Source organism: Vanellus vanellus, assembly GCF_965231255.1.
Source record: "Vanellus vanellus genome assembly, chromosome: 3".
Lineage (NCBI taxonomy): Eukaryota > Metazoa > Chordata > Aves > Charadriiformes > Charadriidae > Vanellus > Vanellus vanellus.
Genome location: NC_138907.1, coordinates 15703338 through 15775037, shown reverse-complemented (window position 1 = coordinate 15775037; position 71700 = coordinate 15703338). Strand labels below are relative to the sequence as shown.

Sequence of the window (71700 nt, the reverse complement as noted above, 5' to 3'; positions counted from 1 at the left end):
TCTTTGCCACTCTTTTTTTTTTTTCCTTAATATATATTGTCCCACAGGTATTGACAGATCAGTTCGTATGATTTCTCTGGTTAGGTTAAGGCACCCTCAGGTTTAATAGCAATACATTTCATTTCGGGTGAAAGGAATAATGGCACTTAACAAGTTTTATATGCCTATGTGAATGAAACTATTGCTGTCACTTAAGGACCAGGGAGAGATTATCTTCACTGAACAATATCCTATTACAGGAGCAACGTCATCAGAATCAAACCGCTTTGCTAGTGCTACTGAGGGTGATTAATTATACCGTGAAATTTGGTCTTTAATCTATTCACAGGTTTGATTTCCTATTTCTTGCTATTACTTAGGGGAAAATATACCAAATTGCTGAAACAAAAAGATTTAAATAATTAATAATGGTTTCGCATACCTGCTTGCAACTAAAATTAAATTGAAAATATTGAAATTTGACATTACAACGTCCAAAAGTAGAACAAAAACTGTAAAACTAAAACTGTAAAACTGTATCTGAGGACAATTCAATGCAAGTTTAAAAACTCAAGCTAAACGAATGACGGCCATTACCATGTGATAGAAGCTTTCTTAAATTCCCCAGCTTAAGCAGCAACAAAGGCATAATTCAAAATCATCCTCACATTCCTTGCTTGCTCCTTTCCCAGGATTATTTTAATTTTTTCAGTGTATCCCTAAAATAAATATTTTCGTTTTTAAAAAACACTGGGGAACTAGTAGCCTATTTTTTCCCACACATTCAAAACAGAAATCAGAAAAATGCAATATATTCAATACTCTAAATATAAGGTGAAAAATTAACGGTGGAACAAATTAGACAAATTTAATTTCATTTTTAACATTTTCTCATTTACCCAATAAATAGAAATGGAAATTGAATTAGTTTATCAGAACCATTAAGCTAACACATTTCTGTTCTGGAAATAGGTCATATATCTCACTTATGAAGAGATACTAAACAGAACACTTTCTCAAAAAATCTCATAACAGATTTACTTCCCAAATACAATAAATGAACTCATAAGTACATGCAATATTTATAATACTTAAATAATTATTGCTTCCTAACAGCTGATGTAGTCTCAATACGCTTTTTTAGTGCATTTTAACTCCATTAGCATTTAGACTGCCTTACAGCTGTCAGGATAGGTTAGGAAAAAAATCACCTGATAACAATGCAAAAAAGTATACGAATTATCATTCAGAATACAGCGGTACATGGAAATGAGATGACAGGCTTACAGGTTACCTGAAACGAAGCTTGGTGCAAAGAATTTCATCCCCACTCAGGATGGTGGCCATCAGCATTCTCTCCGTGTTGGAGCAGATCCCTTGCAACGCCTGCGCGCCCATTTTCAGCACCTTCAAGCACAACAGAAAAAAAAAAAAAAAAAAAAAAACAAAACACACTCTTATTAAGGAGATATAATTAAAGGATTCAGCGCACAACTCTGGTTTTGTCACTAAATTCTCAACCATAATTCTTTTGGTTTTACCTTCCCCTCTCAAAGCCAAAACTAATTTGTCCTACATGATCACACAATGCTGATTACCACGATGTTTGGTCTAAAAATCAAACACACACGCACACTGCTTTCTACTGTGTTTCATGTAAAACAATTTGCAACACCACTTAGAGACAGGACAAAATATTTCAGGCTCTGAGATGAAAATTAAGGTATAGGCAATGATTGGAGAAGAGACAAGTACATTCCCTTTTCTTCAGGAGGCAGAGCAAAAGAAATCACAGTCAAGTAGACTTATCAGTACCTAATTTCTTACCCTCAGAATTAAGTCACTTTATTTTAAAAACACTCATCACGCCCACACACAACATTTATATGTGAAAGTTACCGCAAATAAGAGGCAATCACTTGTGCAAAACAGTCAGAATTAGTGCTAAACTTACCATTCGACGAGATCGAAGAAGTACTTAGAAGAACATTATCTCCGTGTGTTCGAAAGAAAACGCTATTTTTCTGATTAATTAGAACTTCATCAGACCAGCGTAAGAAGTAATTTGAAACTGTAAAAACTTTCTTAGGCTTAGGCGTGGGATGTAGCGGTCTGGATACGTACACGAGCAGCAGTTCAGATCAGCCAACTCCCCCCTCACATCCATCGCGGCCAACCCAGATCTCGCCAACGCAAACTGCAGGTAACAAGGGGGTTTACTACTGATTTACACCGTAGGTGGTGAGCACGGAGTCAGTCCTATTAGCACTAGAAACGGTTCATTATTTACCTTCCTATTCAAGAGCATGTGTAAAACGTAGCCACAACTTCTTAACTAATTGAGATAGAAATCAATGTATGAAAGATACCTGCGAACTGCACGTATCCTGCAAAAGCCGCCCAAAAGCGATCGCTGAAAGAAGGGGAGACACTTCTCTCATTAGATCTACTACTGATTCGCCCTGTCAGACACTGTGAATGTTAAACGTCTCTGCATTTTGCAAATTTAAGATCTATTTGTTGGTGCATAAGACTTAATAAACCTTGTGCAGCTTTTCAGAAGGCCTGAAAGGGGAAAGAAACAGGACTTGTAAGAAGTCCATGCTGGACATCGCTGGATCGCCCTGGTAAATGCCATTTCACAGGATATACCTTTGTCTTAACACATACGGAACCCAAAAACCACCGCTAAGACAGTTATCGTTCTCGTGCCCCAGCTTATTACCATGCATCACTACAAAGGAAAGTGAATATTTTAAAGGGCTGTTAAAATACTAGAGAGCTAACTACAGTTTTGGTTTGGTACTCTGCATTTCTGGAATTTATATTAGCCCACGTTTGAAAAAAAAAAAAAAGATCTATTAGAAAAAAAATCAAAATACTGGCAGCCAAAGCAAGCAGCAAGGAATTCACCAAAAGTAGTCTGTGAGGGAAGTTAAGAAACATTTGCATGGAAGAAGTCTTGTAACTCCAAGACGTTTCCAGGACAGGTACCAAAGAAGGCTTAGGTTTCACTGTGGGATCAACAGAGAGGATTTAGAAAAAAAAATATAAATGTATGCATAACCATCCAGAAATGATCTAAAGTTAATTTCTCCTGATGTAACATTTCTGCTGCTTCAATTTTGCTCCCAGAAGCATCTCCTCCTGATAACTGAAGCTCTTGCAGGTGGTCTGGCAAAGCTGCTCACCCACGTGCTCACTAACGCGAGCCTTTGTCAAACACGTGTAAACCCAAGGACTAATTAATGGGAGGGGAGGGGGGAGAAAAGAAGGAAAAACTACATCCTTCTACCCAGAGGTTTGTCAAAAAATGTGCCTCGTGTGACACGGGGAGCATTAACAGCTGTGGACGGTGACAGACTCCCCACTCCCGCAGCTGCTCAAGCTCTCATGGACCGACTATGAGAGATTAAAAAGGCAAAACCTTAGGGCTGAGGCAAGGGATCAGACTCGATGAAGCCACAGCCTTCCTAAAGAGTCTGATAAGACCTCTCCCAGACACCCAGGGCTTTCCCAGAGAAACCAATAAAGATTAAAGGTACTGTTCATTGCATGAAAACACTACAACCCTCAGTCCAGGAGTCTAATTTGAGCTTTTCTGGGAGGCCTGAAGAGGCATCAGTGGGTGAACGTGACTAAACGCTGATCCCAAAGCCTTATATCCTCCTGGCACGGTGCTGAGTCCAACCCAACCAGCCCTGATGAGCAGCTCAGCCTAGTAGCCGGCGTCCACCGCCATGGACCACGGCCTCCTAAAGGCCCACGCGACTGTCTTGGAAAGTCAACGTGCAGAAAATAGCCATTTTTATATGACAAGCATGACTGTTTCCTCAGTTGTTTTGAGTATCTCCCCGTAACGTCTCTCACTGACTCGGGAGCGCAAGGGCCCAGCGTGGCTCGCAATGCAGAGCCAAAAGCTGGCAGCCCACCCGGGCAGCGCTAGGGCCTTAGTGAGCGACAACCAGACTGATCATAAAAGAAAAGCAGATGTTGCAAACTTTGATGTGGACCGCCCCCTCCAAGGAGACAAACTTCTGGAGCCTTTGGAGTGAAGGAACAAGTAAAACTGCTCCTACAGGCTCTCAGACAAGCTACTACAGCAAAATGTAAAGGGCCTAAATATGTTCCATATATTCTGCTTTGTTAGAGAAAAGGCTATTCGGTATTTCTGTAAACAGTATCTTTATAGGTGAGTATATAGGTCTAGGTCCAAATCTATAACAGTATTATTATATTATGTTACATTATACAGTACATTTTTGGATTCTCTTTGAGAAGCAGAGAAGACAGGGTGAGCTGAAGCCGGTGGTCCCAAGAAACGAGCAGTGCAACTTCAGGAAAAGCCCCGCGCTGAACAACACACCTTGGGAGACGCCAACAGGGCAGAACTAAATTCTCTCTGACAGAGGATTTTGTTGATCAAAACAGACGAGGAAACGAAAACAAGCAGAGTTCAGCACACTGCGTGAAGCAAAAACCCTCCTGGAGCCGCTCCTGCCTATCATACGAGCACATCTCTAACGCAGTCAGCAGAAGCTGAAGATACCAAGTGATCTTTAAGGTTGTTCCTAATAAGAAAGTACCAGAGTATCCCTGCCAGGAGGTGACCAGCAAGATGTGCTGGAAGGAGAAAAACCAGTCACTGAGCAAAATGCTGCATGAAACCCTGTTGCCGTGAGGATCCGAGAGACGCTTTCCATTCAGTAGCCCAAGCTGATTTGACAAAGGCACAGCATATTTCCTGAATACAAAGAATGGCTGCAGTTTCACCAGAGTTTCTGGATTTCCTCATGAGGAACACCATTTTCAGCTTATTCAAATTAATCCTCTGCCAACCCACACTCCTGAAGTAAATCTCCGCTTTGCCTAACTGCTGGTGACACAAGAAAACTGGACTAACCGAATCAGATGACCAGAAGACCTAGAAGTAACAATCATTCTCATACGAATAACACCATGGCCCAAGAGGTCCTCCCACCTCCCTCAGCATCTCCTGTGCTTTCTGACCCAGGGAACAATAGCAGAACATGTACAGGACACTGTGGATGAAAGGTCAGGTTATGTATGTTCTTCCTCATCCCTCTGGCAACATTGAGGAGTCACCACCAGATTTTTGGCCTCCATAAGAAGCATACATGTCCAAAGTCAGGTTGGTACTTGATATAAAAACAATTTAACAAGAGGAGCACTGAGGGGACAGCAGACAAACCTCAAAACTCCAACATTGCACTCCAGAGACATACAATTACTGGGGACTGACTGCTGAAAATGATTGCATTGCATTAAACCAGCAGTCCAGTAAGCAGCAAACAAATGTTGATGCCCCAAATTCTTCCTACATGTACATTCAGAAACTAACAGATGGGCAACCTACAGACCCCACTTTAGACTTCTTCAGCCCATGGGTCAATGTATTTTATACTTTATTTACAATAGCCATTCTGGAAACACCATTATAGTGCATTTAATTCATCTCCTACGGCACTTAGACTTGGCAGTACCGGGCACGCTGCCATTAGTCTAGAAACATGAAGTTTGTACAGGAGGCATCTTTTACTCCCCTTGGTTCCCTCTGAAGAAAAGCCTCACAGATACCACTCAAGATTCCAGCCACTTCCCTTTCCCTTTACCCCCCATTACCCCACTGGGGCATGAAAAGGATTCATGACCACACAGGTAAGGGGCTTTTCTTCCTTCAGAGCACCTTTTATGTTATTTTTATATTCTTCCAAATATTTCCCAAACCCGCTTTGTGAGCTGTGCTGGAAATTGTGCTTACGCAGGAGCCCCAGTGGGATGGGTCCACCTTTCAGCGTGGGATTACAACAGAAGTGGTGTTACGGAGGAACAGGAGCCTATCGGCTTGACCGTGGGGAAAGAGGGGATGACGGAAGGCAAGATAAAATGTAGTTAAAATCAATGCATCGGGGACCTTCCCTATGAGGCACTAGGCATAAAACAGGAATTAAATGTATTCTGTGTTTATTTTTGCAAATACAAGCATTTCAAGTAAGAAATATTTGGGAAAAAAAAAATGTTGACTGCCCTCTTATTAAGACATGCAAAATCCTTCTGCCTTTTCCAGCATAGATCAGAGGATAACCAACAGTGACACCTGCGTCAGGAACAGCATCACTTCTCCTGGCCCGAGATCATATTCTAGAGCTGGTACAGGTGAAGAAACAAGTGAAACCACAGGAACGCAGAGCATAGTTTAAACACCAATGCAGACAACAGCAAGCAAGTTTTGAAGGTGAAGTTAAGAGGTTGTAGCCAAAACTTCTGGGCCAAAACCTTTTTCCTAAATCATGTTCAACGTAATCAGTTCCAGTTTCAATCTCAGCATTTTTACTCTTGCAAAAACGCACAGTGCTGCTCTTTACGATGGTTTTCTTATGAGCACGACTACCTCCTCCATGAACTTCTCAGCGATAGTTTCTCTTAGGCAGAGGACATTAGTCTGCAGATAAATACTCTGATCATTTTTCTTTATGGATTTTTCATCAATAATGCATTATACGTCACTGTAATTGTTTGTAGGAACATTCTGATTAGCTCAATACACTTTTAACAAAGGAACATAATGGAAAATATACAATTCCTCCTACCATCCGTAATATTTCTAATCAGTTTTTATAGCAGAACAACGTGGATCTCTCCAAAACAGGGGTGGAGACATGGAAATTCAGTCATAAAGTTTTTAATTAGACCTGTTAAAAATCTCCCTACTTTGAACTTAGAGAAAATAAGAGTGAGTTTCTCACCTGTCTCTTCTCCCTGAAACACAGAGGCGGTTTTGCAGCAGGCAGACAGCTACTTGATGGTTGCAGTGGACACCTGAGCTTATGAAGCCCACTGGCTATGCTCCAACAAATTCCCTAAAACTTAAAACTTTTCATTGTTATTCTTTTTTAAAAAATAACAAATAACAAACTTCCCCATTGCTCCAGCCTCCCCCCCCACCCTTTCATGGAGCCCTCACTGTGCGTTAGCGTGTCAGAAACGGTTTTAAGCAGGTCTGGGGGTTTTGTTCAGGTTGCTTTTTTAAGAACATTTATCAACTTCTTTGAAATTTTCCGCGCTGGCCAGGAGTTCCTCGGCTGGGCCGGGCTTCACAAGGTTGTTGTCCATACTGCTCCACTGCCCTACAACAGGCCTGCTTCAGGAATAGCAAACCCCAACGTTGCAAGACCATGACAAAACATCCCAAAGAAGATAGCGATTGATTCTCCGTAGAGAGAAATACTCCACCTAGCCACCCTTTTGAAGCATTATCCTGAAAACTTAACTTTTAAAACGCGAATATATTTTAGGATTAACAACAAACACGTTTGTTCTATATGTTCCTATTCTGTAGCCTCCTACCCCAGGCGAAACAAAAAAAAGCGCTTAAAGAAAACTGATCTGCAGCTATCACAAGCCTTTTATTTCTCTGTGCGTACAACTAAAATCCATCATACAACGAACAGTGCCTGGCTTCTGAGTAGCGAGGGCATCTCAAACAAACAAACTCTCGAGCAACAACAAAAGGCGTATTCGTAGCCTAATTTAAGCTGCAATGTATCCACACCAGCAGAGGGAAAATAAAACGTCCAGAGAAGATTACCTGGAGCAAAGGCAACCTCCTCCCCTAACAGAGAACTTGTACACATGTATTTGAGTACAATCTTATTCTGGTTTTACGCAGAAGGCACGCTCCTGGTTTTGTAGGCAGGGAATTTGCCAGGCATAAGGAGTGGCTTACAGTATTTGTGAGCATTGAACTTAGCTCAGGAAAAAAACACCTCCTGCCTTTAAACCCGTGCCCTATGCATTGGTGGTGCCAAAATCACTGCCGTCTATCCTGACGAATGCTTTAAACCAAAGACAACCGAGGCTACGGCTCCCATACAGGCAGCAGAGAAAAGCCAGGGACCAGCACCGCGGCAGTGTAAACGATGGTAATGGGTACCGCCTCTACAGGCACCTCCGCTCAGGCACCAGTTACTGCTCATTCCCTCTGTGGCGTCTCTGTAAGGCTGAGGGTTTCCAACAAATGTAATGCAGATCATGTCGTGAATAAGCAAAAAAAAAAAAAAAAAAAAGGAAAAAAAAGATTATTATATTCTACAGTCTTTGAACAGAGCAGCAGCTATCTGGAGAAGGATACAAATCCCACTTATAGGCAAATACATACACTCAAAAGAAAACAGCTATCACCAGTTATCGCCAAAATCATTATTTTCCTTTGAGGAAGGAGACGTTAACGAAAACCGTCTTAATCCACTGCAGTGATTTTCGGTTTCTTAGGTTTTGCTGGCACCTGGTGGCAAACAAGAAAAGTGTCTTAAAGCAATAAACGTATACGTGCTCCTGCTCCACCAAACTTGGCATTTCTCTTACTGCAAGCCAATATACCCGAAGTTCTAGAAGAGCTGCCCTGGAAGTCTTTTACAGGTTCAGCCTTGACGTAGTAACGTCTAACATATGAACTACTCGCCCCTAAGTACTTCAATCTTTTGCATACCCTTGTGTTAGGGCGAAAGGATTAATAAAAAGATATATTTGTTCCATAGAGCCACAAGCTTTTCAACCACCCATATGAAATGAATCCCAGTTCTTAACAGAAAAAAAAAGTTTGCTCTCATACCTCAGCTGTCACTGGTTAACATCCCCCAGATAACTTAAACAAGAGGAAAATAACACCTAAGTAAGCACGGATAGCAAAGTATTCTCTTACTACTCTCTTACTACATCTCCTCTCCTTACGTGGCGGCTGAGCCACCCCCGGCACACCAGCTTGGCAATATATTTGTTACATCAACAGGAATGTTTTGTTGTCAATGCAATGAAAGGAGCAACTCTAAAACATTGTGGGTACGATGACTCCAAGTATTAAAGTATTCATTAAAGCAGAGGAGCCCTTTGAAACAAATTAGCATGTAAAAATAAAATATTTGAATATTTTTTAAAAGTATTTACTTGGTACACAAGTGCCTTCAGTAAGACCACGGTGCTTTTATTCAATACATATTTTATAAGGATATTTGCAGTGTATTTTTGTGTGATTCTCAACGCATCCCAGACCACAAAACCAGCAATCTCATCCAGACTTCAGCAGTATAAGGGTTTATGAGCCACTCACTCTGACACTATTCACACAGCTTGCTTTAAACACCAATCTCGGATTTACTTTTTCACGCGTACACTAATTTTTTGGTTACCACATTTCTCGACAGGGCCTCCTGTAACATCCTGATTCGTCCTCAGGCTTTTGCCACCAGCAAATCCACCGAGGCGCGCTTCTTGTGTAAAGACGAATGCCTGCGACGACGGCTGTGGCCGCCCATCCGTGTCACCTCCAGAGCCCCAGTGCACCGGCGCACGCAGCCAGCACCCCTGGCTCGTCGCACGGGGTGTCCATCCAGCACGGAGATGTGCCACAGCCCAGAAAACCTGACCACACACTTTTTCCTTTTTTACAGTCTCTTGGTGATGCAATCCCAAGACCATTGCCTGGCCTGTGTGAGCACTTGGTGTTAATTGCCATTACTGAGCATCCCTTTAATGAAGATTAGTAGGTTAATGGTAACACACACGGAGTGTAGACAAATTAGAGATCAAAAGCCTTCAGAGAATGGTGAAGAGCCAGCTTGAGAGAACGCCCTGGCAAAAGCATTCTGCTTTCCTTTCTTCCCTGAAAACCCAGCGCGGGGGCAGAGCCAGCGCTGCTCACTTGCTGGTGGCACCCAAGTCACCCGTGTTTCGCTCACAGACCCACTGCTTCCTTCTCACTAAATCCTGCCACTTCACTGTCCCCACTGTGCTGAAACAGCATCACCTCTCTGTTCAAACATGGAGTGACTCGTTTGAGCAGCACATGATAAAACCTGGAAGGTTTCGAGGAAGAGCCGGGGACCTCAGCATCGGCGGGTCCTTGCAATGGGTACCACAAGCACAGAGCATCAACAGGAGTGGGAGGTAACGGGGGTGCATAGGCACGATTGGAACCACAGAATCCCAGGTTGGAAGGGACCTCAAGGATCATCTGGTCTGACCTTTCTTGGCAAAAGCGCAGTCTCGACAAGGTGGCCCGGCGCCCTGTCCAGCTGCATCCTAAAAGCGTCCAGTGTTGGGGAATCCACCACTTCCCTGGGGAGATATTATTCCAATGGCTGATTGTTCTCATTGGGAAAAAATTTACCTCTTGTGTCCAATCGGAATCGCCCCATGAGCAACTTGTACCCATTACTCCTCATCTTTTCTATGTGACTCCTTGTAAAAAGGGAGTCTCCATCGTCTTTGTAGCCACCCTTTAAATACTGGAACACGGAATAACGTCAAGTTATTGAGCCCCTACCAAAACTCAAGTGCCCGGCAGCACAGTCCACCCTGGAGGGGCTGCAGTGAACACACGAGCCTGCATGGGAGGACTGTGACACACATGGAGACGTCCTGCCCTCACCATCTGCCCCAGCCAGTGCAAGCAGAGATGCTCAGACCCTGATAAGCCATGGATTCCCTCCAGCCCCTGGTATCTCTTATCTACCAAGACTATGATCTCAGTCCCATTTACATCTGTGGCTTCCCAAAACATCCCGCGCCAATAAATTGCATGATGTAATTAGAAGGAAAACAGAGGGTTTGGGCTGGGTTTATACCTGCTCCATCAACCCTTCCATGCTGAGTGTAGGAACGCTGCTCCACATTTCCATGATCCATTCTCAGGGACAGGGACATTGTCATCAACCTCTCAAGCTTGAGCCTGATTCCTCATCCCTTTCAAAGACCTCCGCTTGGAGCTATTTATGCCAGGGTCAACAAGAGAACAGGAGGCCAGTTTTCGTAGGAAGGATTAGGGTGCAGCTTACTTAGCCTAGCAAACCATGAATTGGGGAGGAGGCAGGGTGCTCGCCTCTTACAGCACCGGGGATAGCATTGCGTGTGGTAAAATCGAGGTTGGCATGGAAATGAATGAGTGCTCCAGAATATGGAAAAGTGACCAGCCTTAGGACTTCGCGCCTTAATTCAGACAACTAGTTTGAACATTGACAGCCTCTGTTCTGTTTCCTGCCAGGGGTCTGCCATCTCACTTTCACTGACAACCAGATACATGCAAAAAGTTTAGGAGGCTCTTTTTTTAATTGCCAGCAAACCTTTGTTGCTTGCAGGGTCCGTAGCTACACGCAGCTGTGTTGACGGCTAAGCATTTCTAACCAAACAAGCACAAAATCAACTGAAAACGGGCATTTCTAAGGACAGCATGGAAACGCTCGATATGGACCAGCAGCCAGGGAAGAGCAGACACCTCGCACCAGCTGAAAACCTACTCCGGGAGGTCTGACACCCCATTGCTGGGCAAGTGCTGCAAGATGGAAGCTCAGAGCGAGGGTGCTGGATGGCAAACGGGAAGAGCTGGGCTGCCGGCAGAGCAGGTTTCCCTCTTTCTTAGAGCCCTCTGTTTTTCTGTACCACACCATGAAGAAGTATTTCTGCCCTCCTTCCTCTTCTGCAAACTCCATCTCTCTCTGCTCAATCGACAGCACTGTCATCACTGAAAGGACTGCGGATCTGCTGTAACTGCAAGTCCCCAAATGGACCCGAGAGTTTTCCCTGCACCACTATCCAGCCATGCCAGACTTCATTTTTGGGATACCATGGAAGCGTGGTTTGCAATGGACTGGAACTCCCACGGTCCTGTGGAAGGACCATAGGAAGGTGTATTTTAGCAAAGCGCAGTAAGAGACTGAAACCCATCGTCACACGGCCACCAGATTGGAGCAGAGAGGGAGCTACTGCCAACATGTTCAAACAAGGATTCTCCAGGAACTCACATCGCCGTAAATCAGATCTCTTATAATTCATTGTCTGTACTAGCTTCTAAAACTGGAAACTGTGAGCTTATCCATTGAGCATTTACATCAACAGTCACAAGTTATTTTGCCTTTAATTAATTTGTATTTACACACCAAATTAAAATTATCCGATCATTTTTCCAAATAGCTTTGTAGGAGCATCACTTACTCTGACTGTTCCATTCTTAAAATCCTGCTTTTTAAAGCAATGTAGTCCACAGATTCAGTATCTGAATGAAGATGTTTGCAAAACACCTACAAAACAGTTTTTTAACGTTATAATTATTGTCTTTTTTGGTTGTAGCAGTCAATGAAAAATAGCAGTAAATTTTCAAAGGAGTCCTAGCATAATTTCTCCTTAGCAGGGAGATCTCCTTGGGGAGTTTTCTGTTGAGAAAATAAGGTTGGAAGAAAAACAGGACCTGCAGTGGAGTGTCTAAGTGAGTTTCAATACAGAATGGTTTGCAGACACTCCCCTCTTGGCTGGTATTTTAAACAGTTATGGAAAATATCTGTATTCAGATTCAGACTGTCTCCCAGATACCTGCTGGGAATTTCAAATGGGAAAACATGACATGACTTTCTTGCAGACCTCGCTCACATACATATGCTATCAGGTGCTTGCAGAAATCCTACAAAGAGTATTTTCTGTAATTTTATGTGCTTTTGTTGAAAAGGCAGAATCGATTGTTGACCACACCATAGGTGTATAGAGACTGTAAAAAATATATTGAATTGTGAACAACTGAAGCCACAACGAAGTGATAGACGAATGTGGTTTCTTTGCTTGAGGACTGTAATACTGACTCTGACTTATCTTATTATTTTCACGGCACTCAGAGGTTCCCCAGGAATTTCACTGAAGAGGATGATGCTTGCCTGAGTTCACAAGACAGCGCAAGGCAAAGAGACGCCAGCACCAACACAGGAGAAAGCAGAAAGGAAATCTGAAAGATTTGACCAGGATCCTTGAAGCAGTATCACAAAGACAAATGGCCACAGGACGTTGATTTTTGGGACACTCCCCAAAACATCCACCCTATAGGTTCTGCCTGTAGGACGTTAACCCACACGCAGCTGGCGATCAGACTGCTGCTTTACTATAGCCAGCAAACGTTAAGATGGTCATCTTCTGACTCTAGCCCATAAATCACAAAGAAGTGAACTCTGGCAAAACTGCTCTGTGAGCTGGGACAGGAACATGGAGAAAAGCCTGTAAGTCTAAACCTGTAGAAAAGGGAATAATGACCAGCAACTTACCATTCATTCGTATTGTCCCTTAACATTTTATAAACATATGAAACGAACACGCCTTTTTGTTAAATAAGGTCATTTTCAGCATTTAGGAAAAAAACAAACAACATTTCTCCTAACTAAAAAACTTCATCTGTTTCACAAACAGACAACAAAAGCTCACAGAGGCACTAGAAACCAACCAAGCCCAAGAAATACTGGTCAGAGGAACAGATAGAAGAATTGAAGGCTCCTGGTTTTTGCTTACAGCTTGCTGTAAGTGGGAAAAACCATGGGACAGTTACCCAGTTTCTAAGCCATTTAATGCACTTGGAAAAGTGGCCTTTCCCAAGTTTTGCTGCCAGGAGAAAGAGCGATAACTTCCGTTAAAGTAAACAGGAGTTTGTTTAACAAAGTGGGATTGGCTACTTGGATTCTTCTTGAATCCTGAAACAAATCATGGTGAATGAAAATATGCTGGGCACAGGACAACAGGAAGCATCTATCCAAAACATACGGCGTTCCTGGGTGTTTCCCGTTCCCAGGCCTCCATCACCGCAGGCCATGACCGCCTCCCAGCTGGTGGTGAGCTTACCCTCACGTCTCCCACATGAGGCAGGAAAATGCTATTGATTAGAGAGCCTCAGAAAGACCATGTAGTCCAGTCACTCAGAGAGAGCGTGGCTGAGCAGGGAGCCAAGCCAGGTCACTCCATTTTTGACCAACAGCCACCACTTCTTTGCCCTTTATTTCTACTTAAACGTAGCTAGAATACCACCTCTTGCCTACCCCGTAAATGTATTTATAATACTTTTTCTTTTCAAAATTTATTATTCTTTCTTAGTTTGGCTTCTACCAGCTTACCTTTTAGGATGCAAAGAGACTGTGAGACTTTCTTCACACCGTTGTCGTCTTAAGAGCAAGTTGCAAAGCTGAAGACCAGATTTCAAATATGCTGGAGCAAGCAGGACACTTCAGCTAGATGAGACAGGTCTGAGGATTGGTTGGTCAACAACCATATCAACACCCGAGAGGTAAGCACTTGCTGTCTTCCTGATTGAATCTGCCCTTTGCAGCCAGCTAAACGCTAATCTGACAACCGCCTACCAGGCTGTAATCCCAGGCGAGGGAGACTCTGAAGGGACAAGACACAACACGTGTACCTGGAGGTGAAAAAACACTGTTTGGGACAAGGCTGTGACTTCAGGCAAGCTCAATTACATGTAATGGCCAGATGAAAAATTATGTAAATTCTTAAGGGCAAGACTAAGTGTAACATTTCAACCTATCCTGGCTACTCTCCATTCTTGATAAATGCTAGGGGTGTGGCTTGCTTTGTGTATTTTAAAAAGCCATGTCAGGGTGTAGTCCCAAAACTCTCCTGTCTTGGTTTGACCGATACTTTACTAAACAAGCAGTTGGAAGTAAAAAGCTACAAGATAAAAGTTTAAAAAGAAAAACCACGGTGGTTGCATGGTCTGCAGCATGGTAAATATGATAGGCATTTGGATTAAGAACAACTATCATCAGTGAGTCAGCCCTACAGTCAGGTAAAGACAGTCATTCAATAAGCATCCTGGCTCAGATGGTGGCCACAGCAGACATCTAGTGAAAACCATAAGGCCAAGGCAGGCCCAGAGAATACCCTGTATAGAAGGGTATTCCGAAAGAAGTCAAAGCTGTAACGATTTGGAGTCTTTCATTTCCCCTGAAACTTCCTTGGCTTTAACACCCTCAGGAGAGCAGTTTTCCAGTTGTTTCTCAGCTTTTGTTGTTTGCCAGCAGCTTCCAAATGCTGTTCTGCCTCTGATGAATCTGACAGAAATGTCAGCAGGTGCATGATGCAGTCAGCTGCTGTGGCATTTTGATAACCCCCATAAAGTACATAAAGGACTTCGATGTGTTGAAAAGACCAAAGAATTCAGGACAGCAACGTGACTTCCAAAGGAGAGGTGGATGAGTTACACTACTAGATGTTTCCGGGATAGTAACTTTTGCTGTGTGTCACGCACATGGTTAAACACATCGCTGCACCTTAGGGAATGCAATACACAAACACCAACAGGCACTCAGCTCTCATCATTTGTTTAATAAAGTCTTTTCTGTTTTTAAAAAAGTTTACAAGACAGATGTGTTCCACAAGTTAAACGACAAGCAGCTGATCTTTCTTTTTAACAACTTAATCCATGCAGAAAGACTGGACTGCCTAACTTGGTGTTACGTAGCAGCGAACAATATACCAAAATATACACAGATCTACACGCTGCCATGGAAACAGGTAGCACATGACACCATAGAGTAAGAATCAAAATACAAGCCTGCTTGGATAATTTTCAGAATTCAAGTGTAAGTTTAAGGAAAAACCCTGATTCATTTTTGAAATGGAGCTTATGTACTGAGAGTGAACGCTCTGCTACAATCTGCCTACAGTCACCCTTTACTCAGCAGTCATGTGAAAACACATACACAAAAATGTTACAAGTCCTTTTTACTACTGATACTACACATCAACGACTGAATCTGATAGCATTGCTTTGGTTGTTTCAATACATAATGATTTAGGTTTCTAATGTCTTAGATCTGTTTTCCCGTTTTCCATCCTTTTCCAAAGTCATTGAAGAGTGGTGCTGAGGTGAATGTCTGTTGGGTCTCTCTTCAAGAATCCAGTACAAGAAACTGTGGAAGGCAAACAAACAGGAACATTACTACAGGTAGAGTAGAAATAGAGTACGATGCCTTCAAATCCCATACAGAAAAGCATCTTATTGTCACGGTGTGAAAATTAATGCCAGGTTATCAGTATATCACATTTTAGCAAAGTTCCGCTCCCTAGAATTTCAAATGCTATTGTCAAGGTCCGACTGACCAAAGCACTCTAGAAGGCCTGCAAACACTGGCTCTCTAAAATGTTCTTAGTTCCATACACAACCCAAAAACAGTGGGGGAAACCTTGTATTCTTGTAGCATAGCAGCAAGGCCAACAGTTGCTGAGAAACAGCACATCCTCACTTTATTTTCTAAGAAGACATTCTCCTTCCCAATGTGTCTACTCATCTCCAGTATTAAAAGATGAAGGTGCACTGAACATAAAGCCAAAGAGAGTAGAACTCATGGAATTCCAGCTGTTGCGTGATACGACAATCCACAGAACCATTCCACACCAGTCTTGAAGCTTCTCTCCATAAGGACAGCAAAAAAAAAAAGCCCATGGACTTGAGAGTTTCTTTGGTCCCCTTTCCAGATCAAACCAAACCAAATTAGCATATTTCCAGAAATCTATTAAATGCCTTATGCAAATTCATTTATATTAGTATCACATAGATAATACACACTTCTATAAAACAGAAATCATCCCCCAGTGCCTGACCACCAGGGAAATTAATGGATTATTATTTTTTTTTTAAAAAAAGCAGCTTTCTGAGCAATGCATGATATTGAATTGTATAAATCACAAGTCAGACTGAACTCATAGGGATGGGAAAACGAGAGAAAAGTTAGACCTTAACTTTACAAAGCTGTTAATAATTAAAATTCACAGCCAGCTCAGGGCTTCAGCATGTAGACGAAGGAAATAATACTTTCTTGTGAGCCTGGCCCTGTTTGAAAGTTCAAAATCAGCAATGTAGCTTTTGGGGGGGTGAGGGAAAGGAGGCAACGAAAGCTGTGTCCTGAAGACTTAAAGCTGACTGGAAGAGGATGATAAATACATATGTACATATGTAGATAATCCATGAAAAAGGATTCAGGTCTTCACAAGGATTCACACAGCCTAATCCAATTCACTCAGGTTCAGGCATGTCCTACAGGTCAACTGCCTGAAGGGAAAGGAAATCCCAGTTTTCTCATTTAATTCAAGCAGCAAGTTTGACTCTCAATGCCTGGTCTAATGTTCTCATTAGACGGTAGAGGTATATGAAATAAACTGTTATCAAGTCATCCTGGGAAAGAACAAACTGAGGAGGGATGGGTAGGAACCGCGATAGGAAGTTGCATTTCTGGACTGTCTCCAGCTTCTAAAATGTTTTTCACTTCCATTGCTGTTGGACACCCAATATGTTATTTGGGTGTTACAAATGGTGGGGGCTGTTCCAGACTGACCTGCCTGCTAGGTAAAGACAGAGAGAGAAACACAACCATGTACCTCTGCTCTGAAGAATACAAAGCAGGATTCTGAGTTAAGTCACCGCTGTGTTGTAAGACCAAAATTTTAGATTTCCTGAGTTAACCTGAAAACAGTCATGACTGAGCCAGACTCGCAGATACACACCTCCAGCCAAGCACGCAGCTGGGAAGAGGTTTTCACTTACTTCTACATTCTGATGTGCCGACTGCAGATAGAAGCAGAGGCTACCCACCAGCAAGATTATCGGTATGTCACTTTTCAGCACTTCTAATGTGACCCTCTGTACGTGCTGCTTCAGAAAAGCAACCAGGGTTAGATACTGCCAAGCAGGAGGACACAGCTTTACAGAGGAGTGGAAAAGCCAAACCTGAGGCCTGCTTTGGATGAGCTAAGGCTCTCTTTCTGAAGACACATCTCCTTCTGCTCCACTGCTTGCGCTGGGGTCATCCTTGTTACGGGGGGCATTTCTTTCTCTACTTGACTCAGACGGCACCTTGGTTCTGGTCTTCTCTTTTCTTTGTTGCTGTTTTTCAAGTTTTGTCAGCTATTCACAAAGTAAGGAGAATGAGAGAACACTTAATGGAATAAAACCATTTCAGAAGAATATTTCTAAAAAATCATAAAGATGAGCATTTGTCAAAAAACTTGCAATTCATATTCACAGCATCAATACTTAAGTCAATAAAACAGAAAAAAAAAAAAAAACCCAAGGCTTAGATTTTCAGTTATTTGGAGGAGATGCTGAATTATCATCTGCTAACACAATCACCCCTCTGAGTATAAAAGAGAAGTGCGCACATTCAAAGGACTGCCCTCTATTTTTCAGAGCTCCTTCTCCACCCAACACAATCGGCGGACACGGAAAATAATACAACACAGGGACCAAAAGAGGGAGCTGGATTCCACCAAACTCCTCTTCTGTTTTGGGTCTTAAGAGGCAGTTTTGTAGTTTCAAAGTTGCTGACAACAGATGTATCCCAAATTTGACCAAGCAGCACACAAGTAATTTTATTCTTTATTCAGAGAAAGAGATGCATAAACCTTAGCATCACACACAATAATCATTTCAGATCAGCTTGGACAAAACCCTCAGCTAACACTGCCTTGCCACCTCTCAGTAGAAACGGTTTCAATGCTACTAAAAGAGTCAAACTAAGTTGCACACAGCTGTAACTTTTACATCTCTTTCCCATTTTTCAGAGAAGCGGGTAACACTAAGTGGTGGGGACACTACAAGTTGATAGCTACTTAAATCACTACACTTTGTGTAGTTTATAAGGTTGGTTTATTTCTGTAATCTACTGATTTTCTCAATGTTTCCACAACAATCCTCCCAAGATAAAGCATACTAGTCATAAATCATTTCCTGGCCAGAAGATCTCTTCTGAGGTGAAATCTTCATAGAACCAAGTAAGATAGAATATGTGTGTCAATCATAAATTAGACAGACTTACAGAAGATGCATACAAAGACGTACATTTGAGTTCTAAGTCAGTAAGAGCTAAGAGTTCAGACTGCAGAGTCTTGGGAGGATGCACAGCATCCCCTTGTACTTTATCCCACATACACACCCTCCCTGAACACCTGCACACACAGACTTCTAGTCTGACACAGACTAGACTGGTCTAGTCTAACACTGGTTATTCCACAACTAAAATTAGTTTATTTTTACTATGTGAAATGACAGAGTGCAATGATTTGTTTGTCTAGCGTGATCCAGTCCTCACGTCACATGTAACAAACATGTTGGGTGCGATACAGGCAATATTTTAACTCACATATCTGACAGCATGCACACTACTCTTCCGCCAACAAGCCTATATACACAGCACATGAATGTTAAAGGTAATCGAGAAAGGAAGTGCATTTGCAGGAAGGGAAACAAAAGTTTGTGAGCCCTTAACCCTTTTTCAACAATACTGATGCTGAAAAAAATTTCCATTACCTCATAGTTCTGTAACTCATAACTCCATGAAACTTCATTGTTTCTGTAAATAATGTGATTACATGAATAACATGATATCCCCTCTGCTCAAAGTAGTGTTTCTTATTACTTGAAAGAAGACAAAGCCTAAGACACATGACACCAATAGTTTAAATTGAGTTACCTTTACCTTTGAGAAGGCTGTGCGCTAACCCAATAAAGCTAACCCTGGATTTTCAAAACATCAAAAACAGTAGTATATTCATTCCGTGTTATGCAATACAGAATCCGCAGCCATAATGTATATTTGTTCATATATAATTTACATATAGAGGCAGAAATGGTTCAACATGTCATATTACCATTTCAAATATGCCTATACTGGCCATTTTCCAACATGGTCTTGGGGGTAAAGAGCATTCTCACTAAGACTTCTGAAGTATATATAGTTACATATACAGTTTTATAAATATATATATCCACATATAGTCTGATGTACAAGGGGACCATACTCTCTGTTGAAATAGGAGTAGCAAGCATCCATATCCTAGAGTAAACAGTATGCAATAGATGGTCTCCGAAGTTATGACACGTATATTTAACACAAAGGACTTCATAAGTTACCTAATTCTGTAACTAATTAGTTTGAGAACAATGTAGTGCAGAGGGCAAACAAAACAGCCAATATACAGAGATAAAACTAGATCCATCTTCACACATAGCTCTGTAGCAGACCCAAAGCTCTACTCATGACTACTCAACTACATCTCTTCCTCACATGCCAACATCTCTAACAGATGGAGAAAAAACAGGAGCAGGAATAACCTTGGAATATTTAGAACAACTCCCAGGTTGGCATGATCTGATAGCAGCATTTCACCCAGCTCAAAGAAAAATGACACAACAAATTCATTTAGATGAGGGGAAGGGATACTTTGATAAACTGTATTAACCCATATCTCATATGAACAGGATTTACTTTTTTTTCTTAATTTTAACAGATTAAAGCTAAAGATAATTTATGAACTGTTTCATCCATCTAAAACTCAAATAACACTGAAATAGATAAGGATTTGCATGTACATATGGACGTAAATACACACATACATGATCTCCAATCTGCGCATACACTGTGATCAGTCTATGAACCAAAGTTCAGACACAAAGATTAAAATGCATTTCTTTGTACTCAAAATATACAGTCTCATTGTTACTACGCAGGCAACAAAAGAATTACACATCTCCTAATTTTTTCATTTCTGTGCTCTAAGGTACTTGAGAAATCCAAATGGATGTGTTATAGGAGTACAGGATGTGCTATAGCAGTACGCTCCACCACAGGAGACCTGACAGTGAGTTGAAAAAAGTTACAATAGTTAACTTTTTGGTATTACAATGAATAAAAGTTCAGACAGGCAAGTCCAGTTCAATGAAACATATCTTTAAAGTTTTCCATATAAGCAGAGAGTGTGTTCCATACTCATCGGCTCATCTGCAGGAATATAATGAGCCATTTCTGGCTACTGCCTTATGACATTTGCTGGCTAGCTGTGGAGATGGTGCACCCGTACAGAAAGTGTCTAACTCAGCTTTACATCTATAAACCAAATTCATTCTTTCCTGAGACATCTTGGAAGCCTCCTAAGGATTCAAAGCGTGGACACCTTACAGCAGACGCAGCACTGCCTCATGGAAAGTACTGTCTGCTTAAGATTTAATGCTGAGCCCAGCAATCACTAACCACTGCTAGTGTAAGAATCTTCTGATTTACTCCATACTTTCAATTCATTTGCTTATTATCAAATCAGATTACAATGGAACTGAACAGTTCGCAACAAACTGAACTGTAGTAGCTTCCCCTGCTTACTAGACTGTCACAAACAGCTGGCATATTCTCTTTTATACACACACGCACACACACACACACCCCGCATCTATTTGTTGTATAAGGAGGACCTTTTTTTTATATTAATTTTGTGATTTATTTATACCTCTCTAGCAAAAGAAATATAGAAATACAATTAATCCAAATGTATCTTTACTAATTACACTGCTAAGGAATTATAAAGACCAGATTACCATTACAATCACAGACAATCACTCAAAAAAAAAAAAAGAGGTATTTCACTGTGACATCCAATGACATAAAAGAGCTATTCATCAGCAATTATTTGTTTAATCTCTTTCTGTTAACATCGCATTAAACACTGCAGGATGGTTCATTTATCTCTTCTTGCTAAAGCAGAAAGCAAAAAGATAAAAACCACACCATCTCTAAGCTTTAGTCCCCATGCTACAAGCAAATCAACAGACTGTGTCACAGCAAAATAAAAATGCAATGGGAAGGGAGGAGAGAAGAGAATGACAAATTTAAATTGGCTGCTCATCCCACATCCTCTGTGATGGGTGAGGGATGATGGCACACATGTCAAATAATATCAGGAAAGGATGCTTAGGAGTGTCAGAAACAGCAATATCTCCAACAGTGCGTGTTAAAGTACTGATATGAGCTGGAAAAGATACCCAGTAACAGTTAATAGAGCTGCCAATTTTCAAGTAAATGGTGTTCTTTGAAAAGTGGCATAGATTAAATTCTTTGTTCATCCAAAGTGCACACAGCTGGACTGCTTTATCAGTGCCTGTGCCACTGTAAGAGCTCATCCATTCCTGTGACAAACAAGAACCCCCCACATCAGGACTTGCAATGAGCTGGAACTGAGGGTGACTAACGAAATGTGTGTGGACAGCACATTGCAGAAGGAAGGTAAGTAAATTTACGTTACTCTTATTCTAATATAAGGACTATCCAAAACCCACTCAGATAGTGCACAGAAGTACTCTGTCCGTACTCTTTTCATAGGGTCCAGGCATCGACTCAGTAAGAAAATATTTGGTGTAACCTTACCTTAGTATAAATGACAATGCTGTAAGAACATCCTGCACAAGAAGCCTCAACTTTGCTGATGAAGAATGAGGTTTAAGTAGGAAAGGAAGGCAACCAGCAGGTGAGACTGAAGCAGATCCCTTTCTGCAGGGCTGCTCTCCAGCCACTCCTCTCCCAATCTGTATCCCAATCTATTGCCCAGTATTACTCTGTTTTAGGTGTTAAATTTCATGCCATTGATGACTGCCCAGTGCTCAAATCTATCCAGATCCCTCTGCAAGGCCTCTTGTCCCTCAAGTGACTCAACAGCACCTCCCACTTTGGTATCATCAGCAAACTTGCAAATGGTGCATTCAACTCCTGTGTCCAGATCATTGATAAATATATTGAAGAGAATTGGCACTAGAATTGAACCCCGAGGATCACCGCTGGCAACCGGTCACCAGCCAGATGTAGCCCGATTAACTACAAACCTTTGGGCTCTGCCCTTCAGCCAGTTCTCCACCCAGTGCACTGTGTACCTGCTCATCTCACAACTTGTCCAGAAGGATTCTGTGAAGCACAGTACCAAAAGCCTTACTAAAATCCAGAAAAACTACACCTTCCGCCTTCCCTTCATCCACTAGGCGGGTGACCTTATCATGCAAAGATATCAAGTCAGTTAGATGGGACTTTCCCTTCGTGAACCCGTGCTGACTGTGCCTGATGACTGCATTGTCCTTTAAATGCCTTTCAATAGCACCCAGTATAATCTTCTCCATAACTTGTCAAGGTACTGAGGTTAGATTAACAGGTTTGTAGTTTCCTGTTTCTTCCCTCATGCCCTTCCTATAAACTGCTGTAACAATTTTAACAAGGTTAAGTGAAGTGTTATACAAATAGGGTTGGTGTGGCCTTGCTGAAGCATAACTGGTAATAACAATCCCTCCCCCTTCTCTTTCAGCCTGGAAAAATTGGTCACTGTTGTGTTTAGAGGATGAGAAAACCTCATCACTACATTTGGTTTTCAGCATAGCCTGCGCTGTTCCTCAGCAGAGCTAACTCTCCTTTCCACTCCAAACTTAAATTCAGGACTTAAATTTGCTGTTGTCTTGTTTCTGAGAAAGAGGCAGCTCTCCAGCTAATTGTCCCATCCATCCACCCGTGTGCAAAAGCCCCTAAATGTCAAGAAACTTCACTAAAAAAAAAGGAGGGGGACAGCTCCAGACACATTAAAAACCTAGCTAATGAGTCATGATTAAACAGCAGCTTTAATGATGAGCAAGAATAAACTGTAAAAAGCTGTTTTGCGTTACACATGCACGACCTTTACCAGGACATCAGGCAGCTATAAACAGGCCAGGGAACTGAAGAAAACAACTCAATTATTTCCATTTTCAGAGACTGCACAGGAAGCACAAGGTCATCATGCCTAAGGAAACCGCTTTGTAACGGGAATGCTACAAATTTGCAGAGAAGGCACAGCCTATATACCCACCCTTTCCAGACAGAGTCTCTGGCTCACTTACCTGTTTAGGGTCAACAGTGGCAGCCGGGGACTCCAGTTCTATTGTTACAGGACCATCGTTCTGGATGTGTACCTGCATGTAGGCACCAAACTTGCCATCTGAAAAGGGAAGGGAAAAGAAGTGCTGAGGACTCTTGGAAGGATAACACGTACCAAAATCTTTACCAAATGTGTGACTAAAAAGAAAAAAGAATACATAAAAGGACAGCCAACTAACGAACTGCAGAAAGCTACTAAGAAAATCACAGTCTATGTGCATCCAGCTATGTGGTCTGACATTCAGAGACAATAAATACGCAGCTAAGTACAGAAATGTCCACAAAACAAACCAAGTCTACAGATAATCAAGGTAGTCACAGTTCAGGCTAGGCAGGATAGTTCTCACAGGCAGGAGATGAAATTTTAAAGGATGAAACAACAGCTAAGCCTAGGGATCCAGTCTAGTTAACAGTTTGTGTTTGGAAGAAATCTTGTAGATGGACAAAAGATAAAAAGACCCAAAGCCTACTCTGAAGCATTTGACATTGAGTACTCTAGAGCAGGGGACATTGGGGTGCATCTCAGTCCCAAACTGCTACAGCAATTTCTACATTCCTGTTTGCAACCAGTTGAAGCACAGACCACATTTTTTAGTAAGCATTTGAGAAGTTTCCATCACAACAGACCCATAACATTTTTATCCTGTATAGTCTACAAAAGCCATCCCTTTGTATGTTCTCTTCTCACATCTCATTTTTCTTTGTGCAAACTTCCTTGCTCCATTTTTTTCTAGCCCAGCTTTCTACTCCTCAAACTCACCCCACCCCTGGCTGAGCTTACTTGACTGCTCACTCTCACATATTCTCTTCTCCTGTCCCACACACCCGAGTGGCCTTTCTAGACCTCCCTGTAGGGACAGCAACCCGAACAGACACTAGCATACCAATACAAATACATGGAAGAGAAAAAGGTGTACTACAGCAAGCAGACAGCAGTTACCCAAAGACTGGAACAGTATCACTTCCTGGGAAGGAGGCCTGGAGCCTGCTGAACGACACAACCAAAACCGCTTTCTGTACCACCTGGCAAGAACATGCTGAAAGCCATAGGCTCAAACTTCAGTAGTGCAACCACACACTGGGAATATTTACATGAGATTTTGTATAGCTACACAGCAGCTTTCCATGGCAACATGAGATGTCCCTGACTGAGCAGAGGTCAAAACAAACTGTCCTGATTCTTCACAAACATGTTACTGGTGGCAAATAGCTCTGAAAGAGTTTTCAGTCTTTCCCCGTCACGTCCTGTAAGTCAGATAGAAGTCCAGCACTTGCTTAAAAGAAAAAGGAAAAAGAAAAGGCACATTCAGGCCTGTCCAACACATATGCACCGTAACACAATTGATACTGACCAACTGCTTTTGCAAAGGCTGTATGCCACAAGCTGCCCCATGAGCTAGAGATACAAGCTGTGGCAAAGCCAAAAACTGTAGCACCACACAAGAGTCTGCTGGCAACGGTCCAGCGGCCAAGGAAAAGGTTCCTGGACTGATCACTGAAGAGTCACAGCAACAGAAACACCAGTGGGAAGGGGGCAAGAACATGAGTCGAGGAAGTATTTCTGTGAAAAGGAATGTGATTTACTGAAAAACAGGCTGCACAATTTTACCAGCTGCACCCCTCAGATGTTTTCTGCTCCACAGAGGAGGAAGAGAACGTGTGCCCAGTGTCCCAGCTCGCTGTCTCTACACAGGCTCCTTTGACCAAGCTGACCTTCTTCAATGTTTCAAGTGGGCCGAGAAATGTTATGGTGTTGAATCTAGAAACCTTGACAAAGGCACGACTGCCACAACTGCACACCCCCAGGTCAAACAGTAGCAAGGCTAAGCGTGTATTCCCAGTAGGCACACACACACAAACATGTACGCTACACACACATAGATATACACACACACACAGAGCCAGCTGCACAGACAGCAACGCAGACACACTCAGCACTCACATGAACACAGCTAGCACCTACAGCCTCACCTTGAACCCCTCACTGGCTGATCAAGACGAAGGGCCATTAGTGGGAAATATGTACATACATAAAATGTGGAACCCTCCAGCAGCTGGGCTTAGACACTCAGTCTGCCCAGTAGCTGCCCGTGGATCTTGGCCTCCCCAGATGCTGGCACCTGGGTATACAAGTCCCTGAGGCCTGCAGCCCTGCTCCAGCTGCTGGTACAGAACCCCTCGCACACATGCACACACATGCATATCTCCCCCCAACCCTCTGGCAGTTTGCTGCCCCCCCCCCGCCATCTTACCCTTAGACACACACATGCACACGCACAGGTCTCTTCCACAGAGATACCCATCTCTCCAGCAGCTGGCCAGGGCTCCTCTAGTCCCTCTGGGATCCAGTTTCTCCTGTGGTCTCACCCTCAGAGACACACACTCAGACCCAGTTCCGGCCACCACAGCTCCTCGCCAGTTCATCTTGCTGGGTATTTGCTCCCTCACCCTCACTTGCAGGCACAGGCCTCAGACCCATGGTCCCGCTCCAGTTGCCGCACTCAGACCCCCATTCACACACATGCACATGAAACAGTGGGTCCCTCACCCAGGAAAATAGTTAGAAATGGACTTCAGTAACAAGACAAACCAAACTGTGCTGATCAGATGCAGGGCATAGCCTCAAGCATACTGGCCAGACACTGCTTACATGTTGCTGGCCCTTTTTATTACCCGTATCCCTTTATTTTCCCATGCTTGTCCCCTCCCCAAATCACCTAGATCCACCCCTTTCCCTGCCTTTTCTTCCTCACCTAAACATCCCATAATAAGTCTTATGCGACCCTGAAATGCTCTCCTCCTGCATGTGTCTCATATCCCTACGCAGTGATCCCCCTCAGTCCAAAAGGTGCTCCTGTTAACTCCCCAGAATGGGCACCACACCTGACCCTCCAGGACAGCCCTGGCTGGGGCCTAGACAGGACCCTCTGAGTCCAGAATTTGGGTTTCCCTGCCTGCCTCTGTGCTCCTTTGTGTGTGTGCAGACCAGTTTTGCATTACATAACCTAACAAGAACTACTACAGCAGGAGTGAAAACACCTTCCCATGTGACAACTCCACTGTAGGGTCAGTACCCTCTGGAGGGAGGGGACAACTGAGGCTGTGGTGGCACCAAAGAATGGCACATCAGAAGTCACTGGCACATCAACAGTTACTGCTTTTACATGGTGCAGCTGACTTGATTGGGTGCACACTGGGTAAATAGACATACCATGAAGCTGTCAGTATTTCAGGAAAGGATCAGTGTGTTCTGAATGCTAGCTAACAGTGCAGAAGAAAAAAAGAAGAGAGTTACTAAATAATTACAGAAAATAACAGAAAAATGATGAGACAAAAGTATTACAAAGCAAGTAAAAAAAAAAATCAAAAAGACCTGTTCTCATTTTATAAATTTGCAGGAGCCTGGAACATGTAAAGGGTCCCACTGAGAAAAGATGTCAGAGCAATCAAAAACCTAGTGATTATAATTTTCCAGCACAGTTTTCAAACCCTTTGCCACCCATGATAGATGAGAACCTGCAGGGAAAACCCAGGCAGTTTTTCCCTAAACCTGTAGCTTATGGTTTCACCGATGAATCACGGAGGCACACATTTTCAGAGATGCTTATAAATGACTCTCACTTGAGCAACAAAAGCTTGAGGAATGCTTGCTACTTTTGGTTAGCTGTATCTGCACATTTGAAGTCTAGCTACCATAATGTGTAAGTGTCTCTTAAAGAACAAATACTGACTACTGCGCAGGAATCTCAGAGTTGCTTCCTGCACAGAAACAGACAGTTTCTGCATTTGACAAGCACAATAAAAGACGACTCTATACCTTCATGCAGAAAATGAGGGAAGGATCTACTGACATGCTTAGAAAGTCATTATATTGCTTCTTTAGGAAGATCAAGCAGATGCTATTTGACCTGCTGCTGCTAGAAGGGCTTTTGTTATATTTACAGTGTATATGGAAAGAGATGTACCTATATGCCGATCACATAAACCACTCAAAACTAATGCATCTTTCTTTAACAAAATAATAAACAAAAAATACCACCTTAAACTTTATTAGTGGGAGCACAACTTTTCAAATAGCTCTCTACATATCGTATCATCCCTCTGCTGTACTTTACTCACAGAAAAGGACTGTCTTTTGCACTTCCCATAGATGTATGGACCTAAAAAAAAAAAAAGTAAACTTCACAGGTCCCTTTTTTCAAATGCTGATAAAGTGGTCAAAGAACCCCCCACCTTTACCAGAACACTCAAGGCACTCCCATGTCACAAGCACTTTCTATCTTGTTTTGGAATCAGAACTATTGTCAAGGGACATTCTGTAACAGCTCCCTCCATTCTCCTCATACTTAAACTTCCAGTCTTTTGACCCAAGGTCACCCCAGGTCAAGGTGAACCACAGCTTAGAAAGTTTAATATGTAAAGTTAATGGAAACAGTATTTAAACCAGAAATGTCTGTTAATGCTGCCCTCCTCTATAGCCTCTCTCCTCCAAACCTTCCTCTCAAAGACAGGAAGAGTCTGCACCTTGCAACCACCACAATATGAAAGGCAGTGCGGGTTTCAATCTCAGCAACCTCATTCTCTCAAAGAATTTAATAAGCCAACTAAGGGAGAATTTCTTCACACATTCCAAAATCCTTTTACTAGTCTTAATCCAAAATGTCTTGTGGACCACCACACAACCTCATCTTCAAGCTTTCAAACATACTGCAAAGGTGATATTGTCAGAAGCAGCTGCCACCCTCCCTTATCACAAATTGATGTGTCCTGTAGTTTCAGGGACGATGGTCCCTGCACAGTATGTGCTTTCCTCATGGGACGCTTCTGGATTTTTGTGCTGGCGGCTCCCTTATACAACAAAACCAAAGGGTTCTAGCGGTCCATTGGTCCTCATAGCTCTTTTCAAGAAGTGATCTCACTGTAACACAGCTTTTTTCTCTGCAGCTTCAGGGTCAGGTCTTGCCTGAAAGAAGGGAAAGCTAAAACTTAGTTTCACAATTTCTTCTTAAATCAATGCCTAATTCCTCTGCAGGAAGAGATGTTTCTTCAGCAGAATCTCCCTCACTGTTGGCTGCCTGCCTCAAAAACACACTCCTGCCTTTCTTCCCTTGTTCTAGTGTCTACAGTAGTGTCAGTATATGGAAATTCACACAACCTTTCAGAGAAGGCATTTTTCATTTGTGTGTTACGGTTTCCTGAAGAGGTAAAGATGAGACACAAGCCTGACTCCTCTAAAACAGATTGACATCTGTCGTACCACTGCATTTTGCACACCAGTGGAACACACCACCTCTGCAGCAGCTGGGCAGACAGGCTGCAAAGGAGTTATTATTCTGCCCTTGAATGCAACTTCTCAAACTCTAATGCAGACAAATCCCTCTTCTGCCCAGGACTGCAAAGAAACCGAAGACATCATCTCTTCCATCTCTCTGTCCCAAGAGTGAGCCTGGATTGATTTTCATTTTTCAGTCAGAAGGAAAGGAGGAGAAATACTCCACCCTCCTTGGATGTTGCTTGCTACCCCAGTAACTTTGGGTAAATTTATCACATGACCCTGTTCTGTCCATGGGAGACACTAGACCCTTAAATACTATTTCTTTTCCTGTTTTTTATATCACAATGCTCTTCAATGTAATAAGTACATTTCCCTACTTTAAGACTTCTTGACTAATCAAGTCACCCTTGCAACATCCTCTGCAATAAAATAGGATCCTACAAGTATAATTAAAGTGACAAATTTATTCTGCCAGACACCAATCTCTTCAAATTCCTTTTCCCTTAGAATCTGGCATGCATGCCTTCCTCAGAGGCAAAGATCTTTATCTGAGGTGAGACAAACAAGCCACATCTGAGATGTAAAGACTTGAAAATGAGATATAATTTGCTTTCAGAATATTTTTTGGACATACCTCAAGCCTCATGACCTAGAAACTTCACACTGGTTTTATTCAGAAGTTACTTCTAAGCTGGTCTACTTGGAAACTTACTCCTAATTAACCCCATGCGGGTACTCTTGCTCCAGATAAGAGCACTTATTCCAAAGTGAAAACGCTCACAAAGGGAATTAATCAGAGAGAATAACTCTGCTTTCAACTTGCACCAAACCTTAATCTGAATCAAACTCCTCCTTGTGGAACAGTCCTCTCATATTTACTCAGATATTGCTATTAAGGGAGCGAGATATTTCACACACTGACACGCTAACCCTTACTGCCTCAGAAGGCTAAATCCACATGCAAGACAGAGAGTGAAGGCCCTGAAACACAAAGAGAATCCCCAGTGGGCCTATTTTGGGGATATTTATTTATACAACAGAGTACTTGGACCCATATTCACCAGCTCTGCTCCTCAGAGTGCAGTGAGGTGAGGTGTGAGAATGAATTTCACAACAAGAAAGCACTGAAGCAAGACAAGCAAGGACTTCTGATGCAACCTTCTCTTTCCTAGACACGGGCGTCCACCTGCAGTCTAAAGACATCTGTGCTAAACTGGGAACCATGGCTCTGAGCCTTCTCCAAGGTTGTTTATCAAATGTTTATCAAATGCTCTGGGTGTGAAAGAATGGCTTGTGCTTCTCTTTGGGGAACACTTACCATTCTGAGCTCCAAGCTGGCAAGCTCCAGATAGACCAGATACCAGATGGAAGAGCTGCCTGCCCAGCACCTACAACAGTGGCACAAGTAGCAGCACAACTTCGAACAGACAAATTAGTCTATTGAAAAAATACAGAGGCCAGAAAACACAAGGCTCTTAGGCAATATATTTATTGACCTCTTTGACTCAGCTACACAATTTCCACTTTAAATGATTAAATTATTCCTCTAAAATGCATTAAGCAATTTGTAAGATCAAAGGGAGGGGCATCTACAGCAACCCAGAGAATCAAACTCTCGTCTCCAATAACTACCAGTGTGTGTGTGTATGTGTATCTGTAGGGGAAATATATGAGTACAGATTTTGAAGATAGAAGGTAAAGCCTCATGCTGATACTTTAAGCCTATTTTAATAGTCCAGCAGCTCACTCATCAGTGCTCCTTCCCAGTGCCCTTCCATCACGCTTTGTAGTATAGGACAGCCCCCAGCAAGTCAGGTTCTGATTTCCTTAGGACTTTTTCAGGGCAGAATTCAGTATATTTGCATGCCACACTAAATCACAGCCCAGGTATTACAATTTGACAAAATTATACAGACACTCAAGCAGTCCTGCTCACATACAGCCTGCCAGTGCATAAAGGCTCTCTGTTCCGATCCACCTCAGCTCAGGGAAATTGTAAACTCTACTGATGCAACCACAAGACTTAGCCTACTATCCATGAAACCATCAAGCTTCAGAAACTTTGCACACACAGAAATAAATAGATAAAACAAGGAAGCAAACAAAAAAACACTGGCAAAGCAATTGGCACAACAGAAACTTTGATCGTAAAAGTCTAACAACACAACAAAAACTGGTACAGCCTAAAAAGAAAGCAAAATTATAAATTAACAGGCAGTTCCAATGCTGCCAACAGTTTCAAATGCATGTGTTATCTGACACAATAGCGCAGGCAGCCACTCTTGGGTTTCTATATCAGTTTTCCAAATGAAAAAACAAAATGCAGAAGTTAAGCCCTTTTTTCAGGAAGCACTGGCAAACAAGTGCCAGAATGTGAACAGCAGTAGCTATTAATTTCAGGTGTCTAACTGTTGCTCACTGAAAAGAGAAGTTCAAAAAGCTGCTGTCAAAATATAAACTGATTGAAAGTATTTCAGAAACGAAGTGTTTTCCAAAGCCTAAGAATAAAGATGTAGATATACAGGGATATATCAAATTTTCATTTAAGTGACAGAAGAAAGTCCATACTTGCATTTAGTTTACAGGGACATAAGGGTCCAACTTGATCAAATCTTACCACTGCAAATCTTATTCCTATTGACTTCCCAGGAAGTTCTGTTACCAGTTTCAGAGGCACGGGAAAGTGTCCTAACTTAGTCGTAAGATTTAAAAAAGTAAATATTCCAAATTCATTAGAACAGAAGTGTTCTATGTTACAGACCAAAAGGGATGCAGGGAAGAGGTATCAGAAACGCATTCCTTATCATCAACCAATATTGACTGGAAGAACATATCAAGCTACTGGAAAGCTGACACAAGATGGACATTTTATGTGTGCATTTCACTGTGCCTTCTTGAAAAGCACTGGGAAAATTACCTTCATCTGCAGTCAATACAGAGATTAGCCTCTAAATCTTTCCCCAGATACCAGTTTTCTGTCTTTTTGTCCTTTTTTTCCTCATGAGGAAAGTAAGGCTGACCATTATTTATTGATAGCACCCATTTAAAAAACAGTCTTTTCTAGACACTTGTCTTCTGGGCAAGCGTATCAAAAAATCAAGCCTAAATATGAAAACGGCAAGAAAGCAAACAGAAAAGTAAACAGAAAAGATTAAGGGTGGATAGAGCCCAAATGCAAAGGGAAGCCAGGCATTTTCTGGTAGAGAGAAAACTTTGCACACATGGCACAGAGCTGAGAAAAGGTAGTCTAAATCAAATACTTTCCTCAAGTAGCACATTACACCTCCCGCTGTCATCATTACCATTTCACAGAATGTGAAACTGAAGCGACAGATGGAGCTACACTGTCCATCACACACTGGCGATGCCTTCGAGCCTGACTAACCACATATGCCTCAGAAAAAATGCTCCTCCTGGGTTAATCTAGCTACACAGGACAAAATATCCAGACTTTGAAGGAGCGTAACCCCAGAGCCAGAATCCCTTGTTCTCATGGCTGCAGCCTCTCTGGGTTACATTGTCAGAGTCATTGCTTGCACTGCACAGCCAATAACGATACAAGAACATCTACATGTCAAACTGTTCCAGAGGAACACCAGGAAATGGCTTGGCTAGAGGAAGACAGGTCCGATCACCCTGCTGGGTTGCTAGTGAAAATACCGTAACATCCCCTTATGTACGGCCACATAAAGACAGCTCCTTTGCAACACAGACAGAAAATCGCAGAATAAAAAAAAGTAACAATCAGGGAAAAGCATATATAAGAAAGGTCCACTGGTCACATCGAGGACCTTACCGACCTGTTGCCCTTACCTTTAATAAGCTCTGGTTTGTAGGCTTTTCTTAGCTGTTCTAGGAAGTTGTTATAAAAACACTCCGCCTGCTCTGTAGGCATTGCCATGTGGTAGTCAGGCTTGTTTCCTTTCAGGATGCACTGGAGAGTAAATTGGCTCACACACAACACTTCATACTGTTTATCCATCACGCTTTTGGACCAGTGCTTCCCACTTTCATCTTCAAATACTCGCAAGTTCAAGATCTTTCGAACCCTAGGAGGAGAAAAAGTTAACTCCTAAATTGTGCCATGCAGGATCAACAGGTAGATGAGACACACAGGATGAGACAAAAGGGAAGGCAGATGAATATTCATCCTGCCTCCACATAACAAGATATCCTTTTGTCCCTTCATTCCTAAACCACCAGAATCTCATCGTATTAGGCAGAGCCATAACCAAGAAAGCCCTTACACATAACATTGTCAGACCATTAATTAACATTGTCATTTTACAGAGCATGAAATCAGGACATGTAACTGCAAGTTACAGGGTGACATAAAGATGGCATAGGAAGTAAGAAAGCATACCCTTTACTATCTGATTTCATGTGTCACAACATTATTTAACATGTGAATAGCTTTGGGAATTTTAATCCTCCCACCGCACTGGGAAATCACGCTCAGTATGAAATGAGATCATCCTAAGCCATGGTTGTTTCCAAACACAATTCACATGTATTCCTCCAGCTTTGTCACTGCCTAGCACTCTTTCCAAACCCAGCACCACAAGCCAGATGAGGACAACACTTTTTCATCAGTATCACAGAACCACAGAACGGTTCGGGTTAGAAGGGACCTCCAAAGATCATCTAGTCCAACCCCTCTGCAATAAGCAGGGACATCTTCAACCAGATCAGGTTGCTCAGAGCCCCATCCAACATGACCTTGAGTGTCTCCAGGGATAGCGCATCTACTACCTCTCTGGGAAACCTGTTCCAGGTTTTACCACCCTCATCATAAAAAATTACTTCCTTATATCTAGTCTAAATCTTCACCCTTTTAGTTTAAAACAGTTACCCCTTGTCCTATTGCAACAGGCCCTAATAGAAGTCTGTGCCCATCTTCCTTACAAGCCCTATTTAAGTATTGAAAGGCCGCAGTAAGGTCTCCCCAGAGCCTTCTCTTCCCCAGGCTGAACAACCCCAACTCTCTCAGCCTCTCCTCATAGGAGAGGTGTTCCATCCCTCTGATCATTTTTGTGGCCCTCCTCTGAACCTGCTCCAACATGTCTATGTCTTTCCTGTGCTGAAGACTCCAGAGCTGGACGCAGTACTCCAGGTGGGCTCTCACCAGAGTGAGGGGCAGAATCAGCTCCCTCGACCTGCTGGCCACAGATGAGAGGAGGAAGGCAGGGAACAGTGCAGAACTGCAGGTGGCAGTGGTGACTGGGACTTGTTTGTATTTGTATTAAGGCTGATTTTTGGATCTGGGGGGAAGAACTGACTGGTTTGGATACTCAGAGAAGGCAAGAATTTCACAAAAGGATCCTGAAGAGCAGCAGGCAGACTTGCAACCCAGTCTATGGCTGGACTTTGACAACAAGACTGCGTGCACGCCACTCTCCTGTCTTTGGTTTCTTCTTTTAGCTTCTACAAACCTGCAGTACCTATAAACAAGAGAGCATATCAAGTGCAAAGCATTTCAGTTGCAGCCATCAGCCAGACATTTTATGCTGCACCAGAGGTGAGGCAGTTAGTATAAAATAAAGCTGAAACTTTGTTATAGTCATAGAATAGAATCATAGAATCATGGAATAGTTTGGGTTGGAAGGGACCTTTAAAGGTCATCTAATCCAACCCGCCTGAGGCACAGTCACAAAAACATCCTTGCCAAAGACAAACAGAATTGACTCCTGAATGAAGTGGATGGTTAAAATCCTTGGAAGACCCCAGCATATAAGCTTAAATCATCGTCACTGCTGTGTTTTAATGATAAAGATGTTTGTTGTTTCATTTACAGGATTACTAAAGTTTCCTTTAATAGGACCTGAAGAGCCTGGTTAAGCTGATTTCTTTTATTCCTTTTTTCCAGATGCTGGCTTCCTGCCTTTCCTGCATCAGTCATCCAAACAACCTGGTGTTGAGAGCACAGTCACTATGGATCGCCCGCTTGCAATATTCAAAAGCATCTTTCACATTCATTAAGGTAGGAATGAGAAACAACAATAGAGGAAATGTTACACACTGAGGGGGCAAACAGTAAGGCAAGCCATAAGAAAAACAGCTTCAGCTTTGCTGCAATTCTCTACAAGTTTCTCATGATTATGTGAGATCTTTGGTGACCTTTAGTTCACGTTCCCACTCTCTACTTTCTCTTCCGCATCTGCTAAGGGTTGTTTTTACCCTCACTCATATTCTTCTCCCCTCACTGCTTGAGCCTTTCGACTTCTGGACATCAGCTAGCTCTATTACCTGTTTCTTCTTTGCCTTCGTAAGAACTGAGGTCAGCCCTAGAACAATGAACAGACCGAAGGAGACAGAAGAAGCCCCTGGAGAACTCTCTCTTCATGTGTTAGCCGGCTGAATCATGATATTTTGCATCCATGGAACAGATGGCCAGAGCCAGTGCTCCGGGCTGCCAAAATTCTTTCACTTTTACAGAAAAGTAACTGACGAGAATATCCAGCCTTTTGGAATAACAAAACTTCTCGTGTGCAAGCTAAAATGAGAGTCTGAGGTTTCTGATACGTCCCATCCTTGAAGGATGTCCTTCGGCGTAAATTCATACAGTAAAAAGGACAGATATTTTAAAAGGGGTGATCAGAAAAACCCAACATGTCAATTCTTCATTTTTGAGTCTGTTCTTGATAAAACACACACAGACAGGGAATGGAAACAGGATTTTCTCAATTGAACATAAAAAGAAAACTCTAACTAAGAAGCCTGTATTCAAGGTAAAATCTGAAGAGGAACTAACAGGCAAACCTAAGTTTCCCGACAGGACTGCCCCATTTGTTTGGCTACTGCACAGGTATCGCTGATTCAGTGTCAGAAACACACAAATAGAAGAGTACAAGGCAAAAGGAAATATGTGACTTACATGTGCTCCAGCTCTCTTTGCGTATCTTCCAAAGAAATGCCCAGCAGCACACAGAGGCCTCGTCCTATTGAACTTATTTGTTCACCGCCCACTGGGGGAGGGGGGGGAGAAAAATAAGGTTAAATGCACTGTCTTGTTTTACAACACAAGTATTGACTTCAGCTGGCAACCATACAACCACCAAAGAAAACATTCTAAACCCTTCTTCTCTGTCTTAAGTTTGTTAAAGTAAAGATCACATAGATGCTCTCTCTCAAAAGTCCTTCCAATGTTGTGACTTATTTGTGAGGGACTAGCTCAAGATGCTTACTCCAGCATTTAACAACAATGTATAAAGATTTTTTACTACAATTGGATCAGCACTGCTAACCAGAGAGGTGGCAGAACTCTCTCAAATCCTTGTAAAAATAATCCACCTGGCTGATAACAATAAGTGTACTCAATTTCTTTACTCCACCATTCCCTGCACACTTTGCATTAGTTGTGAAAAGGTGATTTCTACTTGATACAGCCCTCATGGATTTTTTGAAACAAGACTTTTAACAACGTGCAAATTCTACCCTCCTAGTTGGGAACACAATCTCTTTAAATGATATTTACAATAAACCATCGCAGATCTAGTGTGTTTTCCTAAGAAATGTTTTAAATTATCTTATTTTAATTAAATTATCTTATATTAAATTATCTTAACATGGTTGAGCCTGAGATGACTGTAGTAAGATTTAAATGAGGTCTTAAAACTGAGATAAGCACCAGCTCCCCAGCTGTTAAAACTATACCCAGGCTCACGCAACTGAGAAAAAAGCCCCAAGCATCCTGTAAAATGAAAGGCGAGCGGGCTCCCAGCAAAAGCTGAAGGCTTGTGTCTGCATACTGGTGGCCAGATCTGGACTATTCCCAATGGGCAGAAGCAAATCAGGGGGGAAAACTCCTCCCAAAAACTCTTCCTTTCCATCCGATCTGGGTATGAGCCCTCCAGCTCAGAAGTCTATCCTCTTGCTAAGCACAGCACTATCTCCCTCACAGAGGGATTTCTCAAACTCTTTAAAAGCTAGAAACAACAGTTTAAACTCTACCCAGAAATGTAGCAATGTCAGCCACAATCCTGGTGCTGACAGGGTCTGCCCACGCTTGTACCCGCAGTACCAGCCATGCACCAAAGCTGTGCTCCTTACTGATTCACAGGCATGCTCTTCCAACGCTTACTGACCATCCACACATGAGCAGAAGCCATTTATTTAACGTGCAGGCTATCCTGCTGCACACCACCTTGCCTCTGGGCCCCCGGGCAGGCACACTTACCGCCTCACGCGCAAAAACTTCTTGGGGATTTTATGCATCTTGAACACAGAAGGTCCAACCAGTGCAAAAAGCGGGGACATACCGTCAGGACACACCGTTCCTACCGGCAGCTAAGCAAGCACCAGGGCCATCACTGGCTGCCTTGACCCACACAAGCAGTGCATGGTGGCGACTGGGACAGCACTGCCAACACATGCAAGCAGAGGGGAAAGGTGAGTCAGGTTGCACTGCAGCGTGCTTGCAATGCAAGGAGGTGACTACCACTGTAGTGCATGCGAGCCATCAGAGAAGGCAACTGGGACGGCACTGCCAACACACACAAACAACGCAAGGAAATGACTACGATTGTAGTGGCAGCACATGCAAGCCATGCAAGGAGGCGATTGCAACTATACTGCCCATGCACACAAGCAACACAAGGAGACAGCTCTGACTATAGTGATGACATATTCAAGCCGTGGGAGAAGGTGATCACAACTGCTGACACACACAAGCAGTGCAAAGAGGCAACTGTGACCATAGTGTCACAGCACATGCGAGCCACGCGAGGAGGCAACTGGGATGGCTCCATTGACACACACAAGCGATACACAACAACAATGAGCCCTGCCGACACAAGCAAGCAACACAAGGAGATTACTGCAATTATAGTGCCAACGCATGCAAGCCATACAAGGAGGCAACTCTCATTACATAGACAACACATGCAAACGATGGGCAAAGGCAACTGGGATGGCACTGCCAACACACACAGGCAATACAAGGAGATGACTGCGACTGTATTACCGACACATGCAAGCAACGCAAGGAGGCGATTGCAAGTTCACTGCCAACACACGACAGCAATGCAAGGAAGCAACTCTGATTATAGTGCCCTGCACATGCAAGCCATAGGAGAAGGGGATCACAACTGCATTGCCGACACACGCAAGCGATGCAAGACGACTGTGCCTGTAGTGGCAGCACATGCAAACCACAGGATAAGGCAATTGGGATGGCACTGCAAACACACGCAGAACAATCACAGCAGTAAACACGACAGCCCTGCCAACACAAGTAAGCAATGCAAGATTACTGCAACTCCAGCGTGAATGCATGCAAGCCACTCGGGGAGGCAACTGCAGCTGGCTTGCCAGCCCACGCAAGCCATGCCAGGAGGCGACTCTCATTACAGGCAACACACGCAAGCCATAGTTAATGGCAACTGGGACAGCACTGCCGAAACCCAAAAGCAGTGCAAGAAGGGTCAGTCTGATTATAGCGCCCAATACCCACAGGCCATAGGCTGGGGTGATCCCAACTGCACTGCCAACATACGCAGCCGACGCACGGCTGTAATCAGGCGAGCCCTGCCAGCACAGGCGAGCAATGCAAGGAGACGACTACAATTGTAGTGCCAACGCGCGCAAGCCGCGGCAAGCGGGCGACTGCAACCGCCCTGCCAACGCTCCGCAGCGCACGCAAGGAGGCGGCTCCCATTACAGAGCCCACACATGGGTAAAAGCAACTGGGAGGGCGCTGCCAACACCCGCAGGCAACGCCAGGAGGTAACTGGGCCAGCGCTGCCGCCGCCACACAAGCAAAGCAAGCCGAGCCACGCCAAACCCACGCAGGGGGACGACGGGAGGGGAGGAGGACGCCCACGCACGCCAGCCGTGGGAGAAAGGGAGGGGGACGGCGCTGCCCACACACAGAGGCAACGCCAGGAGGGCGCTGAGGGGCCGTTGGGGGCCGCGGCGGGGAAAGGAGGCCCAGCCGGGGGAAGGGGGAGGCAGGGGGCCCTCCCCCCCTCCCGGTGGCGGCACACTGACCTGTGACACTGGCCTGAGCCACCCGCTGGACGATGGCCTTCATGGTGGCGCGGCCGCGCAGCGCAGGCCCGACGCCGGTTGGGGGGGGGTGGGGGGGGGAAAGGCGGCGGCGCTAGGCAACGGCGGCCGCTCCCTGCCGGCCCGCCCCGCTCACAGCGCCCCCTGGCGGCTGGGGGGTGCTGGCGCAGCCTCCCTGTAAGAGGTGCTCTAGGGAGGGCGGAGCGGGTATGGTATAACATAGGTACAAGGGGTACCTGTAGGGTCTTCCCCTATAGGATGCCTCTATAGGAAAGTGAGGTGTGCGTAGAGGCAGGTGAGGTGTCTACGGATGTTTTGCGGGCGGAGGGGTTCCCTTCCTCTGAAGGGAGTTGGCGCCTATAGGGTCTTGGGAGGGGGGCGCCTATAGAAAGGAGCAAATGCAGGTAACGGGAGTGGCGTCCTCTATAGGAATAGCTATAGGGGAACGGGGGGATTCACATAGAAATTAGTGCCTGGGGGAAGCCTTCTGGAAAAGGAAGTCGTGGCTGTAGGGACCCAAGGAGACCACATAGAAAGGCGGGTCTGTAGGTGCATGAGCTAGGGCTCACATGATATAAAAGCCCCTATAGAAGCTGGGGGGTGTGGGCAGAGGGGCTGGAGGCAGCTTTCTATACAGCGAGGTTGCATCTGCAGGGACTGCGGGGAGACCTGTGGCAGGGGGAGCATCCTCCTAGAAAAGGCTATAGGGTCAGCAGGCAGCCCCTATAGAAGCAGCTGCCAGCAGGGGTAAGCACCTATAGAAACTAAGGTCTGGGGTCAGCTTTCTCTGATGGGAGGCAGCATCTATAGGGTCTGGGGGAAGCCCCTGTAGAAAGCAGGGGCTGGGGGCAGCTTTCTAGAAGTGGAAGTTGCGGCTGTAGGGAGCACCTATAGGATCAGCAGCAAGAGAAGCTGGGAGAAATACCTATAGAAGTCAGTAGTCAGGAGCAGCTTACTGTGAAAGGAGGTGATGTCCATAAGGATTAGGAAAAAGCCTACAGAATGAAAGTTAGTTGCAGCCACAGCAGCTGGGGCAGCACCCTATAAGGCAAGGTAGCATGTGTAAGGATCAGGGAAACCCCTATGGAAAGGAGGGGCTGGTGGAGCGCTGGGAGCAGAAAACTTAGAAAGTTTTCAGCTTACAGTGGTATTTATGCACTTGTAATTCAACTCTTGTAAGCTTTTATTTGAAGGACAATTAACAACTCTCATACGCCAAATATTAAACTACGTTCCTTCATGTTTACTCATGGTTCTTAAAGTAACCGTTTCAGAGCTGATCAGGTGAGGAGCCATTCCAGGTACGTCCTGCTCACCCACTGGGAAATCAATATCACAAAAAGGCTGCAACAGACAGCCACACAGTCAGAGTGTCCAACACAGGCAGCACACAGATTCATTAATGTCTCACAACATGCCTAGTTCAACACAGTTTGTGTTTCTTAATTTGAATACATGTGCAAAGAACAGCAGTGATCTGAGCAGACAAGAAAGTTTGCAAGTTCTGCGAAGTTATGTCAGAGATGGAGCTGTCATTTCAGCAATGCAACAGGCAGTCTTCCACCGATGGTCTGGTGCCAGGCACCAGGATGACATTCTCAGAGAAGCCAGCTCCAGCACAAAGTTCTGAGCTTCCAGACCACTCAATTTTCAGGAGGGCTGTCATTAGAATCAAAGAATGATTTCACATGCCTGAGCAGTCGAGTAATAGGAGGCTGAACGTCCTTGTATGTTATTACTGTTGTCACTTGTAATCCAAAAGCTGTTTCTCTAGTGAATACTTCCTTCTGTTGTGCTTTGTTTGCCTGAGGATCACTTTCATTCTCTACAAAACAGGGGGAGAAGGGAGGGGAGGAAAAAAATAAAAAAGAGCATAGCAATGAAAAGGTTTTATCCCTTCATCATGGCAAAACAGCAGTCACATAAGCATTCAGTCTTCTTTTTGCTTTTTCTTAAATTCTGAGAAATCAATAGCAAATATCTGGTGACTGCGTAGACAGAATACACTGGTACTGGACTAATATCAGTACTACAGTAGTGGCAATAACAACTGGCTTCCAATCATCCTCATTACAGCTAGCTCCATATTACTACACCTTAATAAGCAGCAGGCTGCTGAGGGAGGGGAGGGGAGAGGAGCCTATTTCAGTTGGAAGGGGCTACAACAGTTATGTAGTCCAACTGCCTGACCAATTCAGGGGTGACCTGCATATTATTAAGGGTATTTCCCACTGACAGGCTTGGGGCATCGACCACCTTTCTAGGAAGCCTATTGCAGTGTTTGACCACCCTCTCGGTAAAGAAATGCTTCCTAATGCCTTCCCTTGCGCAGCTTTTAACTATTCCCGTAATGCAAATTGGAAGTTGGAAAGGGTCTAGACCCTGTTCTTGTCACCAGAGATAAAGCACACGCTTTCCCCATCAACACGGGATTTATCTGCCTTCGGGATGAACCTCCTGGGCATGCCCGGAGGCGCCGGGCGCACACCGAGCCAGCAGCAGCGACCCCCCCCCTCCACCCCGGGCGCCCTGCCGGACCCCGACAGCTCACCCGTCCCAGGCAGAGCCCTCGCACCCCGCAGCCGCACAGCTTCCGCAGCCCCGAGAGGCGGGCAGGCTGCCAGGGCACTTCAGCGGAGGCAGCACCCGCCTCTGCTTTCCTCGGCCGAGGCAACAGCCGGAACTGGCGCTGGGGGGAACCCACCGCCGGCAGCTCCGGTCCCCCCGGGCCGGGAGGGAGCCCAAGCCCCGCCCCAGATAGGCCCCGCCCCTCACCACGCCCCCTCAGTTAAGCCATGCCCCTCAATCCAGCTCCCTCAGCCAAGCCCCGCCCCCCTCGCCAGGCCCGCCCTCAGCCCCACCGCCCTCCCGCCACCAGCACCACCACTACCACTCCCCGCCGAGGTGACCCCAGGCGGCGTCCCCGGACTCGGGGCCGCTCTAGCCCGTACCGGGCCCGCCGCCGCTCTCGGTGCCGCCGCTGCTGCTGCTGCTGGAGCTGTAGTGGAGCATGGCCCCCAGCATGGTCCAGCCGCCCACCGAATAGAGCAGCGCCGCCCGAGCGTTCCATATCGCCGCCCGCATCGTCCCCCAACAACGCCCGCCCTCATTGGTCGGGTCTCGCCGCCAATCAGGAGGGGTGAGGCGGGGCAGAACGCCGGTGCGCGCATGCGCGCTGGCTACGGGGCAGGAGCAACCGGAAGATGGTGGCGGGGAGGGCCGCCATAACAGGAAGGCCGTGCTGCGGCTGCGACGCCCAGCGCCTGGGTGCGGTGCGAGGATTGCGGTTGGAAGAGAGGCGAGCGGCCTGCACGGCCGCTGCTGAGAACCGAGCTTGGGCGGGAGCTCCGCGACCGAGGCTGTGTGAGGCGATTCAGCTCGGCCCGGGGCGGCCTCCGGGACGTCGTCTTACTCAGCCGCACTGCCGGTTTTCCGGTCAGTTTTCAGGCCCGTTAATGCTGTGCTAAAGTGGGGCTGGCGTTCAGGCCCTGCGTCACGGCGACACAAGGGCAACGCTTTGGCACGCTGCCGTTGTTCTCAAAGCACCCCCTTCCCTGCCTCCCTCAAAGCACTCGCCACCATCTCATACTTGTTCTGCACTGCCTTGGCTTTAAGAGAGCCTCAAAATTATTTTCAACCACACGTGTGCACCCCAGGGTTACGTTTTCAAAAATGAAAAGGAGGTAAGCCCAGTCCATTGCTCATACAGCTGAACTGGGGATAGCACTAAATAGTGATAGTCTTACCCAGTTTTATTTTTCATTAATACAGTCCCTGGTTGCTCAAAGACACCTTTTAAGAACACACAATGTTAAAAATTAAGCTACTGTTAAAATCTACATTGGCTAAAACACCCTTTAGCTCCAATTACAATGTATGAAAAATGTAGAGTAAACAGAATACAGACAAAAGGGAGCACAAATAAGTTAATATCTAGAAGGGGAAAGTACAAAACTCTCCCCAAGTATTTATTTAATTTCATACTTAAAAAACACAGTCTAAAGGAGAGAAGGAAATGTAAATAAATGCTCCGCTTCTGTTAACATGATCTGTGTAACTCTTCTACTCTTGCTTCTCAATTAGATCAAAGTCATGATGCGCTTGAAACTGCCAGCTTTTTTAGATGGTCCATGAATACCTGGAGACTAACATCATCTGTCAAGATTGGCGCTCCTGATTCCTGCAGAAAAATAAAGAAATAATGAGCCTAAAATAGTGGTGGTAACACTGGGGATGAACTGAAAGCAAGATCAGATGTCAGCACTCTGAACTAATTGCCTGCTGAATCAACCCCTTTTTTTCCTGCAAAAGACAGATACCTAGTGGAAAGATGCTACTCTTTGCACTAGAGGATGGTGTCAGTGCTGTTGCCAATCTGAACTACTGGAAAAAAGAAAGTCTTTTTTAAAGCATTAGGAATTTTGCTCCCCAAAGCTCTACACAAACGAGGTAAAGAAAGAGGATAAAGAAGTCTAGTATTCTCAGATAAATTAGATCTTTATGTATCCATATGCTAGTTACTTTTTCCAGAACACTAAATACACTGTTACCTAAGAGTTTTAAATCATATTTGTAGAGAAGGGTGAAGATAAATTTCTACATCAGGTCACCTGAAACCCCTAAGAGCATATTCTATGTCAAATTAGCTGCTTCCTTCAGTAGCAGCCACCACAGAAAACTCTCCTGCTCTGCCTGTGCCCCACGTGTAGCTGTGACACAGGAAGGGAAAATGAAGGGGCAGAGCACTCCTTGGAGATCACTCATCTCCTGCCACCAAGCTGCTGAGGTACTCAGCTGTTCTGGCAGCACCTCTATTTGGATAGCCATTCCTTTGATCCATGGAGAAAAGGCCCTAAAGTTAACTGGATTTTGCTGAAAATTTGGGGGGATTCAGTACAAGAACAGGAACACGAGTTTAGTCATCCAGGCTTGAAAACCGAATTTTGATCATCTTGTCATCTAGTGCTCCCCACCAGTACTATTTATCTTATCAACAACCAAGGGGTTGAAGAAGCAGGTTGAATAAAAATCTAACCTGCCTAAACTTTAGAGACAAACCTAATAAATCAGTTCTGTCTTTTAAAATGCTTCAATTACTGCAGTCTCGGCTGTTAACTCCATTATCAGATCCTTTGGTACACAGAAATAACCTAGTTTGCATGCACCATAAAGCATTTTAAGATTTTCATATCCAGTTGCATCTGTCTGCAAAAAGCTCTTAGATAAGAAATAGAGGACAAACGTAACCTGTTCACGGTTTGTGGCCATGTGGTGAAGCAGGATGGCTACTAGCCAAATACATAAATGTACATTTTACAGTATTCCCAAACATGAGCAGCTCTTCCATTGCTTACCTGTCCCCAGGCGTAGAGGTTATTGTGGGTCTGAGAAGGGTTTACTTTAGACAAGAGGAACCGGGCCTGTTAAAAGATTTGAGAAGTAGTTATGTAAAACGGCAGACGTTGAGCTCCCTCAAGACTTCTCCCTGCCTTAGATCATGACTAGTGATGTTCCTCTGCTTTTGCAAGCAAGGTACTAATTTAACTTAAATAGGTTTCAGGTCCAGAAACAGCCCTGCTCCACAGACAACTTGTCTCCAAGGGGCACACAGAGCTCTGCTACAGCAAGCAGTGCTGGCCTGGTAGGGCAGCTCTGGTTCCACGCGACAGGCATGTCGCCAGCACTGTCCCACATATGCCCCCAGCCACTCTTTGGAAAAGAGGTCAGCGGAGGACCAGCATAACATGGTCACATCAGAAATTAATACCAAATCTTTGTTTTGGAGCATCAGTTCTGGCCTCTTCACTGCTACAAACAAGCCAGACACAGACAAGCACAGCACAACTGCAATTCCAGGAAGAGCAAAACCAGGAACTGTTTTATATCCTCATTCACCATCTGAGAATAAAGGAACAGATGGTCAATCATTCAGCGTAACTTACTGCCCTAGCAAGCTAACTGCACTCCCTGTCTTGGGTAAGTTTAGACACGTAGCCAAATCATTTCTTTCCCACCCCTTTGGGGAATTAAAAGATAATTAAGCTGGCTTATTCTTTTTTTTGCCCCATCCTCAGATTTCAAAAGCATATCCAGCGAGTGATTGACTTATTAAAAGACAATGTTGTGGTAAGAGCTCAAGAGAAAATATGCAAGCTCTATACTTTGGAGAGCTAAATTACCATTGTATTTAACTTACAGAACCATCCTTTTAGTAAAGCGGAAAAAGACAGACATTTACTCTATTCAAGAACAGAAAGAGTTCCTCAATAAACCTCCTTACCTGACTGCCCCCATGTTCAGTGTGGATGTAACGTGGCATTGGGAATCTAGTCTGCAAGATTTCCTGGGCGTCATCCAGCGGGGCTTGCAGTAGGTGCTTGAAGTTTTCATATTCAGGCATGTCTTGGTAACCAGCTTTCTGCCACTGTGCGATAGTCTATTGATGGGACAGGGAGGAAATATAAAAATAGTAGAGATGTCTGCAAGCCTCCCCTTTTTAACCCATGTGTCTTAAGGCAGCAGAACATTACACATACTTCTGCTTACAGAGCACGAGGCAAATGCACACTTTCACCACTCTGGCAATAACACTATTTAGTTTCTGTCTGTTCCTGAATTTAAGAACAGGCACTCAACACAAAAGCTGGTAGCAGTCTGTGCAGTGCAAGAGCAATTCATTGAAAGTGATCTTCAAACCTTTATGTTTCAGCCTGTGCCAACATAGAAACACAAAGCATTTATAAATCACTGACATTCTTAATCTGTCTTGGTCTTAAATGCCATTGCCTTACAGCATTTCCAAGGTACTTAACAATATGTACCTAACAATTATTCTGTACATGCACAGATCACACACTTAGCTCTTCCTTTGTCTAAATTTTACCCAGTTGCTGAGTGTCTTGCTCTGCAACAGTAGGTAGAAACTGTTTAAGGTAACTCTGGAAGATTTATTTCATTGTTGACTCAAACGTTCAACTCCTGTCCAAGTCAGTCGGGTATCCCTGCTCACTTCTCAAAGAAAACAAATCCTATGTGGAGTGGAGTCAGTAGCTAATAATGGACTTGCCACAATCTATCATGCCAAACTTCAAGCATTCTAATAGCAGTCATTAAATGAAGTACCTTAGTTCAAACACAAAGGGAGCAGTTAAACGCCTCCAAAAAAGTTTTCACTAATAGTAATGTTTGACCATAAACCAAGATGGGTTTATTTAATCTACTCCAATTTGATGCCATGTTTAGGTAGAGGAAATTCGATGAGGGCCACTCCCCAAGCAGGACCATAAAGGATATGAGGGGGAAAAAGGCATCAAAGAACAGGGAGATTTCCAGAGAGAAAAGCGGAAAGCCAGCTTCCTCTTCATCCCTTATTCCATAACTACTTCAGGGTGTGACACATTTCCATTCTGCAGCTACAGTAGCATACCAGTCTCTTACAAAACCTGACAGGGCTGAAATACAGATCTGCAGGTCTGCAAGCTAAAGAGGCACTGGAAAGCCAAGGCTTTGCATATTGGTATAAATCTGGATGTTCCAAAGCAGCCAGTACCTAAAGCAGCCAGAGTGACCTCAGTCACAATGGAAGGAATATAGAAGCAACTGTCAAAAACGTCCAATATTTAAAAGAAAAAACTGGAAAAAGTCATAGGTGATAAGAGCAGCAGCATTTAAGTGGCAAAACCAGCAATCAAGGACGTCACGTATCCGAAAATCAAACTGCAGCTCTCTGCCCTGCTTAGTTTCAAGTTTCTCTGTCCTTTTCCAGGCATGGTAAGGCACCATCTTCATTAGCAAGCTAACATGACAGCTATTCCTGAGTGTAGAACACATCCTTAGCAACTCCAGTAGGATTTCTTTGATAACTAGGAGAGTGAGGAAATTGTATTAAAACTGGCAGCATGTATATGATGTCATTATGCTAGTGTAGGCTTTGCCAGCAGCTCTTTTTATCCTAACAGTGACACTGTCTGCATGCATGGCAGGAGGGAGGGAGTGCAAACAGAGAAAGAGAAGGTATTCCACTGTACCTCACCAAGGTAGATAACTATCTGGAAGAAAGTATCCATCAGTAGGATTCTGTCAGGAAGAATACTGCTGCTGTCCAAAAGTACTGGCTGGGGAAAATAAAGAATAAAGTCAGGCGCCACTAAGCCCTCAGAACTGTACTAACCTTCATGGTCGGCCAAGCAGTTTGCTCAGCCCTGCCTGTATAGACACGACTGCACCAACAGCTGCTCAGTCCATGCGAAAGCCTTGCAGAGCGCAGTCAGCTTCCTGCAGCATTACTGAACGGAGCAGCGGGTTATCAGCTGCTGTATGAAGCGCAGGATGCAAAAGACCAATTTCTATGACCATCCAAGTTTAATTAGAAATATCTCAAACAAAACTATCTCAAGAATAATAAGGAATAACATATGAACTCTGGCAATGCTTCCAAGAAGGTTTCAAAGTGTTACTCCAGCAGCTCCTGCATTTCTTTCCTGCCAGAGACACTCCTTTTAAGGAAACGGTCAGTATAACGGAATCCATGTCTGTCCATTGAATACTTGCGCATAGTTAAACACTGCTGCATAAACACCTGAAAACAAGCAGCTGGTGGGAGATTATGACCTGGATGGGCTGAGGCTTGCTGACTTACACAGTGGAGATGGCAGCCTCTGGCAGAGAAGCAAAGGTGATACTGACAGCCACAACATTCACCAGATGCTCGGGGACGGGGGCTGTGGCTTGGCGGGGTGGGGGGGGGGGGGAAGGTGGGGAGGTTGTTTTTTGGGGAGCTTTTTGGTGTTTTTGTCTTTTTTAATCCAAGCTGTAAGCTTACTGAAAACACAATTCATATTTTACATTGCCCCATCTCATCCTTTAATAAATAACTTGATTAAAAAAAAAATATATAGGGGCGTTTTTGCTGAAAAAGTATTACTCTGACTGAATACTCATTATTTTGGATTGATCCACCTCTTCCTGTTGAACAAGGACTCACCTCAGGAGGGCCATGGAAAGAATAAGCATAAAGGATGGGCTGGATCATAATGAGAGACTGGGTCAGATCTTGCCTAGCAAAGTGATGACGGTAGTAAGAAGATTCATCTGGACTGTTATTGAAGACCTGCAGGAATGGGGAGCGTCGCAGATGGAACATGAACTGCACCAGAAAGATGAGCGAGAAAAGTCAGCAAATTGCCAAAACTTCTGCACCAAATTCCGATCTGTCTGAACAGCAAATTCTTTGAAAAAAGGCTACCCCTTATTAACTCCTCAGAGTTCTTCCCTTATCAGTCATTTGCAGCACTGAACTACAAGACCAGCCCAACAAATTAAAAGCGCATCTGTTCCTTCCCTCTGGAATTTGATAAATGGTACCAGATGATTTATCATCACTCACCCTTGCACACTTTTCCCACGGCTGTGGGAAGTGAAGTGAAGTTCTTACCTGGGGATACAAAGAAAATGATTCTGACAATCTGAAGGAGTTGGGATCATCTTTGTTGTATTGACCAAATTTCTGACACTGTTGGAAGCAAAATGGATACTTTGGTTATCTCTCTCCATTATTTTTATTTTTTTTTTTTTAGAATTAACAATTTTTATTTTGGAAGGGTGTTCTTTTGGTTGTTTTTAAACACAACAAGCAAGGCATGAAAGTGACAATAAAAAGGAATATAAATTTATGTCTCTTTACAGCAGTGGTTTCTGTATCTTACTGGAATAAGAATGATGATTCAGTCTATTTATCTATGTTTATATATATTAAATCTGGAGTTGAAATTATCTATGAATGAAAGAAATAGTGCTTCTAGTACTACGCAATTTTTTCCATTAAATCAGGGATACTGCATTATACCTAAGCTGCTTTGTACACTATGAAACACTTCTGCAGCAACTCTACTTCCTTCTAGAGCAGCAGCAGACTGGCATTTTGTCGATTGCTTCACTGAAAATAAAAAGCATTGATGGTTTTAGCAATTTAACTATAAATGACTCCGCAATCATTTCAGCATGCAGCATGCCCGTGTGTGTTTTCATGCTTAAATCATTATTTGATACAGGCCCTGTTTTTTCAGTGTCTGATGTGCCCTATCTGTTAGTATTAACTCCACATGGGCATTTGGACAAAGCCAGACCCAATTTAGGCAATTCAGGCTTGTGAAATTCAAAGAGACAGCATGAAGTTGCAGAAGTGATTACTACCCTGAACTTGGCACCGGTGAGCCCACATCTGAATGCTGTGTCCAGTTTGGGGCTCCCCAGTGCAAGACAGACACAGATATACTGGACTGAGTTTAGCAGAGGCCACCAAGCTGGTCAGGGGCTGGAGCACCTAATGTAGAAAGAGAGGCTGAAGAAGCTGGGTTTGTTCAGCCTGGTGAAAAATGGGATCCAGGAGTCGTATCACTGTCTACAGCTACCTGACGGGTAGCTGGAGAAATGGACATTCTGACAGGAGCGAGGAGGAGAAAAGGAAAAAGAAAAAAATCACAGTGACCAAGACCAAACGTTGGAACGGGTTGTCAAGAGAAGCAAAAGATGATCTTCAAAACTCAAGACCTGGAGCAACCTGCTCTAATTTCAAAGCTGGCCCTGCACTGAGGGGGCTTGAACCAGAGACCTGCAGAGGTCCCTTCCCACCTACATTATTCAGAGTTTCACTATCACTTCTTTAATCTCAGGTTTAACCCTGTCAGCATGATGGGACGTTTACCCAACCTGATCATACTGGCTTCTGAGCTATTGTGCACTACAACTATGTGACCGTGATCAAAGCACAAATGAAGCAAGTCAATCTGGAAAATAAATGGTGTTTTCAGTTCCAGAGGCCGTTTTTACTAAAATCAAGAACACACCCAACTGCAGTCTATTGGTCTTACCAGTCTGATCAGCTGTCTGTCCAGCCATCGCAGAACATCAGGTCCCTCCTCTGATTCAGCTCTGTACACTCCCAGTCGTGCCATAAGCACAGCAGCTGCTTCCTGGTCAAACGCAGCTTCTATATGCTGGAGCTGACTCTGTGCATCTGCCCAGCTATAGGGTTAGTAAAGGGTTAGTGCTACATGCATTCACGTTCAGCAAACCCCAAACCAGATTCAGCCTCTGCTGCCAATGCATGCAAGAAAAAGCCAGGAAAACTCCAGCACAGACTGCAACTTAAAGTTCTGCCGTTCTGCCAAAGAACTGGCATGAGATACTCACTTTCTGGCTATGGTGGTGACACGAATGCGTTTCTGCGTACTGGAGTGTTGATACTGAGTGACAAACTGCACTGCCCCTCTGCCTCCCTGAGGTATTGGTGCATTGTGCTGCAAATGAAACAAGGTAAGCCTTAAAAATGGGCTGGCTTTTCCTTAAAGCCACACTACAGAGAACTCCAGGGTGCCTTTTGAGCAATCATAGAATAAGTACAAGCTAGAGGTGGACCAGAGAAGAGACACATCTTAGTGTTGTGTTTTCCAGCAGCCCTCAGAGTTAAGTAGTGCTGGGCCCATTTAATATTGTGCTTGACACTTCCTCAGCTTGTCCCTTAAAGGATGGCAGCAACTTACCATCTCTATAGCAATGAACATAAGAATGGCAGTACAAGGTCTGAGCAAAGGTCCTACGAGTCCACCATTCTACTCCCAACAGTAACAAGACCACACAGCAGAGAAGACAGAGGCACACATGTGGAATACAATTCCTTTGGGGTAGTCTTCCTAGCTTCTAGCTGCCACATGGCTCAGAAACTTCCCCAGCCAAAAGTTGCTTTTGAGCCACCAAGTTATTACAACTTGATGTAATTGTATCCTTCCAAGAATTTGAAGGAATTTATACTTTTATTCTCCACAGCACCTACTGGCAAAAAGACAGTATCTTCTTTGTTAACTATCACACGAAGACAAGGAAAGAATGCAGGGTTTGTACAGAACAAAAGTATTATGCAATTTATGCATATGAAAACAACCTCTAAGACTATTTCTTTGGCACAGAACACTTGGTTGCTTTGCAACCATCCATCTGCAACACAGGGGATGTCATTGCATTTCCTGGCCCTGTTACAAACAAATAGTTTGGAGTATAAAAAAGATGACCAGAAAAATAAGAAGCCAGGACTGACCTGATTTACCACTTCAAAGTAAATGGCCAGAGTTGTGCTGGGGTCCAGACTACAAATTTTCCACTGAGATGTTCCTCCAATTCCAAGCTCCTGCACAGAATTGAAAAGAAGGCAGCATTTTTGTCTCTAGCAGCATGGAAGGCAAGCTTATGTAAAATTCCAATCAGAGGGCCTTCTAGATTTCTTATCTTCTGGGTGTGAATGAAGTTACTGAAGGACATACAGTTAAAAGAAACCCTTATGGGACAAGAATTTAGTCTAGGAAAGATTGTCTTTTCCTAGGGATGTTTCCACATTGCTCTTCATTGAAAACTCTGACATTCTAGCTGAGCTGTAGGTCTAGACAGAAACTTTGCACTGTTTATTTACTTCTTTATTAAAGATTTTTCCATCTCAGAAACTTACGTTTTCAGAGACACATGGGCCTTTAACATTCAAGGATACACATGGTCCAATAGCTCCTGCAATTTTCAGCTCCCTAGAAGTCTAAAACAAGGTAAAAAAAGTTGGTTGGTTGTTTTGTTTTGTTTTAAATCAGGTCAGTCAAATAGAATGCACACAGACTAAATCAGTTGCTCAGCTTTGATCAGATGATGAGTACACACAGCTGTCAGGGAAAGCATCTCTGAGTGCTTTCCCAGATCACCTACTGCTACAATTAGTGAACGTAAGAGAATCTACATAGTCACATTTGAATAATGAAGACATATTTACATAGACTGTGAGAGAGTATGAAATGTTCCTTGCTGAGCGAGGAGATGCTGAGCTCAGCTGCTTAAAAAAAATTAAAAAATAAACACACATACAAATTTAATAATCTTCCAAACAAAAATTCCTCCACACGCTCCAGTATGGTACTTCTCCCAAAACAGGCACTACAGCTCACCTCAAAGAACTTTCTACACCCCAGATACTTAACTTGTATTTCCCAGTTAATGTCATTCAATGAAACTAATCTCTCACCTTCACGTCCAAACTTGCACCAAAAGCCATCCGAAATTCCCCGTTGAACCCTTTGTTAAATACCCGCTGGAAGGTCTGCTTGAAGAGAGAAGTGTTGAAGGAGTCTCCCATCACCATGTGACCTCTGGGAAAGAAGAAACAATACACAAGGGAACTGAAGCAACTGGGAACTAGAAGTAAAGCACAAAGGATATATCCTTCCAACCCTCATGCATGCAAACACATGCAGAAACTGTTTTAAAGCATGCCTTTGCATAGATAAAATTCACATTATGGAATGCAGATTCACGGACGCCTCCTCCAAAGCCAGACAAGTTAATACTCCATCTTTGCCAGCTTGCTCTCTCAACTATATTTCTTGCCATCCCTTTAGCTATCTTAAAAATGGTCATGTTCCACCAGTTAGAAATATCTCAACCCAGGAAAGAGCTTTGCTCAGCCTGCTTTCCCTGAGCAGGGCTGGAACCACCCACACTATAGACAGGATGGCTGCACTGCTGCAGCGTGAGGACAAGAGCATGGGTCTGTGGTGTGCCTTCCCCAAGTGCCTCGGTAAACCCAGGCCTGATCATATGGAGCTTAGTAGCGCAACCAAAGGGTCAAACAACCTCTTCTGCTTACTGAGTATTTACAAATACCTTGAATTTGCTCAAACCTTCCAGATTTTAAATAGCCAATAAGACATGCCGAGTCCACAAAAGGCCCAGTTTAGCACACACCCTTCCTCACAGAGACCACAAGGTTTTCAGCAATATGGAACACAGACATTTACCCCTTAGAGATGTCACTTAAAACTAGATCCAGGGAAGCCGAGAATCCCTGGAGAAAGTGCAAGTGAGCTGTTAAGCAGAGAAAATCTGGCTCACACAAGGAAAGTTTCTACCCACCATGCCTGACGCTCTGCTGTTCTGATAGCACTTCAGTCATGCACACACCACAAAGCACGGCATCTCTATCCCATAAACTTTGGAAAGGATACTTGCTATCTCCCAAGGAGGCAGAAGGCATTTGCAAAAGACAGGTTGTGCCATGCTTTAGAATACCTTTCTCAAAGCAGGACATCGAGTTTTCTACCAGCAGTGCTAATTCACATGCTGTTTTGAGACTTCAGAAATGTGGACTGGGATCAGGGGAGGTTTGCCATATATATCCTGGCAAATTCAAACCACAGTTTAGAACAGAATGATAAAAATCTCACCCTTTTTCCCTGACAGCAAACTTAGCTGTTTTCTGAACCACTCTCCCCTCAAAAAAAAAAAATACAGGTGCCAACTTTGTGCTCTCCTGCTATGAACATACCCGGTGAGGTTTACACAGCACTTCATCTCTAGCAGTCCAGTCTGATCCAGGGCGCAGGCATAGATGTCGATGCAATGCCCATTGGCTGCAGTACGATTAGCCAGAGTCTCGTAGTGCTGGGGAAAATACACACAGTATTTAGGATGCCACAATGGGCAGTTTTCCTACTGCTCTCCAGCTGAGCCCAGCACATGAAACACAAGGGAAAATGAAACAATTACCAGTGCTGTAGTAACTAAACAGCTGTTTGCTCTTACTGCTCTGCTGGAACACACTTCACCCTCCTAGGACATCTGCACTTGGATGAGCTTGAGTTGCATGTCACAAACACAGAAAGTGTATGAATTACATGGGGTCTTTGCCTGTGATAACTTAGGGGAAACCCAAAGGTTTCCAGGTGATAGTTAAGAGAACAGGTGTTATACTGCTTCCTCTTAAGCTGACAGGCACATTTCATGCCTGACATTTTAACTATTTTAACTGTCATTTCATACTCCAGGAAGACAAAGGAGTTTTTCTGGAAGTGACCAATTCTTGGAAGACAGTTTTTTTTTCCTCCCTAGAAGGAGATACAATGATGTTGATGAACAAACTCTCCGCCCACCATCAGCTAAGAAACAACACTGAAATACTTCTTTCTCTGAGAAGGCACAAGCCTGCACTGGAGAAGTAACTAGGAGGAAGTCTTTTTACTCTTCCCTTGACTATTCTCACAATTTAACATACACAAAAGGCTCAGGCACTTCAAGGACAACCATGCAAGTATTTGGACGCGCTGTTCCCACATCAAGAGAATGGAATATGTTTGTTCCCTGGGGAAGGACATTGAGCAGCTGTCAACATAGCAGTGTATGTAGGTTTGTGTTAGGTCCTTTCCCCCCTATTTAGTGTTCTGACACAATATTCAGTTTTCGTTTTTAAACACACCCAGCAGGCACTAGCACCTACTTTGGTGGCCTTCTTCATGAACCTTGCATTGTCCTTCTCTATGTCGTGCCAAGAACGGATGGGTGTTTTCAGTTCATCTCCTACCACCATGCCTGGTCCTTGTGTTGGTGGCCCACCTGTAAACAGCATTATTCTGGCCCCTGTGTTTGGAAATGTGCCCTAAAATAAAAATACAGACTTATATCAGAGAGAGAGAGAGAATGGGGGCGGGAAGGGAGAGAGACTGATTAAATGGCAACAATTCTTTCTTTTGAGAAGAGTCCACATGTGTTTCTGCAATGTCATTAGGGACCTGTCTCTGCTAGATGCTGCTTTGACAAATAGCGATGCATTTCCTGACAGTTACAGCACTCTTAAGTTTAGACGCAAGCTACATCAAGCTTCATGTCTTCAAAACAGGAAGCAGGCAGTTTCTGTTCTTTTTACTTACATCTTTACTTACTTCATCTGAGATGGCCCTCAGATAAACCCAGTGCATAGTATCACCTCCACATGGTGATACACACAAGAATCAGACCTTTAAATACCTGTATATTTTACCATTTGAATGTAAACTCTCAGCCCACTCGACACCAGCTGGTGCTAATTCATGTCAAACATCAGTAGAGACAAATTGCACCTCTGCAGCCCAATGTGATTGGGCCACAGACCAAGCTGGACTGACACCTGCGCGTTTCTCAGCAAAGACTGCCAGCTGCTTACTTTGAGCAACTCATCTCAAAAAAACAACAGCACTAAGAGTACCTCCAATAAGCCAACAGCAATTGAAAGAGCTACTCCAGTGGAACGTAAAGGCCTCTTTCCCTGGGTCACCGGCCATGGGTCCCTTTGCAGTTCTCCAAGCAGATCTGTTAAATTCATGTCAATCTTATGTACTGGCTGCAGAAACCTACAAAAATTCAAACGAAATGTTTTCCTGCTTATAAATCCTTTCATTTAGAGAAGTCCCTCTTTGTTCCTGGCACACATAAATTGCAGAGACAGTTATCAGAAGCAAAAAGTGATATGGCAGGCTCCCTTATATCCAAACTTCCAAGATAAAACTTTCCTGTGCAAAACAAAAAATTTGATCAAAGCAAGACATAAGGAAGTGACAAGAAGGCAAAGTCACATAAAGCACAGGAAAGAACTTCAATGGTGATTCAGTCTACCAAAATGCAAAAGAGCTGCCACTGAAAAAGAGTGGCTGAGAAAGAGAAAACTGCATTGAACAGAGGCAAATACGGTTTTACTGGTCAGTGGTCACTGCTTGCCTGCCAATCATTTTTTGGACTTGCTGGGTCAAGGGGTAGGAAGTGGTATGTAGGATTGTTATGCATAGACAAGACTATTGGCTGGTCAATCAAAAAGATAGGCCCTTGCTCCAAACGACCCCTGAGCAATGTGCTTTCCAGAGACAGCTACTCTATGTTTTTCAAGTAAAAATCTAGCCTGAACAGCAACCATGTTCTTGCAACTGCAAAACCACGACATTATAGAAGTTTAATACAATGCCTGCAGCCCTAGTAGATCCCACCTATACATATCACTTGATGCAGGGAAATAACTATGACAAGACAATACCATTTAAGTCTTCTTACAATGACTCCTCTTGGTAAACCCAGGTTTAGAAGCGTGACCCCAAAAGGGCATAAAACATCTGCCCTGCTCTTCTGCTGTGCTGGTGCAGCTTACCTGCTTGAAATAACAGGTTGCTCTGGAGTTTGAAGAGGTCTTCCCTGTTGAATGGGGACAGCTGGCCTTGAAAGCCCAAGCATATCCTACAGAATAGAAAAAAGGAGGCAGAGGAGATGTACTATTCAAACACTAAACATATTATTTGCTGTCAAGCAATATACCCTGAGGCCTGCAATACTGTAGCATTAAATACATTCAAATCTGTGAAATTAATTATTAATCTTTGCACTCCCATTAGGAATGGATGAACAGATCCATTATGTGAGATACACAAACTCTATCTTAGACAAGCTTCCAAGGAATTGACAAAAGCAAAAAGACAGGACAGATATTGGGAAGGAAACAGACTAATAGTTAAGAGCAATGAACCCTCCTTCCTCCCCAAGAGCCCAGAGCTTGAAAGACTGGCAGTGGAGTCAACAGAGCAAACAGGAACAATACACTGGCCTAAGAGATGGTCAAACATACCTGTATTTGCTTAGCTGTCAGGTCCTTTGTGCCCCTAAAGACGTAGCTCTTGGAAATCCCTTCACAGCTCAGCTCGTGAACCTGGACCATTCTGCCAAAAGTGATAAGCCCCACCAAAGCGTCAGCAGGCAACAGACTTAGGGACATCTGGAGGGACTCCTTCAGTGCCTGCAAGTCTTCCTCTTCCAAGCACGTGTCAACAACATACAGGAAGATCAATGGCGTCTGCGGACCTCGCTAATGTGGGAAGAAATGGATTTACTAGGGGCATGCATATACCAGGTGACATTTTAGAATGCCTCCAGCAAAGGAATAAAATAAGCCCTATCTTAAGCACCTTGCAGAAATGTTACTTATTTGCATTATCCCAAGTAAAACTAACACATACATAAGCTGTCATAAACAAGACAATTCTGGGGGCTTCAAATTTGCCTACGATTCATTTACCTGCACTATATATTCAATTGTTGAAAACTGAGGCATAAGCTCTGCTGGTTGATTGACTTCAGATATGCCTGCATATGCTGGAGGGAACTGAAAAAGAGAACAAAAAATTAGGACAAGTTTCAGGACAGAAATGTAAGGCCCTCCTCTGCAGTACAGAGGCTGCACTGCTCATGATGTGGTTATTGAAATCTTTATTTACTGCCACTGCACCAACCTGATCAACCTGATTAAGTCATGATGAGAGACCCGTACTGCTGTTTTCCCAAGCACAGACAACAAGTTGCCAGCAGCATGGACAGCTGCTCAATCCAGTGTAAATAAAAAGTAGGAATAAAGCAGCGACCATGTGTTAGCTGAAATTCATTTAGCCATGCAACAGTTTCTAATAGCAAAAGTCTACTCAAATCTAATTAATTTCATACTTGGCAAGAATAGTAAATGACAAGTGCAAAAAGCACACTGGAAACACATGGGACAAAACAGCATTTTTATCTCCTTCATATGCCCTGCATCCTGGTAAAATCACTGGCAAAACTGAACTGAAAATAGACAAGATGTTAATGGGTCTGTTTCACCTGACAAGTGCTCAGGCCTGGGTTCAGCAAGAGAAAAAGGCCAAGGGAAGGAATCTAGAAAAGTGGAATTTATGCTTAATGTTCTTTGCCAGGGGAGGTCATCAACAAAATGTTCACTGAAGAGATGGAAGGGCTGATGCTTTTTCCAACTTACCTGATTTCTCTGGAAACAGAAGTTACAAGCCCAGAGCTTGGCCCGATAGTCAACTTGGCTGTAAGGGAAAGATGAGGTGTTAGTATAACTATAGGAACAATTTTAAAGCACGGCTTCGCAATTATCTATGCTGGTTCACACCACTGAGGAAGAAACAGAATATTAGACACTCCAACTTGAACGACAAGAGTTTTCAGACTCTTGTTCTATTGCCACTAAGTCCATTAGCTCATCCAGCCCTGCCACTTCCAGACTTGTCAGTCTGACAGTCCACTGACAGCTCTCCGGAGCTTAGCCTTTGGCAGACAAAGACTTGGGTCTAATCATTCTTTCACTACACTTGGGCTTAGCTCAGTCGTCTGATTGTTTGTACAGCTGTAGCACAGAAGTACTCCAGTCACAGAGCAGCAGGAGCCATTCACGCAGATCCTGCGCAAACACTGAACAAACAGGCTGTTCCCTGCCCCAAAGAGTTTACTCTCCTCAGCCCGTTACAACATTCTGTAACTGCTGGTGCAGTAAAGCCTGGCCATATTCTTATTTCATGGGCTTGATCTCTTCTTACTTCCTCTTACTGGACCTCCCTGCTTTTTCTCTGCCCGATGCTATGCTCCAACTACACATGAATCGTACAAATCATCGCATTGTATATATCACACTACATATAAATCATCACATGATTTGGGGACCGAGATTATTCCTCTTAAATTCTCAGAAAAACTTCAAAGAAAACCTTGATACTCATACTGGAACTGACCTATAAGCGGTAGGATGGGTAGGAAGCAGGAAATCAAGTGAACATCCCAGAGGACAATATCAGTATAATCAGCATCTTTGTTTAAGTTTCATCATTCACCACAAAATTCTCTGGGATGGTAAAAGGATTGGCTGTTTCCGTTTCATGTTTGCCTTAATAGCCTCCCCAAAGGCACTCCTCTCTCCTCTGTTTCTGGCAGCTCTAGTAATGGGCTGCTGTTCAACATAGCTTATTAGGCACGCATGGATTTTATCAAATCCACTACATCTAAATGAATGAGGCTGCCAGGCACTGGGCAGAGAAAAATGAGAATAAGGAAGTAGTGAAGTTCAGATAAAAACTAGGTACTATCCAGCCTCTCATAACATCCCCAGCCAAGAAATTCATACCAGAGTGGGTTGAGCACCGCTTTGCAAGTTGGCCTGCTACAAAGCACCGGTTCATACTGTACAGGCGGCAGGTCAAGACGCTCCTTCAGTGGGGTCAGAAGACAGGCCAGCGGGACAACCATCCTTGTGGCCTCCAGCCTGCTGGAGGGCCACACGTTCCAGCTGAAACGCACTCCATCACGCTCCTCATTTTGCTGGATGAACTCCAGGTATGTTGCCATGGGACTGCAAAAGCTCTGAAAGGACATAAGCCACACATGTTCAGGCAGCAGTCACCTGTTTGGACAACAGTCCTGCAAAGGAGGTCAGCAGTTCAACTACATGAGGCACAAGACATTGCAGGACAAAGCCAATACGTTACAATGAGTTAATCCCATTATCAAACGAACCATGTGACTACATTAATCTCTTCTGTCCAGAATCTCTGCTCTCATCAAGATCCCAGACAATTAAAACCCCGCCAAATCCAATAAAGAAACAAGGAAATCTGACACTGAAAGCCAGAATGCAAGTATTTTTTTTTGTGATCCGCAGTTAACATCCTAATACCCACTCAGCCTCAGGCTGGCGTCAAGTCAATCCTGCCTGACTCAGGTCAGTAAATGAAAACAGGTCAGATTTGCAACACATCCTGAAGCCTTCAGCTAAAACCTTGAGGGGAGAAAAGGAGGCCAAGTCTGAGACCAAAATACTCATCACAAACGTCATCCAGTTGACAGCCTGCCCTGCTTACAGATGGCACGTGACAAAACAGTTAAAAAAGGTCTTTGGTGATTTTAGACACCCTCTGTGCATGGCACCGTGTCCCACTCCCAGGAAGGGAGGTATTGAGAGTCCAGTAGACTTCAATAAAGACATGCTATTCAAAGAAGCCTATCTCCAACACACCAGAGAAGTCACCCTCTGTCCTGCCTTAATAAACTCTTCAGAGTAAGATACGAACAAGACCTCCCAGGCCATCTTTACCTTTGATGTATATGAAAGAGGGAAGGACAAGCCTATTGACAAACTGACTCATTGAACCCAGCCCACAAACACCACACAGCACTGGCAGCAACTCACAGAGCCAAGAGCAGCAGCACCACAACCCACTCTGGCCAGGGAAACTCACACCTGCAGACACCCTGGGATTACCTTACTCCTCATTCTCACTGCAGGTGGGAGATTCAGGATGGCCATAGGTGTGAGAAATCAGAAGCATCACCTCCTCCAAAGGAGAAGTTTTGATGTAACATCTTCCTACAGACCTACAAACTCATCCCTTTTTTTATTTCTCCTTGCTATTAAGGATGTAAATCAAGTTCATGGGCACTGCCCTGTATTTCCACCCCCACTTCTGGACAGACAAATGGAAGGGTTCAGCAACACATCCTTGCCACAAATGGGTCTGTCTGGGCAAAAGTCAGAGCTGAGCCTCCCTGTAAAAGATCCCACACATCAGAACAGCAAGATAAACACCTGACATCTCAGGTATGCAGTGCAACCACCATGCAAATTTACTCCATGTTTCTCCAATTGCAGCCCAGCACCACTCCCCTGCCCCAGGCCGAGCCCTGATTGCCCAGCTGGGTTTGGCATGAGCTGTGGCCCTGCTTTGGGGTCAGGACAGCAGGAGAGGAGGCATCCCCACCCAAATGAGAGCTGTGTAGGACCATTTTAGGGCAGGGTGCCTGCCCCATCTGCCAGCCCCTCCATCAGCACAGGGCCCTTCAACCCCAGACCTCCACCCAGCAACCTCCAGGGCCCGTCCCAGTGGTGGGGAGGGTCCCAAAGCCCCTGTCCCGGAAAGGACAAACCCTTCCAAAGCCTTCGCAGATGAGTGGTGGTAGTATTTCAGTTTCTGTGTAGGATCCACTATAGGGCACACTGCTCACCCACCCCTCCCAACAAAGCTATAGGCAATGCTGCTGCTCCCTAGCAATAGGGAATGCCACAGATCCCCCAGCTGCTGTGCTCGGCACAGCTATAGGGGACACCACAGACCCCCAACCCTTCACCATAAAGCATATAGAGGATCCCACAGACCTCTAGCGAAGCCACAGGGGCCACCCGTGACCCCTACACCACTGGTCCCCAGCACTGCCATAGGGTAAAGCACTGACCCCCTGCGCTGCTACAGGTGGCATTGCTGACACCCAGCCCAGCCCCAGGGGACACAGCTAACCCTGTGGGACACTGCCAGGCCCCAGTACACTCAGGACAGCCCCAGGGGACACTGCCGACCCCCGGCCAGGGCAAAGCTACAGGAGAAGCTGCTGAGCCTCTGCAGTGCTCTATGGGACACTGATGATGCCCATGCAAAGACTGCTGTAGGGGACACCACTGAGTCTCCCCAGTAACCCCCCATCGGGGACACTGCTGAGCCTCCCCAGTACCCCCCATCGGGGACACCGCTGAGCCTCCCCAGTACCCCCCATCGGGGACACCGCTGAGCCTCCCCAGTACCCCCCATCGGGGACACCGCTGAGCCTCCCCAGTACCCCCCATCGGGGACACCGCTGAGCCTCCCCAGCCCTCTCTATACGGGACAGCTCAGCCCACCCTCACAGGCGACACCACTGCCCTCCCACACCCCACATCCCCCACAGGGAACACCACTGACCCGCCAGGCCCCCCTCACAGGGGACACCACTGACCCCCATCCCCCGCTACGTGGGACACCACCACCCGCAGCCCCCAGGTACGGCCACAGGGGACGAAGACCCCCCCAGGGACCCCCCGCAGCCCCCACCTGCCCGCGCCTCACCGCTCCCCGCCGCCGCCGCCGCTCTCTCCCGGCATGCCCCGCGCGGCCGGCAAGGCCAGCTCAGCGGTAGGGGCTGCCCGCAGACAAGATGGCGGCAGCAGCACGCCCCACCCTCCGTCGGCGAGGTTCCGCCGACATCTTGGCTAAGGGCGCGCTAGGCGCCGTTCTGAAGGAGGGGAAGCGGCGTCTCCCGACCAAACATGGCGGGGCGGCGGCGTCAAGGAAGCCATCTTGACTAAGGCTGCCAGGTGCAGCGTTGGAACGGCGACAAACGTGGTGCCCCTACTAAATATGGGGGGAAGAGGGGCGGGGAAGGCGTCACCTTACCGCACCAGCGCAGGCCTGCGAGCGACAGGGGGAGGGAAAAAATAAATAAATAAGCTGCGAGGCCCAAGCGGCCTCGTCTTTGCCTCAGTTCTCAGCCCCCCTCCTCAGGCCGGCGTCACCTCCCCGGGGCGTGTTGGCTCTGGGCAGCACAGCAGGCTGAGCGTGAGGCGCCCCAGGCCGGCTATGAGGGCCGGGAGCAGGCACGGCTGCACAATGAAAAGGACCTTTTTTGGTTTGCCCTGAGGACGCGCACCCTTCAGTATCCCACCATTCACATACCTGGTTGCTGGTGTCTGCTTTCAAATATGCCTGACCCGAGTAAATTGGATTTTCCTCCTTTGCTGTTCCCAGAAAAGACGTGGGAGACAGCTTTTACCCTCACAGCTAGTTTGAGGCCACAGCGTTTCATCAATCCAGCCTGCAGGGAAAAGCCTGGTTCCCAGACCCTCTGGTGAGGGGAGATCTGGGGAGGGCCACAATATCCAGAAATGCGACATGCTGCCTCTGGACACATGGCAGAGGTTTGACCAAGTCCGACTTGCCTCAGAAACATGTCTGTGCCTTGAATCTGAGCAAATGCCTTCCCTCTTTTCATTGCTTCCCTCTCTTGTTACTCCCCACAGTCTATTCCGAAGACAAAGAGGCAAAGCCTGTTCCTAGTGAGACCGATTACGTGACCGCAGCTTCATGTAATGCCGTGTAAGTGGGATTTGTCCTATCTTAACATATGCACGTAAACCCATTGCTGAACGCTGCAAACTTTCATACATACTTCTAGCAGCAAAGGCATTGTAGAAAAACATCTAAACATCTTGACTTGCTTCTAATAGTTTGCGTGCTTGCCCTAAATTCATGTAGCGGTCAGCCTATAAAGAGCATCACTCCGTCTTTGCTTAAAGGAAATTAATGCCCTGCAATTGAGTTTGCTCATCCATGCACTGCCAAGCTTTGGGGTTTTTTTTTTCTTGTTTTCTCTCTTTTAAATGCAACAGAAATCTAAGAAAAATATGAAATATTCAAAACAAAGTCATTTACTAGAAGAAAGCCCAAAGTTCATTCTGAAGTTGCTTGCTAACAGCTTAAAACAACAGGAGCAACATGATTGAAATACTGAGCTGGTTTACACTAGAAATAGCAAGTCATTAAACAAAACATTGAGGAGAGAAGGACAAGGTATTCAACTCTGTTCTCTGCACCCCTCAAGATAATTCAACAGACCCTTGCAGTGGAAGAAGATCCAATGAAACTGCCATTGGGCTATTGTAGAGTTTGGATCAATCAGCAGTCCTTCTTCCCTTCCCTGGAAAGGACAGAAAGAATTTGCTGACAGGTATGGAGCAGAACTGCATAAGTACACAGATAGGGGCAATTTTCAGGACACTGAATCCCACAGGAAGATTGGCATTATCCAGGGAATGCTTGAGGAAACTGCTTTAACCAAGAGCCATTCATTCCTTCTTCCCAAGGCAGAAAAGGTATATTTTCTAACAGCGGAGAGCAATATTTCCGGTTGAAAACAAAGCAAAACAAGCTGCTGTCTGAGCTGAACGTTAGTATTGCCTTCCCAGCTTCCTAACATAAGACAAGTTGTGTGCTCTGCAGGGGTTAAATTTGCTTGTGTAAAATCTGAAGAGCAGAAAGTTCAAAAATTCAGTAGGAGTAAAAAAGTAGAAGGCGGCTACTTATGTGCTAAAGTGTATAAAATTCAAATTACTACTATTGTTAATGTCCTCAGACCCAGGACTTGCTCCCCAAGTGGTATCAGTAAGAGGCAATGCAAATCTGCTCTTCTGGAGTTGCTACTTTATCCTTCATTTTACATCATCCTCATGTTGCCATGTCTCAAAAGCAAAGCACAGCACCTAACTGGGACCCAGGGCTTCAAGGCCATGCTGTGCCTACCCTGCTAGCACTAGATTAATTAAAAGTGTTGAGCAACTCTTGTGAGTTTGCAAGAGGAGCAAAATCTTAAAGCCCTGTGTTTCTAGACCAAATAACTACAGGTTTTTCCATTCTTCTGTTTTCTTGGAATGATGGCGAGCTTGCTCAAAAAAAAAGGGGGGGGGGGGACGACGACACACAACACAGGCTACATACATAAACCCAAACTTGGTTTATGTTTAACAACTGAAAGAGAAGAATGCTTTGAGCTCTGCTTCCCCTCCTCCCTACTCCACCCAGGATCTCCCAAAGACTCTGCAAAGAGCAATAATTAACTTTCTCAGGGAGGAAGTGAACATTTTCAACGAGAACGTGGACACCATCCGTAGAGCTTCTCACAGTACCTTTTTGTCCTCCCCAGGCCACAGACTAAGCTGGAGTCAGCACAGCTGAGTGCCTGGCTAGCCCTTTCTCATAGAGTAAATGACAGAAAGTCTCAGCCATGTGAAACAAGAAGGGAAGGTGGTCTGTGTGGTGGAGGACAGGCCTGTTTAAGGTGTCTATACCCTGTTTCAAAGCATTAAGTCCTTGGCAGCAATAGGAGACCCAGCTGTCCCTGCTCGCTGTTTGTTCCCAAAAACTGCTCTGCATATGGAGGCAAAACTTGGAAACCAGAGCAGGGTTTAAGAGCTTTCTCTTCTCTTATTGGAGCCCAAGGGTAGCCATACCAGGACGAGACAGAAGATGGCGCTCGAACAGCACCAGATGAACAGCCATCACGTTTAACACCTCCAGCAGGGGCAAGAGTTATGATCAGAGTATATATATTAAAAAAAAAAAAAAAAAAACACCAGGAAAAACGGAACAGCCACTCAGCCACGGGGGAAATGTTTTCGTTATCAAAGCTTCAAGTTTGCCATTAATGTTTTAAACTTTGGACTGTAAAGGCTAGACATGTTAAATAGTACCTGGAAGCTGTGTTCTCCTTCAGTTCACAATACGGCCTGGTACTGTAGTTAATGTTTCTCTTGGAAATAAAAAGCAATCGTGCACGTGATTCCATGTGAAAACGGCCAACTCGCTTTTATACAGTCAGTTATCACTAGTGAGGGAACTGCTGAGAACAGCCTGGTAGGTTCACAGCAGGGTCTGCACACCCCAAGGATCATGGTAACAGGGCTGAGCTCTGCAACCCAAGAGGTCCCTCCTGGTCCTGCAGCAGCCGAACTGTGACCTCTTGTGTGAGGGTTGCTTAAAGAAATGAGCGGATCATGCTTCCAAGTGGTCATCTGTGATTTGAGGGTTAACTTTAGCTCTCGGCGTTCTACACATAAGTGTTTTCATATTAAGTACTGGAGCTAGCATTGTAGCTTCCTCAAAAAGGTACATTTTATACCAGTTTGTAAAGGGGAAAGCTTTGCTAGGTAGAAGACTAAAGGAGCTCAGGGAGGAAAAGAAAGACTAGACTATTAATGTTATCTTTTAGCATGTACTCCCTTTTTATAAAAAAGATTTATAGGCCAACAGATTACCCAGGTTCACAAAGAATCAGTGACACATCATTCCTTTAATTAATTTAGAAATAGATCAGACAGATTCCTATTTTACAGATATGAAAGTGAAATTGCTTTACTTCTCTCTATAGGCCTGTTTGTTTTTTCAAAATTTAAGAAGTCTTGTTACAGCTGCAACACTAAGAAACTTCAGAGACCACAAAGGTCATCTAAACCAGATAAACGCAATACAAATGACTCAGAATTTAGAGAGCTTAATAAACCAGCCCTCTACTTCCTAAATCTATTCACTGATGACAGCTCTCTCTCCTTTTTCTTATTGCCAATGGATATGGTCATACCACATAAAGTGACATACCTACATGATAAAAGACGTGTTGTTTCCCTGAAAGCTATCTCCTAGCTGCAGCAGAGCACAAACAATGTGTTATCTCTGCAGCAGCAGGATTCAGGTCCCCATTGTGTTAGGTCCTCTTTGAAGGCAGGAAGACAAAGGCAAGCCCAGCCCCACACCTCAATGAAATTACCTTTGGCCACATAACGGATGTCTGAAGCTGAGGTTAAGGCTCCCTCCAGTGAGGTAAGCAGCATTTTCCTCAGGCTTCAGTGTGCTGAGTGGTTAAAGGGGGCAGAAAAAAGAACAAACATCTAATCGTTTCACCCCCGCATCTCTTTTGTAAGAGCTCTTCTGCCTCTCTAGAGATATGCATCCCCTGCCACCTTGAGACAACACAGAAGGAGCCGGAGCCGGCTGTGGGCGCTCACACTAGCTAACACAATCAAACTCATTCCATGGACATGCCAGCTTATCAGTACTAGATATTTGCTCCAGTCAGAGACAGCATGCTTACTCGCAAACAAGGAGCCTTTGCCTCTGTATCTATACTGTACCTGTATGGGACAGGAACCATTATTTTTTATACAGCACTTACCACTATTAGCCTTCTGTCCACAACCCACGCTGTAAGTAGGAAAACAGGAATTGAGCAAGATTTGAACACTTCTATGGGACCCAGACTGCTTTTAGAAGGTGCAAACTCCTGGACAGTATTGAAATAGCTGATGTAAAGTCTCCTACCCTTATCAGGTCTACTGTCTTCCAAAATCTTTGTTAGTCCACCATTTACTACTCACGGTCAGGTTACCTGGTGTGCTGATAACTCAGTTGTAGAGGTGCTTGAACACTGCCCTCCTAACAGCGTCCAGGAGGGCTTATTTTCAGATGGGCAATTTTGAAAGTAGCTAGATACAACAGGTCTGGTGTTGTGCTCGACCCACTGTTTCCAAGTGCTGGGAGGCTATCCTGAAGATACTGAGTAGTTGTGTAGAGATACAGCCTGGATGAAGCAAGATTAAGCCAGGTAGCAAGTGATACTGGGACCAGACTGGCTCTGCACAGTTCATGTGTTTACACTGTCTAGTACTTCATCTCAGCCCTCTTATTCTGGATGGTGGAAGAGCTGATTGTACCATATATGCACAATATTCTCATTTATGAAAAAGGAGCTGCCTTTTTTTTTTTTTACCCAGACGTTGCTTTTTCAACCCAGAGGGCACTCAGATAATCTATAAATATCTTCTCTGTACCATCAGGCCAGAGGAACTCTTTTTCTCTTCTAGAAAACACATCTTCCCAGAATACTTCTGCTCAAAATTTTAGCTGACATATCCATGTACATGAATGCAGCTGCTAGAACACATCAACACAGATTTGATCATAATCCCGTAGCTGTCAGATGAAGGAATAAAAACAACAGATATATCACCAGGCAACAGCACCAATGAAGGAAATGAAGCACAGATGTATATGAGAAAAATTAGGGTTTTAATGATAAATTAGCAGGTAATAGAGAATCAGTGAGTTCTGTTTGACATATTTAGGATCTTTGCCACATCAGAGTCTTAGTCTTCAATTAGATGGTAGCTATCATGGGAGAAAAGTGTCAGCTTTAGGACTTAAGCACCCACCAGTAGCATTAGTTTGAAAGCAAAGTTTGAGTTCTTGATCTTGGCAACGCTCATTAGCAAGTTCTTTGGATCAGCTGACTACTTATTTTTTTCTTTCATTCAGAATAAGCATCTGTGGAGTACTTGATGCAATCCTTGGAAGCAATGCATCACCACCCAGCTGTTCTATGGCACTTTTCAAGTCTCACAGTCAATTTTTGGTACAAGAATAGATCACATTGCCACTTCAGCCTTGACCTTCAGGGCTGACACAATTTCCAGTCCACTCGCAGGTCTGCTCATACAACTGGTACGTTGCTGCTTTATGTTTCATTAAAAACAGTCACTCCATGTCCTGAAGTTGCTCACAAATTTAGAAGTCCACTTTTAAAAAAGCAAGCTGCTTTGTCTGTGAAGCACAAATCCAGTTTACAGTTTTCTTTCACTTTAAAACTCCAGCCACTCTGTCATATAAATACAGTTTGATGGAGAAATCTCACCACCTTCATGGCAGTCATCGAAAACCTGCAAAAGCAAGCCCAGTGTTAGTAATTACTTCCAATTAGATGATGCTTGCTTCCATGAGCAAGCAATGTGCCCTTGTTGCCAAAAAGGCCAATGGAATCCTGGGCTGCATAGGGAAGAGTGTGGCCAGTAGGTTGAGGGAGGTCATTCTCCCCCTCTACTCTGCACTGGTGAGACCACAACTGGAATACTGTGTCCGGTTTTGGGCTCCCCAGTTCAAGAGGGACAGGGAACTGCTGGAGCGAGTCCAGCAAAGGGCAACTAAGATGATTAAGGGATTGGAGCATCTCCCTTATGAGGAAAGGCTGAGAGAGCTGGGACTCTTTAGCCTGGAGAAGAGAAGGCTGAGGGGAGACCTTATTAACGCTTACAAGTATCTAAAGGGTGGGTTGAAGGAGGATGGAGCCAGGCTCTTCTCAATGGTTCCCAGTGACAGGACAAGGGGCAATGGCCACAAGTTGGAACATAGGAAGTTCCATTCAAATACACGGAAACAGTTCTTTACGGTGAGGGTGACAGAGCACTGGCACAGGCTGCCCAGGGAGGTTGTGGAGTCCCCTTCTCTGGAGATTTTCAAGACGTGCCTGGATGCAGTCCTGAGTAATGTGCTCTAGGCAATCCTGCTTTAGCAGGGGAGTTGGACTAGATGATCTCTAGAGGTCCCTTCCAACTCTGAAACTCCATGATTCCATATGTAACACACTTGCATGTTTTCTGCTCCTCCCCCAGTAGAAAAACAGTAGTCTAACAGAGGCCAAAATCTAGGAAGTCCAATGCCAGGTCTGAAGAAGAGTAATGTGAGCACAACAAACCAAAACAGGCCCCACTGTAGTAAATGTTGCAAATGGACACACTGGCAAGTATTACCCACATATCAGTTTACAATCCAAGGGACCAAAAACTAGACAGAAATAAGTTAGCTCGTTAAAAAAAACATACATAGGCAAACTTGGGATTAGAAAATATAATAATATGATTTGGAACGGGCTACACTTGACAGCACCCTTTCACATACAGTACAATAAAGAGACAACATGTAAGTGGGAAACATCCTGGTCTAAACTACAGAACCCACCTCTTACACCATAGCTAAGGCATCACGGGTAATGCTCATAACCATAGTTGGCTTAGAAAGACGAGGATGACTCATGGGCATAACCTTGCCATGTGCTGGCTGGCCATTTGCAGGATTTTATTAAAAAAAATTACATGCACCCACATATTCACATACAGAATTAGTTACTTACAGGACAGAGTCCGCAGGGTGTCCTGACTAATCCAGTGGGTTGTATGAGAGGACTAACGGCTCTGTACAATTTCATCTGTCCATCCACACTGCCTACTGTCCCTTCCTTTGCAGCAATAATAGTCATCTCCACTTTTCCATCATATATTAGTGTATTTAAAATGGTTTCAATGTCTTCCATTGACAACTCCACCTAAGAAATAATTTGTAAAATAAATATTAGTAAAGACGCATGCCAGTAAGTCCTGCAAGGAGGAAATGAGCAAACAGCATGAGTAACAAATCCTTAGAATTCTAACCTAGCCCAGATAAAGGAAGCACTCTCGCTCGGCACTTTATAGGGTTGCACAGATACAAAAAGAAAAGCAAATACCAATACCTCCTATCTTCCAAGCACTTTTGGATTACACTAGCCTTGGCTTACCAAAAAGAACTTCCCTATGCACTTCAAGTGTCTACATCATCCTAGCACGATACATTTCCAGTTTTACAAGAAAACAATAATGAAAGAAGACAGGCAGACTACTAAAAGATATGCCTCTTGATAGTGACCAATAATTGGGGGTGGGGGTGGTGTTCCTCCTTTTCTTTCCCCCTCCCCTAAACTGCTTGCAGTGCATAGGCAAACTTAAGAGAAATTATAAAATATAAACTGGTTGAGCTTGTTGATGGGAACCGAAGTAAGTTTTCCTTTAACAAGTACGTGGATGCAAATTCTTTTATACATCTTTGAAAACCCACATGTACAAACTACCCTGGAATCCCAAGCAGCACCAATGATCCTCCTCAAAAAGCAATAAAGCAGCAAAGCCCACTTCCAATGCAGTAACTGGGTAGGGTACTGAAGCACTTATTGGACCCTCACCAAATCTGCAGGACCCAACTCCTGCAGCTAGTCATGCACTGAGAATTTTGACAGTAATAAGATGAATCTGTTCTGACCTTACTGATGCCCAGTTCACAGATGTATTTCCACACCTCATGGGATGAGGCAAATGAGCTGTTCCTCTGTATCATGGGGTTCTGTTTGCTCTCTCGAGCTGCTTCTGCCTGAGAAAAAAGTGAAGATGAGTTATAATCAGTACTCACCGCCAAGAGCCTCCTTCACGGTTCAGTTTCAGGGAGACTGAAGTATAAAAGTTGATTTCCAAACCATTTCTGGGACATGTTTTTTATTTAGCATTTAAAGCTACGTCCTTAAGACCGATGTACGTGAGACAATGCAGTGCACAACCAAACATAATTTTACACTAAATATGACACAAAATCTACACAATTATTTAGATTAATATGAAAGAATATCAGCATCTCGCATTTTTTGACACAAAAGAAGTTTCTGCTGTACCCAGCTGCCAGTTAAAATATATTTCAATGGAATAGAGAAATGTTGCAATCCACCTAGGACTTATTTAATAAAAAGCAGGTTCCTCCTGCAGTTATACTAGAGAAAACTGTCTTCCAGGCAGAGCTGACTGACTAGTGCCTTTCAGAAATTAGGAACTCTCCACGGAAAGCAGTGACTTTTGCTAGGTTTTTTGGTCCTGTGTTCTTTGCTGCCTACCTTGTCATTGGACCTTGGAGACTGAAGGCTTCACTCCCTGTACAGGGTGTGAAAATATGCATTATTAAAGTGCAACACCATCACACTTGCTGTGACAAAACACAATCGAGTACAGATTGGCCGATCCAGTTAGAACAATGGCCAACACTACAGGAAAATTTAAGCTTTGCCTGTCACTGGTTTTATAAAGAAAAGAATTACTTGCACAAAACTGGTGACTTCACTAGTAGCACTCACCTTACTCTGTAGAAATTTAAAACACTGTTGATTTAACACCTCCACAAATTCAGACTCAAAGTCTTGGTCACTGTACCAAGCCCCACCAGTCACTGACCGGTCAGGCTGCAGGTTATACAGCATATACACCTTCTTCTTGGACGCCTGTTAGAAAAAATAGTGCACAGCTCTTAACAGCTGAAAGTCTTCCATAAGAAAGGAAGATTTAAGAAGATATCTGCAAAAGAGATAGTTCAGTACTCCAAAAACCTGGGGCACAGCAATCCAGCTATCCTTAACATGTTTGACTCTCAGATAACATGGTGATAAAGAGAAGATCAATACATTTAGATTCCTAATCACTTTATAACATAGTGTTAGAAGAGAGAAGCCTAGTAACAGTGTGCACACAATACAAACCTCACTGAAGAAGATCTCAGAGTTTAATTTTAGCTGATTGACTCTAATCCCCCTCCACAGTCAAAGGAGAGCAGGAAAGCCTTTTTAGAAGGCAGCAAAGACAAACTTAACAGAGAAGCTTTCAACTGTTTCTGCAGGATTCGACCTGTGCACTGATGATGGGAGGACCCTTACGTGATTAAACCCTGCAGCTAAAGTTAGCCCTAGCAAGCCCACTCCTTACTGCCACACCTAGATGGGGTGAATGGGAATGCTGCTTCAGTTCTGACATTAGTAATCAGTTAAAGTACAATCATCATCCAAAGGACTACTCAGCAACCACTGAAGGAATTTTAGCAGCATTATGTCCCCTGTATGACTACATGAAGGCAGCATCTCTCACAAGAACATGAAAAAAATCCTGCTTCTCTATGTCCAACTTCTTCATCTCCATTTTATTTTTATTTAATAAGTCACCCTCACATCTTACCCCCATAAAAAATGCACACATGCAAGGCAAGGTATCACCTCCATGGTGCAGATGAGGCTGACACATAGAAAAGGCATACAAAATAAAACTTCCAAGAGTTCACAAACAAGTGGTCTTCCTGGTGTCCCAAGTCCTGCAACAAGACAGACACTCTGCTGGAAACTGGGAGAATGTCTAAAACACATGCTAATACCAATGGTATCTAATTAGGCACATAAGGGAGAGCAGGGTGCTGCATAAGCATTATAACAGTGTGAGAAAAAGCATGGAAAAGG

At 44.2% G+C, this 71700-nt stretch overlaps 4 protein-coding genes across 5 annotated transcripts in view; all 4 read right to left on the bottom strand.

Moving 5' to 3' along the window:
* Window positions 1–15126: 15126 nt before the first annotated feature.
* Window positions 15127–38880, bottom strand: DTD1 (D-aminoacyl-tRNA deacylase 1). Its single transcript, XM_082481034.1, has 6 exons — window positions 38788–38880; window positions 35675–35765; window positions 32614–32849; window positions 23489–23586; window positions 17540–17716; window positions 15127–15725 (listed from the first exon to the last, which is right to left on the bottom strand). Exons 1-5 carry the CDS (start codon window positions 38828–38830, stop codon window positions 17561–17563), a joined length of 624 nt encoding a protein of 207 aa, XP_082337160.1. The 5' UTR covers window positions 38831–38880; the 3' UTR covers window positions 15127–15725; window positions 17540–17560.
* Window positions 38881–39970: 1090 nt separating this feature from the next.
* On the bottom strand, window positions 39971–41889 carry SMIM26 (small integral membrane protein 26; the record flags this gene model as incomplete). The annotated part of the gene is made up of 2 exons (XM_082481652.1): window positions 39971–40630; window positions 41757–41889. The coding sequence occupies 2 exons, from the start codon at window positions 41887–41889 to the stop codon at window positions 40449–40451; spliced, it is 315 nt and encodes a 104-aa protein (XP_082337778.1). The 3' UTR covers window positions 39971–40448.
* Window positions 41890–42633: 744 nt separating this feature from the next.
* Window positions 42634–61325, bottom strand: SEC23B (SEC23 homolog B, COPII coat complex component). The gene is made up of 20 exons (XM_082481590.1): window positions 61305–61325; window positions 58574–58809; window positions 57428–57485; window positions 56699–56785; window positions 56252–56488; window positions 55781–55866; window positions 54851–54995; window positions 54107–54265; window positions 53159–53274; window positions 51860–51983; window positions 51302–51382; window positions 50897–50986; window positions 49996–50102; window positions 49674–49827; window positions 48239–48316; window positions 47789–47950; window positions 46833–46919; window positions 45086–45241; window positions 44160–44225; window positions 42634–42985 (listed from the first exon to the last, which is right to left on the bottom strand). Exons 2-20 carry the CDS (start codon window positions 58792–58794, stop codon window positions 42896–42898), a joined length of 2304 nt encoding a protein of 767 aa, XP_082337716.1. The 5' UTR covers window positions 58795–58809; window positions 61305–61325; the 3' UTR covers window positions 42634–42895.
* Window positions 61326–66845: 5520 nt separating this feature from the next.
* The window catches only part of POLR3F (RNA polymerase III subunit F), a gene marked incomplete at its 5' end in the record, with an annotated part of 10921 nt that continues 6066 nt past the window's right edge, over window positions 66846–71700 (bottom strand). Inside the window, 4 exons of one of the 2 annotated variants that reach the window (XM_082480657.1) lie at window positions 66846–67513; window positions 68761–68952; window positions 69702–69809; window positions 70558–70701. In XM_082480657.1, the coding sequence (XP_082336783.1) occupies window positions 67436–67513; window positions 68761–68952; window positions 69702–69809; window positions 70558–70701 (522 nt within the window). In that variant the 3' untranslated portion in view covers window positions 66846–67435. The remainder of the gene's footprint in view (window positions 67514–68760; window positions 68953–69701; window positions 69810–70557; window positions 70702–71700) is intronic. The other variant, XM_082480658.1, reaches the window with a different exon arrangement.

Bases quoted from the DNA above. Each gene is read 5' to 3' on its own strand.
- DTD1 (XM_082481034.1), bottom strand. From the start codon at position 38,830: ATGAAGGCCATCGTCCAGCGGGTGGCTCAGGCCAGTGTCACAG. The intron at 35,766-38,787 runs GTCAGTGTGCCG...CCCCTCCCCCAG, and splicing joins GGCTCAGGCCAGTGTCACAG to TGGGCGGTGAACAAATAAGT. The intron at 17,717-23,488 runs GTAAGTGAGCCA...CTTTGTGAATAG, and splicing joins CCACTGTTGACCCTAAACAG to CTGACAAAACTTGAAAAACA.
- SEC23B (XM_082481590.1), bottom strand. From the start codon at position 58,794: ATGGCAACATACCTGGAGTTCATCCAGCAAAATGAGGAGCGTGATGGA. The intron at 56,786-57,427 runs GTAAGTTGGAAA...TCTCTTTTTCAG, and splicing joins TCTGTTTCCAGAGAAATCAG to TTCCCTCCAGCATATGCAGG. The intron at 55,867-56,251 runs GTATGTTTGACC...TCTATTCTGTAG, and splicing joins TGACAGCTAAGCAAATACAG to GATATGCTTGGGCTTTCAAG.